The sequence below is a fragment of the Lolium perenne genome, chromosome 1 (genome assembly GCF_019359855.2).
Source record: "Lolium perenne isolate Kyuss_39 chromosome 1, Kyuss_2.0, whole genome shotgun sequence".
In the NCBI taxonomy this organism is placed as follows: domain Eukaryota; kingdom Viridiplantae; phylum Streptophyta; class Magnoliopsida; order Poales; family Poaceae; genus Lolium; species Lolium perenne.
The window spans coordinates 37,606,161-37,678,249 of NC_067244.2; the positions used below are offsets into that span (position 1 = coordinate 37,606,161).

Here is a 72,089-nt window from a genome sequence, read left to right on the forward strand (position 1 = left end):
ACCAGAAAATATCTAGACTTTTAGAGAGACCAATCATGCAAACCAAATTTCAACAAGCTCTACAGTAATTCTCCACTAATAGGTTCAAACTACATGATGCAGGAGCTTAAACATGATCTATTTGATAGCTCAAAACAATTGCCAGGTATCAAATTATTCAAAAAAAAATTAGAAGCATTTTCTGTTTCCAACCAAATAGCAATAAATGCAACAACTTTTAACTTTTGCCATGAATATGAAAAACGAAGAACACAAGTGTTCAAATGAAAAAGTGGAGTGTGTCTCTATCCCACACAAGGATTGCTAGGATCCGAATTTATTCAAACACAAACAAAGCGAAAATAAACACACAGACGCTCCAAGTAAAGCACATAAGATGTGACCGAATAAAAATATAGTTTCACTAGAGGTGACCTGATAAGTTGTCGATGAAGAAGGGGATGCCTTGGGCATCCCCAAGCTTAGATGCTTGAGTCTTCTTGAAATATGCAGGGATAAACCACGGGGGCATCCCCAAGCTTAGACTTTTCACTCTTCTTGATCATATTATATCATCCTCCTCTCTTGACCCTTGAAAACTTCCTCCACACCAAACTCAAAATAATCTCATTAGAGGGTTAGTACATAATCAAAAATTCACATGTTCAGAGAGGACACAATCATTCCCAACACTTCTGGATATTACCCAAAGCTACTGAAAGTTAATGGAGCAAAGAAATCCATTCAAACACAGTAAAAGAGGCAATGTGAAATAAAAGGCAGAATCTGTCAAAACAGAACAGTCCGTAAATACGAATTTTTTCGAGGCACTTAACATGCTCAGAAGAAGAAGCTCAAATTGAATGAAAGTTGCGTACATATCTGAGGATTACTCATGATTTTTCGCAGATTTTTCTGAGTTTCCTACAGAGAGATCTACTCAAATTCGTGACAGCTAGAAATCTGTTTCTGCGCAGTAATCCAAATCTAGTATCAACCTTACTATCAAAGACTTTACTTGGCACAACAATGCAATAAAATAAAGATAAGGAGAGATTGCTATAGTAGTAACAACTTCCAAGACACAACAAAACAGTAGCAAAATAAAACATGGGTTATCTCCCAAGAAGTGCTTTCTTTATAGCCATTAAGATGGGCTCAGTAATTTTAATGATGCTCTCGCAAGAAATAAGAGTTGAACCAAAAGAGAGCATCAAAAGCCAATAAGAAATACTTTTAAGTCTACCCCACTTCCTATGAAAAGGAATCTTGTAAATAAACAAGTCATATAAGCATAATGCAACAAGCATATAAAGGCAACACGCGCGCAACTTCAAGATTCTCAACATAAAGAGGGGAAACTTAATATTATTAAGATGCATATAACCATGTTTCCATCTCTCATAATAGCTTTCAGTAGCATCATTGATGAAATCCACAATATAACCATCACTTAAAACATTCTTACCATGGTTCATATGCATAAAAGTATCATTAATTTTGGCATAAGAACTCTTCTCATTAATAGTAATTGGAGCAGGATCATTATCAAGAATTTGAACATGGTAAACAAGTTGCATACTAAGGGAATTGTTTTTGGCAATCCCATCATAACTATGACAAGTTTCATAAGGATAATTATAACCTATGTCATAGCATTCTTTATAATAATTGTCAAATATTGGAGGCATAGTGTCATCATAAGAAATAGAATAGTTATCTTCCACAGTATGTTCATCTGTAACCATACCATCATTGTTACTAGAAGGAGATGTATCAAACATATAATCATCAGTAGCAAAAGGATTTTCAAACAACTCATCCCCAAGATTAGAGCTTTCTATATCATTATGGGAAGAAGCATGGATAGTACTAATACTATGGCAATTATTAACATCATCATTTTCAGAATTAGTTTCCCAGAGATTTTCAATATCAAAAGTAGTGTGCTCTTCTAAATCATGATCACTAATGTAGGTAAAGGGCATAGGAAGATCACAGTACTCAGATTCATTATCATAATAATCATTAGGAGCAACATACTTACGGTTACCTATCGTTATCTCATACACGCGGGGATATGTCGTTACCTCTTTCTTTTTATTCCCCCTCTTCTTCTTCTTCGTTTCCTTCTTCTTCTTCTTCTTCTTTTCCTTCTCCTCGTTCCCTTCTTTAGGAGGAAGAGGCTTGAAGGGAGGCTTCTCCACATAACCTGATTTATTTCCAGAAACAATAGAAGAAACTTGGGAGGGTTCCTCCTTTTCATTAATAAGTTCAAAACACACAGCGGTCCTATCATATTTTGGCAAAGTGTCATCTTCTAAAATATTTTGTATGTAAGTATTTGTATGGCAATTATCAATGCAATAAGAAAGACACCCATGCAGGACACTATTAATATCAAGAGCACTCATATCCACCAAAGAAGTTTTTCTCAATAACTCTTCACACTCCAAAAATAATGTAAGTTCATCATGCTGATTAGGAGTGATTTCATCATCACAATACAAATTTGCAGCACTTATGAGGTTCGAATTATCATTGGAGGAGCATTGAAAATTAAAATGACCCACTCTATGGCAAAGTTCACAAATAAAAGGATAGAGGGCACAAACTTTTTCACCAAGATCATGTAGAGCCCTTGACCACTTTCTAGTTTTTTTCATTTCTGTGATGGATACAATATTCTTCTTCAATTTTATTCTTTTCACAAGGTCTATGAACTCCACAAAAATTAACATGCTTATAGGAAATAGCATTCTCAGGAGTTTGAGCATGTTCATTGCAATCATTAACAACAATTTCATTTTCCATGCAAGTGTCTTTAAAAGGTTCATGATACATGTACCAATTTTCTTTAGGAACACTAATATGAGAAGAAAGGCTCTATAGCAATCGACCATAATTTGAGGATCAAGGCCATATTTAGCACTAAGCTCTTGAAAATCAGCGGTTTGAGCGAAAGACTTAATGCATTCATATTCATAGTTTATACCTGATTCTTTACCTTTGTCGTTCTCCCAATCTTCAGTATTCTCCTAAATTCTTTCAAGAAGATCCCATCTAGCTTCAACCTCCTTGCTTGTGAAAGATCCCTCCAAACAGACATCTAGATAGTCCTTGTGGTGTCCTGAAAGCCTTGCATAAAAATTATTAATAATAACATTGCGGGGGAGCTCATGAATGGGACATTTGAGCATTAGTGACTTCAATCTCCCCCATGCTTGGGAAATACTCTCTCCATCACGAGGATAAAAGTTATAAATGTAATTCCTATCAATATGCACTTCATGAGGAGGATAAAATTTAGAATAAAAGAGAGGTACAATTTCCTCCCAACCAAGAGATCGACCATTCTTCAGCATCTTATACCATTCCGCAGCTCTGCCCTTCAGAGATATAGAGAATAGCTTCCTCCTAACTTGGTCTTTTGAAATACCTGCACTCTCGAACAACTCGCATAATTCATGTTTAAAGAGTAAATGATCACTAGGATGGACAGTCCCATCTCCAAAATAGCAATTATTCATAGCAAGTTCAACAATTTTTAGAAGTATCTTGAAAGGAATACTTTCAGTAGGTGGATTTAAAATATCACAAGCATCATTAGAGTTATCGCATATCGGAGATAAAGTATTATCAGAGCAAATTTTCTCCCCTAAAGATGGGAAGCTAAAAAGATCATAAAAACTAGCTTCCCCAAGCTTAGACTTCTGCATAGCATTAGCAGTAATTGCGTTCATACTAATAACATTGCTACTAGCATGCAAATAAGGTTCCATAGGTTTTTTAATTTTCGCATCACACAATTCATGTCTTAACTCAGGAAATAGATTAAAAAGCTCACTGTTGTTTTCCATTATGCCTAACTAGTGAAAAATAAAAACAAGAAACAAAAAGATGCAATTGCAGGATCTAAAGGAAATAGCTTCGAGCACTCACACACCGGCAACAGTGCTAGGAAATAGCATAGTAGTCGGAGGATGTGAATACCTTTTACCTTACCTCCCCGGCAACGGCGCCAGAAAATAGCTTGATGTCTACGCACGCTTCTATTCCTGTAGATAGTGTTGGGCCTCCAAGAGCAGAGGTTTGTAGAACAGCAGCAAGTTTCCCTTAAGTGAATCACCCAAGGTTTATCGAACTCAGGGAGGTAGAGGTCAAAGATATCCCTCTCAAGCAACCCTGCAATTACGATACAAGAAGTCTCTTGTGTCCCCAACACACCTAATACACTTGTCAGATGTATAGGTGCACTAGTTTGGCGAAGAGATAGTAAGATGCAAGTGATATGGATGAATATGAGTGGTAATAACAATCTGAAATAAATATGGCAGCAAGTAAACATGTAGTAGAACAGTAAATAAACGGTGATTCGATATTTGGAAACAAGGCCTAGGGATCATACTTTCACTAGTGGACACTCTCAACAATGATCACATAAATAAATAACTTCTCTTCACTTGTGCTACTTTCTCACACTCTCTTGTTGGATAACAAACACCATTCATTGTGTAGGGCTACAAAAGCACACCTCTAGCCGGAGTAAACAAGCTCCACAACATCCGGAGTTCATATTAAAGTAACCTCTAGAGTGCATAATAGACCGTTGCAATTTAGACCGAGTACTAACATAGCATACACACTGTCAACAATAGCTATGAAAGGGGAAATAGATCGCATCAATACTATCATAGTAATAGTTAACTTCATAATCTACAAGAGATTACAATCATAACCTACACCAAGTACTACATGATGCACACACTGTCAACATTACATCATGGAGGAGGAATAGACTACTTTAATAACATCACTAGAGTAGCACATAGATTAATAGTGATACAAAGCTCATGATCACATAAAGATCACACCATGGGAGAGAGATGAACCACATAGCTACCGGTAGAGCCCTCAGCCTCGGGGGAGAACTATTCCCTCCTCATAATGGGAGACAACAACGGCGATGAAGATGGCAGTGGTGTCGATGGAGATGACTCCGGGGGCAATTCCCCGTCCCAGCGGCGTGCCGGAACAGAGACTTCTGTCCCCCGAAACTAGGTTTCACGATGGCGGCGGCGCCCCTGGAGTCTTTCTGGAATATGATTGATTGATTTCGGGTTTTCGCGTCGCGAGGGATTATATAGGCGAAAGGGCAGCATCGGTGGAGTCCCGAGGGGCCCACACCATAGGGTGGGGTGGCCCCCCTCCTGGCCGTGCCGGCTGATGGGGAGGAGGCCCCGGGCCTCCTCTGGCCTGGCCCTTCTGGCTCCGTGAGTCTTCTGGCGAAATAGAATTTCTGTGATTTTTCTGGATTTTTCCGAAAACTTTGGTTTTTGGGCCTTTTCTGCAATAAACATACATAATAAACAGAAACTGCACTGTGACATCTTGTTAATAGGTTAGTCCAATAAATGCCTTAATATGATATAAAGTGCATATAAAACATGTAGCAATTGGTATAATATAAGCATGGAACATCAGAAATTATAGATACGTTGGAGACGTATCAGATGGCCATCACGGCCACAGATTTGGCACGTCACATCGACCCATGGCGTGGTACGGCGGCGACCTCGGCCACGGTCACGGCCTCCTCCTTGCGCACGACCACCACCACGGCCAGTCTGCGGCGAACGGTCGTCAGAGTAGTTGTTGTAGGCACGGCGGTCATCCCGACGCTCAGAGCGGCGATCACCGCGGTCACCGCGATCACCATGGGTGCGGTTGTTGGACTGTTGCCCGTACTGGCACTGCTGGCGAGAGGCAAGGTTGGCGCTGGTCTCGAAGGTCACCTCGGACGGACCAGCAAGCATAGCCTGGCGCTCATCATACGCTTGGAGCTGGGCATATAGGTTTGCAAGAGAGATCGGTGTCGTGACGACACCGAAAGCAGCAACCAGCGAATTGTAGCTTTGTTCGAGGTCGGCGAGGATGAAGGACACATGCTCACGTGTGGGCACCGGACAGCCTGCAGAGGCAAGCTCATCGACGATAACCTGCATCTTGGTGAGGAACGTCGCAGTAGAATCATTATTTTTCTTTGTATTCGCCAGGGCAATCCGCAGATTCGTGATCTTGGACTCGCTTTGAGAGGCGAACATCTCCTCGATGGCCTGCCAGACTCCGGCGGCGTGCTCGATCCTCTGAACATGCGGTAGGACTTCAGAGGAGAGGGATTGGAGGAGGTACCCGAGGACGATCTGATCACGAGCGATCCAGTCGTCATAGGCCGGATTGGGTGCTGTTTCCGCCGGTTTGTTGGCGGCTTTGTCAGCTGGTTTGATCTCCAGGACTTCTGGTGGCTCGGCATCGGTTCCGGTGAGCAGACCGACGAGGCGAGCGCCACGGATCGGCGGGAGTACTTGTGCACGCCATCCTGGGTAGTTGTTGCGGGTGAGCTTGTCGGAGGGTGGAGCGCCCAGATGATATTGCGGAAGAGCAGAGGGGGACGCCATGGCAACGGTGAGGTAGCGGGCGATGGGGACAGATCGATCACGGCTTCCGATTGGCGATCAGTGGAGGTGGCGAAGAAGCCGGCCTGATACCATGTAAAAGTAGAGAACAGGTAGATTGCAACGGGTCTACTCGGTTGATTATCCGAGCCCCTCATATCTGGTATATATAGAAGGTTACATGAGGAGTTTGTATCAACTACTACATAGCATATAAACCGAATCTATCTCTATCTCTAATACATCCCACGCGGGAAAGTTGCCGCGTGCGCTGCCACGCACGCTATAAACACGACACGCGTGAACGCGCCAACCGTCTGAATCTTCCGCGTGTCACTCCGCCTCGCTCGCTCTCCCCTACTGCTCTGTCTCCGCGCCGATGTTCCGCCTCCGTCTCCAGCACCATGCCTCCGCGCCGCTGCGCCGCCGCTCCGCCTCCGGCTACTTCGGCGTTCGGGCGCGGCCAAGCGGCTGTTTTGACGCAGAGATCCGCTCCGGCGATGAGCGGATCCGCCTCGGGACATTCGAGCACGAGGCGGCGCAGGCGTACGACGCCGTCGCTGGCGCCTCGGACGCTCCCGCCGGACGATGAACTTCCACGACGTTTGGACGGGGGAGCAGGCGGAGGCGCTCGCGCCGCCATCGCCGGCCATCACGCATGAGCAGCAACGCCGCCGATGGGAGCTCGAGCAGTGGCTTCTCATCGCCGAGCGCGACGAACGCCTCCGCCTCGAGTGGGCACGACAATTTCCCGAAGACGTCGCGGCGATGGAGGCGTTTTACAATCGGAAGGAGGAGGAGAAGGCAGCGGCGGCGGCGGCGGCGAAGAAGGCGAGCCGCGAGAAGCGCCGGGCGGAGTCCGCGGCGAGGAAGTTGGCGAGGGCCGAGAAGGCGGCGAGGAAGGAGGAGGAGAGGATAAACGGCGCCGGGCCGTCCACCATCGTTCTCTCCTCCTCCTCCTTCGAGTGGACTTCGACGCCGGTGTCCGAGACGACTCCGAGCTGCCACTCGTCCGACTTCACGTGGGATTCGGAGTAGGATAGACTAGTTTCAAATAAAATGTATTTCGTATCGTCAAACTTTTAATATATTTCGTACTTTTAAATAAATTTTGTGTTTTCTTTGAATTGTTTGAATTATTTTGAATTGAGAACGGTCGCAGTGGCCGTTCGCGCCACGCCGCACGCTGCAAAATGACGCGCCCGATGGAGGAGCACTTTTCCCGTCCGAGAACGCGCGGTAAAATGCCGCTTCCGGCGGGGCACTTTTCACCGCTGCACGCGCTATGTGTTTACAGCCCGCTGAAACCGACGTATAGCGCGCCGATTTTTCCAGCACCTGTTGGAAATGCTAAGGCAATTCCGTAAACATTACTCCGTAGGTGTAGCATTTCTCAAAAAAAAATGCGATGAGGCTGTCGATCGAGCGCCATTGTTAAACCTTCTAGTTCGGTGGATTCACAGTAGTAAAACCGAGCTAAGGCCCATACTTTGTTGCCCATCTATATTTTCCACCTACGACGTAGCCCACAGCCCAGCTCCGCGCTCCCGCAGCGGCAACAATATCAACATTTCGCATACCCCGTTGGCCGCTCGAACACTCCAATTCCCCATCTGCAGCAACGGCGATGGCGCCGGCGACTGCACCACCCCGAGCCCCCGATCTCTAGCTAGCCACCGATTTTGAGCCCGATCTCCATGCGCCAACTCCATCTTCTTCCATGGACGGGGAGATCCCTGCCAAGCGACCCAAACCCTCAGATGGTGGCGACAGCGGTAGCGAGGACCGCCTCAGCGACCTTCCTGAAGACCTTCTTCTCCGCATCCTTGACAACATCCGCGACGTCCCCGTCGCCGTGCGGACCAGCGTCCTCTCCAGCCGCTGGCGCCGCCTCTGGAGGCTGCTCCCGGTGCTCAACTTCCCCTTCCCCACTGACCCACAGCACATACGCCTTGCCCTCCAATCCCATGAAGCTCCGGTCATCTGGATCCTCCAAGCCGTCGTCCTGGATGGCAACCCCGATTCCATGGCGCCCTGGCTCCTCATCGCCGCGCCCCGCCTCTTCGGCCGTCTGTCCCTCACCAGCAGGGCGTCACAGAACGGATCAGAGGAGGACATGGCTGACGAGAGAGGAGCCTTTGAGCTTCCCTGCTTCCAGAACGCCGCCTCGATCCGCCTCGAACTAGGGCCTCTTGGGGTCTCCATGCCACCATTGGGCGTATTCGCAAGGCTCAACGACCTCTCCCTGGTTTGCGTCCAGCTACATGGTCCGTGCATGCTCGGTGACCTTGTCTCCTCGCCACGCTGCCCGGTCTTACGGAAACTCATCATCAAAGAGGCCTCGGGTCTAGGCAACCTTGCAATCCACTCTGATTCGCTCATAGCAATCAGCCTAAAGGATGTGCATTTGCACCCAGCCGATGCCCTTGGTCCGGGCCAGGTCACCATTGAGTCCAACTCTCTCTTGCAAATGGAGCTAATGAGTGTGCATTCCTTGCAGCAGCTCACTATTACGGCTGCAGCACTCAAATGTATTTATGTGGACTCTTGCTTTGCAAACTACCGTGCTAGAGCTTCGAGGCATAATCAACCGGTTGCAAACATCTACGCTCCTCGGCTCAAGTCTCTCTATTGGCATGATGCCTATGACCCAAGCTCCACGCAGTTTGGCAACATAGAAAATCTCGAGACGCTGGGTGCATACCTTTTTCAGGTATATGGAAGAGATAACTATGCTCCAAATAACTACATTCTGAGGCTTCTAAGGCGCTTTCAGCTCATCCTCAGTCTCAGATTCTTGCTTCTCTATCAGCCGGTGAGTTCTTTTTTTATGTCAGTTATGCCATCATTGTAAACTTGGAGTCCAAATTAAGGAATTAGCCATATGCATACACCAAAATTCTAACTTGCTTAAGCATGTGAAACATGCCTTAGCTAGCACACCCAGTCATTTGTCCTTTATAGTAGCCTTTTATCTTATGAGATGGCGTTACATTTTTCTACCTTTCAGTAGTTAACATTGATGTTGCAAACCACTACACTGCCTGGGTATAACTGTTATTCAAAGGAGCACATGAGCTCAGACTTACCAGGATAAAAGAACCTTTTATTGTGTGTTATACTGTTATTGACTTTGTAAACGAGATTCTCCTGTTCTTTCTATTTGTTATTAAGTATCCTTTTCGGCGACTTCCCACGTATCTACACCAAGGCATCACTAACCATCAGAATGATTCACTTTTGTGTCTTCACACGAATCTACATCAGGACATTACCGACCAGCAGTTCTTGATGGAAGACATGGCAAGGCTCCCGAATATTGCACGCATGTCCCTGGGTATATGTCCCCAAGGACATTCCTTTGGAGCGAGTGTGTTTCATCTTCTCAGGATGTCTACTGGTTTGAAAACACTGTGGCTTGCACTTGTCGGTTCAACTAGCCACCCAGAGGTAATACTACCCTTACTCTGTTTGTCTATCTCATACCTTTCTATCGCATACCTTGTATGCATTCATATTTCTTTGCATACCGAGGTTTGAGCCGCTAGTAGCCCTACTCTAGGTGTTGGCTTCATACTGGATGTTTTGTTCTGGCAACTAATTAATGTCTTATGTATCTAGCAATGACAATGCATGTTACTCTAGGTGTTGGTAACTTGGTAACATGTTTCAATTTTGGTTAGTCTGTTAGGAATGAGCAAAATTATCGGGCAATGCATGATTCATGATTTTGTTTCCAACAATGAAACGGAATAACTCCTTCGTTTTGTCTTCTCTCTTAAAGATCGGTCTCAGGCGACCCATCTCTCTCTAGAGGGTGGCGCTTTGCTTTGGTTGTCAGGTTGGTTGTAGTGGGGAGGCAGGGAAGGAGATGGTGGTGCTGCACCAGCAGCCATCACGGAGGGAGGTGGGGGTGGCGGTGAAAGATTGGTGAAGAAAAAATGGCTGCCAGAGTGGAGCTGCAGAACTGTTTGAGCTAGAGGAGACGAGGAATCATTCCAACAGGATCTGCTGCATTGGCAGCTCCCATTAGAAACATATGTCATTTATGTGAATTTGACCGAGTCATTGCATGGCTGGCTCAATCTTGATAAAACAGGATTTAGGAGATAATAGTATTATTAATATACTATTACTAGTCGCCAACCTGTGCATCGCACATTGTAGTTACACAGTAGTATTAACAATATAGAGTTTTTAAAATAGTGATGCAACTCTATCAAAAGAAGTCATTGAACAATAGTCTACACACTATAAAGAAATTATAAACAATTGTGATTCACCTTTACAAAAGAATCCATCAACGTAGAAAAACAACGGTGTAAATTTCTTGAACATCAAGTGAGGACCTAGTTAACGGTATGTACAAATTTGGAGTTGTGACACTGAAAATAGACATCTTAGGAAATGGCATGGCCTCTGAAGAAATGTCACGACACAACATATTTATTTTTTTAACGATGTGATTTTTTATGATGTTTTCAGACTGAAATTAGACACCTTAGTAAATGGCATGGCCTCTGAGGAAACGAACACAACATACTTAATTCAAACTGGAGAATTGTTATCAGGAAAAAAATGTAACTGAATGGCTAAAGACCTGTGTCCATTTGTAGGTTGAGCTAATTGAAGTTATCAAGGCAGTGAAACTACAAAAGCTTTGACATATCATTTGTCAACTTACATCCACAAACGACCACCACCTAAGCATCCTTACTTAACAAAATAGTACGATATCCTATTCTTGAAAAAACTAGATGATACCCTGTGAGTTGGTGCGGTAATTTGATGCGACATTACATAAAACACTTTGAAGAAACTACTTAGTTGAAAATTGTGTGTTGAGTATATCAAAATCGAAAATATCGGTTGGCAGCTTGTTTATCATGTCTTGATAAATTACTGTTGGGAGATCTAGCAGACATGCAAGGCAGTATGAGAAAACAACTTTACCTACATTGACATTATTACAGGCAGTATAAGAAAACAAAGTTTACCAACATTGAAATTGTTGCATGTGAGCAGTAAGCTGCTCATTTATATAGTTGGTGTGAAGAGTTGCAGTCAACTTATATATAATAAAATCAGAATTGTTGCGATAAGGCAGCAAATAAGCTATTGTCAGTAAAATACGATTAATATTATGTTCAAGGAAAATAGGCGGGGCTTAGTTAAATACCTAAAGGGCAGAAGAAGAAGCATCACTAATCAACAAAATGTTGGGCATCAAAGTGAATCATTATGTATTAGCATGGAGGATTTGCATGATAGAAAGATAGAAAAACTGATTACTTGATTGCACACGCAAAGAAGAAAGAGCAAGAGAGGAGAAATACGTATTTGAAGGCACTGCTCTAGTGTGGCAATGAAACTGGAGTGCTTGAACATGGACACTGTAGGGGAAGAGCATAATCCTAAGTTTGTTTTGGATCTTTGCAAGGTGCTCTTGCCGCTGATAATTAGGGTGTAGCAGGGCCAACGATTACTGACCATCAGAGATCGTGGTGAATTGGACCAGATCAAGCATGAGAAGGAAATGATGATGACCACGGTGGAAGAAAACCTGATCAGAGGCTTCAAGCAAGGGTGTGGACGCAACGATAGGAATGAAGCAACTCGACTGCTTAAAGGAAATATGATCTTGCAACTTAATTGCTTACTCTTAATGGAGAAGATGAAAGTGGTGAATAAAAGACATTGATGGCATCAATTCATCTCTTGGGCTAGTCGAACCGGAGGGAATAAACTATAGGAGATGAAGATGAAAGGAATTGTCGCCTAGAGCTTGTGCCGAGACAACTTTGTATTGATAGACTGGGCACCGGATAAGGACAACAACACAATGGAGGGATAGAGATGATATTTGAACGGTTGTGATTAACTGATGATGTGGCTAGGTTGCATGTTAAGATACACAACTTAAATGGCCTCCTAGTGGGGTTCTGCTTTATAAGAGATATAGATAGTAAGATATCCAATACAATTATTCTCACTTTCCGTACAGTTTTAGTTACATGAAAACATCAAATCAAACCTCTTTCTCAAAACATATCCATCATATTAGCCGCCGTTTACTGAGTTGAGTTGCAACTATGTTGCACCTTTTATCTTCATTACAGAACTCAATATGTTATTAGATGGGATCTCGATCTCCAAAGAACCAAATGAAGTTATTATGAAAAAACAAAAGAAGTTCTTAATCTTTATTGATTCTTAGCCTCCAGAGTTTTTTCTTGTATTCTGTATTTTCCATGTAATAGTGTTCAACGCTTCATTTTGGATGTTGCTTATACAAAATAATGCAACTTTTAGAACGTAGCAAGAGCACACTCAATGTAAGAAAAATTCATCACATCACCTCAAAAAGAGATAAATAATTATCTATTTTTCATCATGGAAGAGATAGACATCAGCATACTCTTTTTTTTCTATCCGACTGCCCTAACATAGATTTAAAATGAGGCTCATATAGAGAGAAAACAATGAAATGGGAATATAATGCTAAAAGTTAGTACAAACCTGTGCAAGTGAAGTGAACCACATACCAAAGTCAGCGAATTTTAGTTAAAGTATTCTAGATATGCAAGCATAGTAAGAAATTAATGGAAAATCAGTTCAGAAACATAGATAAGAGCATTATTCATTTGTCAGATAAACCATGGATTTTCATTTATTTATTCTATGGAATGATCTAAATTGTGGAAGCGGAATATAAATTCAGAGGCTAGAAACGTATGAAATGGTGAATCTGTTCGTTACCTTGAGAAGTCAAGACTAGTCGAACCTTCAATAACGGAAGCAATTAATGTAACCATACTGGGCATAGTGGTAGCTAAATTCATTTCGGGTCAATATAAGATTATAAATCCTATTTGTGATCTACATAGAAATATTAGTTGATCGTGTAAGTTTCTTGGAGAATTTATTTTGGGAGCTTTTGCAGAGTATAGTTTGAAGAAGTACATTCAGTGCCATGCATATATTCTATTCCTGCCGCATACAATGTAAGCATAAATCTGGTGAAAGTAGATTGAGCCGGCGACATATTTGAACCATTATCAATGAAAACTACTCAACGCTATAAATTCTGGAACCACTAAAAGGTTACTCTGGCATCCTAGGTGCAAATTAATGCTTTGTCATATTTTCTATAAGTGGCAGCTATGAAATCTAAATCCTATGCTGCCAACCCAAGTTCGTATTTATCGTCTGTGGATGGATCTGTGATTCTCCGCCTATAGACAGAGATGCATGAGAGGGGCATCGCTTGGAAGGAAATTAAAGGGGGACTGGATTGTGGATTTGGGGCTTTTTCTTTTATATTGGTTGCAGCGCAGCTGAATCTTTGAAGTCAAGGATGGCAAGAACAGGGCACTTGCAAAGGCGAAGGAAGATGAAGAGTGACGCTACGGCTCGTTCGGCTAAACACCTTTTTTTGTTTCTTTTAGAATGCTAAACGCCATTGAGGCAGAAAGGTTATGATGCTGCGAGGGAGATGATTATTTGGCATCCCGAAGCGTTTTTTTTTTTGTTAAGAGGGTTACTCGCAGGACAGCTGGCAAGGACTCCGTGAGGCACTTCAGCTAATGGATGCCATTAACTAACTGCAGATTGGAAGGGCAATTAGCTTAGTTTTCTAGTAGGATTAATGGGGACTCAAATGGTGCCTTCAATTAGTAAACATAAGATAAGATAAGATTCTTTAGGAATTTGTTTTTAAAGATTGCATCAACAAGACAATAACAATGGCATAAGGCTAATTTAAGATCTTATTGATGCACAAATACTGTCTGCATAAGTATTAAAATGTTTGTTGTTTGCATAGAACAATCATATTCTCTGCAATAGCTGTTTTACATGTGTTATTATTTTGTGAATTTGTTAAGAGCATGTTATATATCCTGCCAGCCTTAGAATTTCTACTTCCATCATTCTTATTTCATGGCATTAAATCCCATCGGCTGATCTTACAGCATCTGTTGGAGTATTAATCTAATATATATGCACCTTATTTCAGGTACAACCTGTGTGCCCATCAGGTTGTAGTTGTGATCATCCATCAAATTGGAAAACTGAGGAACTTGCGCTGAATCTCCTCGAAGAAGTAGAAATCCATGATATTAGAGGAACTGAACATGAAGCTGCTCTTATCAAACGGTTATTCGATTGGGCAACAGTGCTAAAAAAGATGACAGTAACTTTTCACCGCTCAGTCAATGAAAGCGAGGCCAAGGAGTTCTTCCAGATGCTTCAAAGCTTTTCTAGGCCAGAAATATGTATGAAGGGGCCCTGCTTTGCCTAATGTAGCCTCAGCAACGTTAGCTAAGAACCAATCCTTCCGGAAACTTAACTCCTACCGCTGCTTCTCTAAGAACACATAGCATGTTCCAGAAGACTAAACTTATGCTGTGATCGTTCTGTAGCTGGCGTATCTCATCTCAGTATCAATTGCAAACTGTGTGTAAATCAGAGTCTGATAGATCAGGCTGTACCCGATGCACTCTTTGCGACAGCCTTATTTATATTTGCAGGGTGTACTAGACTCATAGACTGGTTTATTTACTGAACCTTTTACTGCTTGATGGTTATTTACTGTTCTTGTCGAAACCAAGGAGCAGTTCATCTTGGGGGTGGCAATGCTGTTTGCATGCTGCTACATGTCACTGGTGGAAAAAGGGCCTTTGGTCGCGGTTCGCAACTGCCATTAGTCGCGGTTGCGCAACCGCGACCAAATTAGCGCGACTAAAGGCCCCCCCCCCCCCTTTAGTCGCGGTTGCTTACGAACCGCGACTAAAGGCCTGTCCACGTGTGCGCCAGGCGACCGTCGGGGCGGAGGACCTTTAGTCGCGGTTCTTCTGGCCAACCGCGACTAAAGACCGCCGCAGGTTTAGGGTTTTAGCCCCCCCTAAACCTGCCCCCCCCCTAAACCTGTTTTCTGTTTAATTTGTATTGTTTTATTTCTTTTGTGCTTTATTGTAATGTTGAAGGAGTTTCACATATTCTACGGTACTACTGCTACATACATGCATATGAATGTACAATTTCAAACAAATTTAAAATTAGAACCAAAAAGAATTCAAGAGGAATATACAATATATATTCAATATCATGGGATGACCATATACAAGTTTGAACAAGTTTCTATACATAATTTAATGCATGCATAGTTCTACGTCCTCGCAATGGTGTTCTCCTTTAGGATCGAGGACTTCCCTCCTGAACCATCCAGCTAGTTCCTCTTGAAGTGGTCGGAAGCGAGCTTCTGGACTAAGCATCATCCGGAGGTTATTCCTCTGAGCATTGGTATCACTCGGAACGCGCTCAGAGGTGTATCTCCGGATCATCTCACAGACATAGTATCCACATAGATTGGTCCTCGGTGGCTGAATATCACCACCATTCTTAGCCTTTGACCGCATGAAATGTAGCTCTTTTTTGAATTCACCGACCTTTGTATCTGAGAACCGTCTCCAAACCCTACGAGGCAAAGAAAATTAAATGAACAAGAGAGTTATTAGTTAATTACTTGAAGCTTAATTAGGAAATGAACGAAATAGGCCGATCGATATAGAGCGCAAATGAATGAAAACAATTACTTTTGAATCATTTTTCTCATGTCGGCCCAACGCGCCTTATCCATATTCAGAGAGTCGTGGACGAGACATTCTGATTTGTCAACTTTAATTACTAGCAGAATCCAGTGGAACCTGCGGACACGATACATGCACAGTACGTCATGCATAACTCATCGATTAGCCGGCCACATACCATGCATGGAGTAAACAAAAGAGAATGTGCTCAAGACATAAACACTCACCCAAAATGGTAAGGAAATAGAATATCACTTTTGAGTTCCTGCTTTGTAAGAAACTGCCACAGGTCTTCCTCCACGTCGGCGGGGTGATGCTGTAACGTATATCCATTAACGATGTGTGGGTCAATGAACCCAACATCATGGATGTTCCTTACTCTGCATTCCTTAATCTTCATTCTGCATGTATAATAGCGGACACAACAATATAGTTAGGACATATATATATGTATAGTGCAGGCAATATGAACGAGATGGGGAAGAAATAAATCACTTACAGAACGTAGCAACTGATGATAGATTTGTCGAGCTCGCGCAGATTGAAAAGCTGGAACAATTCACTCAGATGAATTTGTACAGAGTACTGTTTGAAGTGATGCTCATATCCAACTTCCGCATAAATATAATCTTTGGCGTTTTTATTTTCTATGTAACCCTTGTACCATTTCAGCAGACCTTTCATTTGTGGAGGTAGATCCTCTTCCTGCGCAGGCTCGACGAGAGGCCCATTCTTCACATATGTAAGTACTACCTCCTTCACTGGCGCCTCATTAAGGCCTAACAGTTCACGAAAAGTAATACCTAAGTTGGCCGCTTGTTCTCTGGCACTCGTTACAGTCAATCCCTGTGCTGCCGCAGCTTCTATGATATCGGGGGCATCCGGACCGGCGGCTGTCACTATAAGCGGGGCAATCGATTGTTTACTTTGTTCCCCGAGCTGGGCAACTCGTTTCCCGCTTTTTTTACTTTCTAATTCCGCTTTCTCGGCCTCCTCTTTCTTCTCCTTGAACATGCGTGCCTGATTACGAAGTTCACGTGCATAGTCGTCAGGCAGATTCTTCGCGGCTTGGGACGGTGCGTTCAAAAATGACTTAGCCCACTTATTTTGCTCATCAGAAAATACTGGCTTGGGCTCGGGCTCTCTTTTCTTCTTGCAGTCCGCCTTCCATTTCTCATATTCAGCAGTCGCGGCCGCCTCGACTTCCTCGGCACTACGTTCCCAAGGCCTCGTGGGGAGAGGCTTCAGTGATGGCTCCGGTACCTTTGTTATCTTAGGTACATAAGGGTCCGGGTTAATAATCCAGGACTGCTGCTTCTGCTTCTTCATCGAAGGTGGATTGGGGGGCGGCGGCTGCTTACCCGCCCGGGGCGGACTAGGGGGCGGCGGCTGCTTACCCGCCGGAGGTGAATTGGGGGGCGGCGTCGGCTGACGTGAAGGAGGTGTAGGTGAAGCACCACCACCACCACCACCGCCACCGCCGCCACCACCACCACCGTAGGGGGGTGGACTTGTTGGCGCCTCGCCTGGAAACTTGATAAACTTCTTTTGCCATAGAATGAACTGGCGCTTGACATCTCCAAGTCTTCTCGCCCCTTCAGGTGTAGCAATGTCAATGTCCAGGTCCTCAAACCCTTGGACTATGTCCTCCACCGTGACACGAGCATAGCCATCCTGAATGGGGTTGTTGTGGTGGAGTGCTCCAGGTAAACATGGTAAAGCACTGCCGATGGCTACCTTCATGGACATGTTCCCGATAGGATAATACAGATGACATTCTTTCATCTCCTTTATATCGTCCACGGGGTAGCGAGGAGGCTCCGGTGCAGTAATTTCGACCACCAGAGGCTCCGGTGCAGTAATTTCGATCGTCGGTGCACCAGCCGGTGGGGCCTCCGTGGAAGCCACGCTGCTTCTCCGATGCTGGCTTCCGAGATCCAATGGATGATCTTCATGCTGCGCCCGAGCTGCATCTCTTTCGGCTACTAGTACACTCACGGTTTTCTTCATCACATCCATTTCCGATGCCAACCGTGCCACAACATCTGCTTCCCGATCCATCTTTCCCTTACGGCTTCTGTAACCGTACGGGTCATCGTTCTTGGGGAACCCTATTTTCCACGGAATGTGCCCCATGCCTCGTACACGTCCTCCGTGTTCAGGATTCCCGAGGGATTTTGTCAGGGCGTCGTTCTCTCTGTTGAACTTGATCCTCCCCTATTGAGCATCCCTCATTGCCTCAATAAGCTTTTGGGTGGGTTTAATTATTTTGCCCTGGTAAACACACTCCCCTGTCTCCGGGTTCAGCGATCCCCCATGCCCGTACCACCAGCTTTTGGCCCTTGGGTCCCATCCCTCCGTACCTGGACGGATTCCTCGCGCCCTCAACTCGTTCTCCATCTTCTCCCACCTAGGATCCCAAAGGCGATACCCTCCTGGCCCCATAATATGATTGTACTCCTTCTTAGCCGCATTTTCCTTATTTTTTCAATATTTGAAGGAACTGCTCCGATTTCTTTTGCTTCACAAATTTTGGCCAATCATGTTGCAGTTTCTCATATTGTCCTTTGAAATCCGGAGTCTTGTTCTGCTTGATAAAGTCATGGGCTAGATTTTGCTTGTATTTCCGTAATGCGTCGGACATCTTATGAAGAGCGAACTGTTTGACTAGCCTCCTCCTCTCCTTGTTTTCCTCAATCTTGTTACCCTCCTCATCGAATTTTTGGTATTCCAGAGGTAGAACGAAATGTTCCATAAGCTTGTTGAAGCAATCTTTTTTTGTTCTCTTATCGACAAAAGTGAAACCAAGACGTGCCTTCTTTGGCTGATTCCACTCATGGACGGTGATCGAGACGTTGTCTCTAACAACGGCTCCGCATTGGCTGACAAACTTGGTGGCGTTCTTGCGGGGCTCCAGCGGCCTGCCAGTTTTACTGTCGACAACCTCGATGGTGCATGTTTCTCCTGGTTCCATCGTCTTGGTTACGCCACGCTTTGACGACGTACTCGATTGTTTCGACGATCCGGCCGAGGGCTAAAATAAGAAAGAGAGTCGCGCGCGTTAGTACACACATATTTATTCAAATCAGTTAGTTTGTATCACCAGAGCTCAATGTATATATATACCTCGGCGCCGGAGGTGGTTGCTACTTCTAATTGAAGATCGTCGTTTATCGACGTTTCTTCGGCATCATCTTGCTAACGGCGCCCTTCATCTTCACCCTCAAGGTTCAGATAAGAAGAGATATCATCTTCTTCTTGTCCGGTCGGCACATATAGAATATCACCGTTTATGATGCCGAAAATATGGTCTTCAGCGTCCGGATCATAGTTCTCCATAAGGTCAGCTCTATCGTCCGCCATATGTCAGTCCTGAAAACATGTAGTCAAAACAAATTAATTAAGTGAAGAAGGGGGGCGGTGGTGGTGGCGAAAGGGCGGTGGCAAAAGGAGGGGGCGAGGAAGGGGTGGGAGAGGGTGTCGCGGTAGAGCGCGAGACGGGGCGGCGATTAAAGACGTGGTGTCGGTGACGGTGGCGGTGGCGAAAGGGCAGTGGCGGTGCCGAGGACAACACACATAACCCTCGCCGCCCCCTCTCGATCCAAAAAAAAACACCACGCGTATACGGAGGGGGCGACGAGGGGCTCGCTGCCCCCTCCGTATACGCGCGGTGGTAAAGTCAAATTTTAGTTCTGCGCTCTCTCCCTCTCCTCTCTCTCACTGCATGCGAGCGGCGGCGCCGGCGATGATGATGGGGACGTACGGGCGCGTCGACACACACGGTGTGGGTGGGGCGTCGACACACAGTTTTGTTTTTTGAATTTGTAACTAAGTTTGTTTAGTTTCTTCACATATACACGTTTACAATTTAATTAAGTTACAAATTAGTTCTTCACATATATACACGTTTACAATTTATTTAAGTTACAATTTTAATTAAAAAAACTTAGTTACGATTAAAAAAAAACAAAAAAAATACCGGCCAGGGTGCCCCTGGCACTTTCTCTCCTCTCCCTCTGCTCATCTCTCTCTCGATCTCTGCACCGATGGCGCCCACGGCGCGGCGCGCGCTGGTCGCGCGATCGAGGGCGGCGGGGGCTAGGGCGCGCGCGCACACGGCAGTCGAGGGCGGCGGGCGAGGGAGGCGGGCGGCGAGGGCGGCGGCGGCGGCCGGCGAGGGAGGCGGTGGCGCGCGTGACACAGTTACCGGCGGAGAGGCGCGGCGCGGCGCGTCGATCGACTTACAGCGGTGGAGGACGACAACTGGGGGCCGGCATTGGCGGCGGGCGACGGCGGGCGTTGGCGGCGGGCGATGGTGGCGAGCAGCCTGACGGCGTCTGAGATCGATCGCCGAGCGCGCCTGTGTGTTCGAGGAAGAAGAGAGAATGAACCGCCTCGCTCACGCGCGCGTTTATATAGGGACCGCCCTTTAGTCGCGGTTGGGGTCACCAACCGCGACTAAAGGGGTACCCCAACCGCGACTAAAGGCTATTTTTCGCCGCGTTTTGGTTTCCCGCGGAAAAATGACCTTTAGTCGCGGTTGGTGAGGCCAACCGCGACTAAAGGGCATTTTTAAAATTTCTTTTCTTTTTCAGAAATAAATCAATAAAAATAAACTAGTTCAATTCAAAATTTTAAAAATACAAATAATATGTCAAAAAATTCATAAAAATAAAACTAATTCATTCAAAATTTTAAAAATACAAATAATATGTCAAAAAATTCATAAAAATAAAACTAGTTCAATTCAAAATCTTAAAAATACAAATAATATATCAAAAAATTCATAAAAATAAAACTAATTCAATTCAAAATTTTAAAAATACAAATAATATATCAAAAAATTCATAAAAATAAAACTAGTTCAATTCAAAATTTAAAAAATACAAATAATATATCAAAAAATTCATAAAAATAAAACTAATTCAATTGAAAATTTTAAAAATACAAATAATATATCAAAAAATTCATAAAAATAAAACTAGTTCAATTCAAAATTTTAAAAATACAAATAATATATCAAAAAATTCATAAAATAAAACTAATTCAATTCAAAATTTAAAAAATAGAAATAATATATCAAAAAATTCATAAAAATAAAACTAATTCAATTCAAAATCTTAAAAATACAAATCTTAAAACTCTTCTTCCCGCCATTTCTTCTCTGTCTTCCCGCCTCAAAACTAATTCATTTCAAAATGTTTAAAATACATATAATATATCAATAAATTCAGAAAAATAAAACTAATTCATTTCATAAATCATAAAATACAAATAACATATCAAAAAATTCATAAAAATAAAACTAATTCAATTCAAAATTTTAAAAATAAAAATTATCAAAAAATTCATAAAAATAAAACTAATTCAATTCAAAATTTCTTCCCGGCCGCCTCTGTCTTCTCGTTGGCCCCCTCTTCCCGCCTCTGTCTTTCCGCCGACCCCCTCTTCCCGCCTCGTCTTCCCGCCATTTCTTCCCTGTCTTCCCGCCTCTTTCTTCCCGCCAATTTCTTCCCGCCAATTTCTTCCCGCCTCTTTCTTCCCGCCACTTTCTTCCCGCCTCCTGTCTTCCCGCTCCCATTTTTCCCGCCATTTGTCACTACATATATGTAGCCCGGCTTGGCCAGCATTATCACATCTCTACAATCTCTCATCACTCTCTCATGGCTTCCACCGCACCCACTCTAACCTACCAGCAGGTGGAGGAGCTTTGCGCCTCGAACTACCCTTGCCCACCGGGCTACCGCGTCCCCGCCGGCTGGAGCCTAAGCGCCGGCGGCGTGCCGGTCCCTCCCGTCCCTCAGGGTACTGCGCGCCGGGCGGCCATCACGAACCACTACTACCTCGACCTCACGCCGGAGCAGCGGATGAAACTCCGCTGGCATCTCGATAACCAGCATACTTGGGACGCCTTCTTCATCAATCGGCGTGAGAGGGCGCTCGCCAGGTATGAGGAGGACGGTCTGCCTCCTGGGAACTTCCACGAGGCCGGTCGTCGGCTATGGTGGTACGGCCGGACTCTGCAGAGCGTCATGGACTACATCACGGCCGGCGATATCCCCCGCCTGCGCTACCCTCAGTTCGAGCCACGAGCGCCGCCCGACAACAGCGATGACAGCAGCGACGACGACGATGGCAACTTAGAAGGCGACGACTACCAGTACAACGGCGGCGGCTATGAAAACTACGAGTATGCATATTATACGCCTAGGCAGGAGTATGACTGAATCACTCCAAATTTCATGTATCATCAGTGCTATCTCGAGTCAATTGAATCATTCGAAAATGGACACCAAACACATCACGGGTAATATAATTCACATGATCCATTCAACAAAGTTTGGTACAATAAATTATTACACATCATTTCTTTCCTTGTGTCCCTGCTTGCTTACGATTGTGCCGTATCCATGGAGCATCCTCATCATTTAACTTAATGCTTGGGTCGGTGTTCACTTTGAAGGGCGGAATTTCAGCAAACATATTATAATCTTCTGACATGTCTGTCTTGTCCTCCACTCCCACGATGTTTCTTTTCCCTGAAAGAACAATGTGGCGCTTTGGATCATCGCATGATGTACTGATCATTTTCTTATCTTTTCGTTTCCTCGGTTTGCTACTCATGTCCTTCACATAGAAAACCTAAGCGACATCTTTCGCTAGGACGAATGGTTCGTCAAGGTAACCAAGATTGTTGAAATCCACCATTGTCATTCCATATTGCTGGTCCACCTTTACCCCACCTCCTATTAGCTTGAACCATTTGCACCGGAACAAAGGGACCCTAAAGGAGGGTCCATAGTCAAGTTCCCATATCTCCTCTATGTAACCATAATATGTGACCTTTTGCCCATTCTCGGTTGCTGCATCAAAGCGGACACCACTGTTTTGGTTGGTGCTCTTTTTATCTTGAGCGATCGTGTAAAATGTATTCCCATTTATCTCGTACCCTTGGAAAGTCGTTATAGTCGAAGATGGTGTCTTGGCCAACATGTACAGCTGATCTACAACATGATCGTCATTCATTAAATGTTTTCTCAACCAACTGCCGAAAGTCTACATGTGGGCCTTCCTAATCCAGGATTCAGGCTTCCCGGGGTTGTCCGAGCGTAAAATATTCTTGTGTTTCTCAAAGTACGGAGCCACCAAGCTGGAATTAGTCAGAACTGTGTGGTGTGCTTCAGTCAGAGAATGGCCGTCCATACATATCGTTGATTTCCTTCCGATCGTGCCTTTTCCACTTAGTCTCCTCTCGTGCCGCGATCGAGGAAGACCAATCGGCTTAAGGTCAGGAACAAAGTCAACACAAAATTCAATTACCTCCTCATTTCCATAGCCCTTGGCGATGCTTCCTTCTGGCCTAGCACGGTTACGAACATATTTCGTTAATATTCCCATGAACCTCTCGAAGGGGAACATATTGTGTAGAAATACAGGACCGAGAATGGAAATCTCATCGACTAGGTGAACCAGGAGGTGCGTCATAATATTGAAGAAGGATGGTGGGAACACCAACTCGAAACTGACAAGACATTGGATCACATCGTTCTGTAACCGTGGTAGAACTTCTGGATTGATTACCTTTTGAGAGATTGCATTGAGGAATGCACATAGCTTCACAATGGATACTCGAACATTTTCCGGCAGGAGCCCCCTCAAAGCAATCGGAAGCAATTGCGTCATATTCACGTGGCAGTCGTAAGACTTCAGGTTTTGGAACTTTTTCTCCGCCATGTTTATTATTCCCTTTATATTGGACGAGAATCCAGACGGGACCTTCATACTGCTCAGGCATTCAAAAAAGATGACCTTCTCTTCTTTGGTCAGAGCGTAGCTGGCACGACCTTAAAACCATTCCGGATGCCGGTCATCAGGGTCTTTCAAACGTTGTTGGTCCTGCCGTGCTTCCTTTGTATCATTTGTCTTCCCATACACGCCCAAGAAGCTTAGGAGGTTCACGCAAATATTCTTCGTAACGTGCATCACGTCGATTGCAGAGCGGACTTGTAGGACTTTCCAATATTCTAGCTCCCAGAATATAGATTTCTTCTTCCACATGGCTGCGTGCCCGTCAGCTCCCTTCGGAACTGATTGTCCGCCAGGACCCTTTCCAAAGATGACTTTCAAATCCTTGACCATATCAAATACCTCAGCACCAGTGTGTTCCGCAGGCTTCGGCCGGTGATCTGCCTTGCCGTTGTAATGCTTCCCTTTCTTTCTTACTGGATGAATTTTCGGAAGAAATCGACGATGCCCAAGGTACACGTTCTTCTTACAATTTGGCAAATGTACACTTTCAGTCTCATGCAAGCAGTGCGTGCATGCATTGTATCCCTTATTTGACAGTCCCGAAAGGTTACTAAGAGCAGGCCAATCGTTGATGGTTACGAAAAGCAACGCTCGTAGGTCAAATTCCTCTTCTTTGTGCTCATCCCACACACGGACACCAGGTCTGCCCCACAGCTGTAAAAGTTCATCAACTAATGGCCTTAGGTACACATCAATGTCGTTGCCGGGTTGCTTCAGACCTTGGATGAGCACTGGCATCATAATGAACTTCCGCTTCATGCACAACCAAGGAGGAAGGTTGTAGATGCATAGAGTCACGGGTCAGGTGCTATGGCTGGAGCTCTGCTCGCCAAAAGGATTCATGCCATCTGTACTTAGACCAAATCTTATGTTCCTTGCGTCAGCTGCAAAATCTTTGAACTCTCTGTCGATCTTTCTCCATTGCGTTCCATCTGCGGGGTGTCTCAACTCCCCGTCCGACTTACGGTCCTCTTTGTGCCATCGCAACAACTTGGCATGCTCTTTGTTCCTGAACAGACATTTCAACCGTGGTATTATAGGAGCATACCACATCACCTTGGCGGGAACCCTCTTCCTGGGTTTCTGGCCCTCAACATCGTCACCAGGGTCATCGCCTCTGATCTTGTAACGCAATGCAGTGCATACCGGGCATTCCTTCAAATTCTCGTATTCACCGCGGTAGAGGATGCAGTCGTTGATGCATGCATGTATCTTCAGAACCTCTAAACCTAGAGGGCAGACAACCTTCTTTGCTTCGTACGTACTGGCGGGTAACTCGTTATTCTTTGGAAACATATTCTTCAACATTTTTAGCAAGTTTTCAAATGCCGAGTCAGCTACACCTGCCTGTGCCTTCCATTTCAGCAAATCCAGTGTGCAGCCCAGCTTTTTCAGACCATCATCGCATCCGGGGTACAACGCCTTTCTGTGATCCTCTAACATGCGATCCAAATTCTCCCTCTCCTTTTCAGTTTCGCAGCGTCTCCGTGCATCAGCAATGGTCCGACCAAGATCATCAACGGGATCATCACGTGCCTCTTCTTCACCTTCCCCTTCACCTTCCCCTTCACCTTCAGCATCCTCCATGAAAGTATCACCGAAATGAGCAAGATAGCTTTCATCGATGAAATCATCCCCTTCTTCATCTTCTTCCATTATAAGCCCTCTTTCTCCATGCTTGGTCCAATAATTATAGCTTGGCATGAAACCGTGCCGAAGCAGGTGCATGTGAACATCTCTTGAGGAAGAGTAACCCTTCCGATTCTTACAGTTAACACATGGACAGATAACAAAACCCCCCTGCTTGTTCGCATTAGCCACTACGAGGAAATCTTTCAAACCCGTAGTGAACTCGCCGGAGAGTCGGTTACCGTACATCCATTGCCGATTCATCTGCATTATTATAATATAAAATATATAATTAACCATCATGCATTTGTTAAACTAACTAGCTACAAACAATATAAATTAAACAATGAACTACACACATGCATATTTTATCAATGAGACATGAAAGGTTCAAGTTGCTAACCGCGATCGAGGAGGAAAAAATAAATAAGAAAGCTCAAGTGTGGCTCCAACACTTCATATCATGTTTGTTTCATGCTCTTGGGGCATTTTATCAAACACATTGTGTGCATAAGAGGAGCCAAAAGCAAACCTACACCCCCTTGTGAAGCTTGTGAAGAGAAGTGGCATCAAATGGCTAAGTGCTGTGAGCTGAGGCCCTTTTATAGGGATGGGCCTTTAGTCCCGGTTGGCCTGGCCAACCGCGACTAAAGGCTTTCGGGCACCTTTAGTCGCGGTTGGCCTGGCCAACCGCGACTAAAGCCCCTCACGTGCACCAGCTGGCCACCGAGCGCCCTGGGCCCAGGTCTTTGGTCACGGTTCGCCTCCCGAACCGCGTCTAAAGACTCCATTAGTCGCGGTTCCTATAGTTTGGCGACTAATGGGGCTGGACGGAAGCCTGTTTTTCTACCAGTGTGTTTTGTCTACGTCAGGCTGTTGTAAAGAAACGAAATTGCGACGGATCGTGAGTCTTGCGATTGCTTTTATTAGGGAACGGCATTGTTAAACCAGTCTTTCATGTCCGCTCAATGGAAGTTCTGGTGAAAAATGATCTGACCCAGCTAGCGCTGCAACTCACTTCCCCATCAGTACGTGCGAGCAAATTTACGGCCACAGTGCGCTAGCCGCGCTCCACGGACCACGGGCGCCATGTGTTATCCTGTTTGAAAATTTGCTGACTCTCGTTCTGTACGTAGGCTTCATCAGCTGCTATGGGAACTAAAAACTTGATGAACAACATAGCTGCCTTAATAAAGCACGGAACCTCGATGTGGCAGTTTTATTTGCACAGATTGCTGCACTCGCAAGGGTATCTCGAGCGCCCAACGCTTTGCATCCATGCGATCGAAAAATGGGTTGGACACCCAAGCGATCCGATGTAAATTGGTCGGCCTGTATGTGGGGACGCAAACGTTGCCCAATTTTACATCGCAAATGCATCTGCGTCGTGCACATGTCCGCGCCTTGTCGCCATGGGCCCGCTGGCAGCGGGTGCGAGGCCGCATCGCTTCCGCACTGCGTCGCAGCCATCAATGGCGCGCATTGTCTTCAGCGGCCACGCCAACTGTTGGTCTTCCGCACCGCCATCAATGGCAGGCGGCTTCGAGTACCGCGTCTTGTTCTTAAAAGGGCACCGGAAATATCCTATCATCGCCCATATCTCTGCCGCGACCGGCTGCCACGGCAGGAGTTCTGGCAGTTTCTCTGCCGCGGCAGGCGGCCACGACAGGACCCCTGCCACACCTCCCGCTCGGCCCGCCGCCGCACGCCGTGCCCCTTCCACGGCTGCTGCTGCCACCGCCGCCCCGGCGGCCTCCTCCAGTGGGGCCTCCGACCCTTGGCGCACACGCTCCGGACGCCAAGTGCGTCCCGTGGACAGGCTCAACCTCTCCGCCGTGGACTCCGTCGCCGACATCGTCCCCACTACCTTCCACCAGGCGATGCAGAATTCTCAGTGGCGTGCTGCCATGTCCGCTGAGTACCAGGCTCTCATCGACAACAACACTTGGTCACTCGTTCCTCGCCCTCCGCGTGCCAACGTCGTCACCGACAAGTGGATCTTTCGTCAGAAGTTCCACTCGGATGGCACCCTCGCGCGCAACAAGGCCCGATGGGTTGTTCATGGGTACACTAGTAGGAAAAGCCTCATCAGTGGTGCACGAAATCTTGATTCTGTGGCGCACGGGCGGTGCGCCACAGAAACTTCGCCACAAAAATAGGGTTTCTGTGGCGCACCTGACCATGCGCCATAGAATTAAGTTGTTCTGTGGCGCATATGGACATGCTGCGCCACAGAAATAGGTGCGCCATTAAATTCTATTTTGGTGCGCCATAGAACAATGTACAGGTATACTCGATTTTGTGCTTTCTGGTGTATTATACAGGTTTTATACAGGTTTTGTACACAGTATACAGGTATAATATAGACAGATAGACAGATATAATATTGACACATATAACATAGCAACATTATACATCATCATCACAGTACTTAGAGCCCGATCGAGTTACATATATAGTGGCAAGTGTCAAATGTTTTGCATACAACTCTTAATTCATACAAATTTCTCAATTTCGAGATACAAAGTAGTCTTCATCCGGTTCCTCCTTTGCTCCCTCCTCTTTACCCACCAGGCTCGCTTGCATCGGGGTCTTCATCCAGTTCCTACTATGATTAAAATGGAAAAAAGTGAGACCAACAAGTCCGATGCACAAGAGAAATGGAATAAATGCCTCATACATTGTTGGTCAACACAAATATTAACATTCATGGATGGCGTAAGTGAGACCAAGTCCGATGCACAAGAGATTGATATTTGTGCTATCTTACCAGGCTCACTTACGCCACCCCCAAGTGTACGGGGACCAAACATTTTAATCATCGGCATTTTGAAAATACCAAAGCAAGTGGAATGACAAAATGGAATAAGTGCCTCATACATTGTTGGTCAACACAAATACTATGGTCATAAACCATAGTTGCAGTATACACCGCAGTATACTTTGCAGAAGGGCCCCCTTTCCCCGGCCGCCGTTCCGTGAACGGGTCCTTGACGACACAACAACGCCGATCTGCCTCTCCGGCGCAGAACCACGGCAGTCCCAGCCGCCTCCCTTGTGGCCGCGTCTCCTGCGCTCTTCTCCATGGCCGGACCACGATTGGACTCACCGGGGGAATAATGATAATCGCCATCACCACAGGTGCATAGCAGTTTGCAGCAGATGCCATTTTTCTTCCCTCGTCGTCCAGTGAACGAGTCCTTGATGCAAAGACCGTGCCGGCCTGCCCAGCATTATGCCGGCCCGTGTTGCCGCGCTTCAGGCCGTGTGTCCCGCGCCCTGCACTGTTCGCCTTCTTGCCCGGTGAACCAATAGCCTGATCGTTGGAATAAGGAAACCGATGACGGCCGGTCGCAAGATTAGATTGCGATCGGCCGTCATCGGCTTCTTTATTCCAACGATTAGTCTATTCGTTCACCGGGCAAGAAGGCGAAGAGTGCAGGGCACGTGAGACACGGCCTGAAGCGCGGCAACAGGGGTCGGCATGATGCTAGGGAGGCCGGCACCGTCTTTGCATCAAGGACTCGTTCATGTACTGGACGGCGAGAGAAGAAAAGTGGGATCTGCTGCGAAGTACTCTACACCTGTGAAGTCTGACGATAGTGGTGATGGCTATTATCATTATTCCCTCGGTGTGTCCAATCGTAGTCCGGCCATGGAGAAAAGCGCAGAGCGCAGGAGACACGGCCACAAGGGAGGCGGCTGGGACTGGCGTGGTTCTGCGCCGGAGAGGCAGGTCGGCGTTGTTGTCTCGTCAAGGACTCATTCACGGAACAGCGGCCGGGGAAAGGGGGACCCGTCTACAAAGTATATTGCGGCGTATAGGTGACCAAACATTCTAATCATCGGCACTAAAATGGAAGAAAGAGCCAAGTGGTATCTCAACTAGATATCATATGCCTCATACTTTGTTGGTCGAAAGAAATATTAACATTCGGGGATGGGGTCAGCGAGGCCAGGTAGGATGCACAAGAGATTGATATTTGTGCCATCGCACCAGGCTCACTGGCCCCACCCTAGAGCGTACAAGTGACCAAACAATTTAATCATCGGCACTAAAATGGAAGAAAGGCCAATGCAATTAAGAAGTAGCTAGTATGAACTAAATGGAATGCCTCATAATTTGTTGGTCGAAACAAATATTAACATCCAGGGATGGAGTAAGTGAGGCCAGGTAGGATGCACAAGATATTGATATTTGTGCCATCACACCAGGCTCACTTGCTCCACCCCCGAGTGTACGAGTGATCGACCAACCATCTAATCATCGGCAAGTACAAAAACACCAACAAACCACATCAACCATGGTGACATAAGTCAAGTTGCTCAAACACACATAGCATGCATGGAGCAGATGCTCCAAAGGGATTATTCATCACTTGGTATATAGACCAAGTGATGCTGGCAAAAGAGAGGCCAATCAAGAACCCGTAACTCCAGTAAGTGATAGATATGCCTAAACAAGCAATAACACATAGCATATCCCAGCTAACCAGATGAGAAAAGTCTTGGTAGCCAACTTAATCACCTAGCACCACCTAGCCTTTTAAAACCATCAGAAACAGTCCTTTTTCTTCAAAGGATACCAAAGTGGCATTCATTTACATGATCCCCTACTGTGGATATCTCTATTTTCATCAAAGCCAACAAGTAATAGAAATTTATCATTACTCAGTTGAGTTCAAAACAAAGCTGGGGTACCATAAGGGATTACTCATCACTTGGTAGTAACCAAGTGATGCTGGCAAGAGAGAGGCCAAGCCTGAGAGCTAGTCAATACAGTAGAGATGGATATGCATAAGTAAGCAAGAACACATAGCCTATCCAAGTTAACAAGATAAAACCAACCTTGTCAGCCAACTTAATAACCTAGCATCACCTAGTCTTTTAAACCATCAGAAACTTCCCATTTTCTTCAAAGGATACCACAGTGGCATTCATTTACATGATTCCCTACTGTGAATATCTCTATTTTCACCAATTATCCAACTATGAGATGCAACTAGTGGCAGTAGCAAGAGCTAATGAGGTCACAACACAACACAACACAAGCAATCACACCAGTGAACCACTGCTGAGGTTACATCAACCATAAATTCATCCAAGCCAACAAGAAATATAAATTTATCATTACTCAGTTGAGTTCAAAACAAAGCTGGGGTACCATAAGGGATTACTCATCACTTGGTAGTAACCAAGTGATGCTGGCAAGAGAGAGGCCAAGCCTGAGAGCTAGTCAATCCAGTAGAGATGGATATGCATAACTAAGCAAGAACACATAGCCTATCCAAGTTAACCAGATAAAACCAACCTTGACAGCCAACTTAATAACCTAGCATCACCTAGTCTTTTAAACCATCAGAAACTTCCCATTTTCTTCAAAGGATACCACAGTGGCATTCATTTACATGATTCCCTACTGTGAATATCTCTATTTTCACCAATTATCCAACTATGAGATGCAACCAGTGGCAGTAGCAAGAGCTAATGAGGTCACAACACAGCACATCACAAGCAATCACACCAGTGAACCACTGGTGAGGTTACATCAACCATAAATTCATCCAAGCCAACAAGAATTAGAAATTTATCATTACTCAGTTGAGTTCAAAACAAAGCTAGGGTACCCAACAGTAGTTGGCTTCCATCCAAGCTTCAATAACACATCAAAGTAATCATTACTCTGCATAAGGAGTTCATCTAATTATCTGACATCAATAAAGAAAACCTTTTCAGATAATTGAATTAGGCAACAACAATCATACCAGGATGCTATGGAAGCATCAAGGCAGGTCACCAATACATGGCGAGAAGCTACAGAGACATAGCAATAGCATAGGACATTAAGTAAAAGGCATGAGCAATGAGCCAGTAAGTAAATCACTAGCACATGAAGATCATTTGACCATTTAGAGCATGCACACACAAGCAATAGCAACAGTAGTTCACCAGGACAATGACAGCAACAATGACAGCAAGCTAGCAACCGTAGTTCACCAGGACAATGACAACAACAATGACTGCATGCTAGCAACATTAGTTCACCAGGATAGCAACAATGGCAGCAACAATGACAGCAATAGCACACGAGCATTTTGTCGAGCACCTTGTGCTCGCGCGGGAGAGGAATTAAGAGGGAGGGGAGGGGAGAGAGTTCACCAAGGACAAGGGTGGAGGAGGAGGTTGACGATGATGGCAGGGGTGGAGGAGGAGGAGGACGCGGCGGCTCCTCCACCATGACGCGACGCTGGCCCCTCCCCCACCTTGATGCGGCGGCACCTCCTCGCTGTAGCGGCAGCTTGTGCTGCAGGTGGCGGGGATGGGAGGAGCGTGGCGGCATGCGGCCCTCGCGGAGGAAGGCGACGGCGACGCCAGCACTCACCATGGCGGCGCGCGGCGGTAGGGATCGGAGGAGAGGGGAGAGGTGTACGGGCGCGCAGAGGTGAATGGGCGTGGGGAGGGTACGGGGATGATATAAGTTCCACTATTTCTGTGGCGCACCACAACTAGTGCGCCACAGAACAAGTTATTGTTGTGGCGCACCACACTGTGTGCGCCACTGAACAGTTTATTTCTGTGGCGCAACACGCCTGTGCGCCACAGTTATAGTGGAATCTATGATTAGGGGTGGCAGGGTGTGGGTGATACGTCCCCGACGTATCCATAATTTCTGTCGTTCCATGCTTGTTTTATGACAATACTTACATGTTTTGCTTGCACTTTATGATGATTTCATGCATTTTCCGGAACTAACCTATTAACGAGATGCCACAGTGCCAGTTCCTGTTTTCTGCTGTTTTTGGTTCCAGAAAGGCTGTTCGGGCAATATTCTCGGAATTGGACGAAATCAACGCCAAACCTCCTATTTTTCCCGGAAGGCTCCAGAACACCGAAGAAGAGTCGGAGAGGCGCCAGCCTAGGGTGAGGCGCCCCCAGGTGCCCCCCTGCGCCGCCTTTTCGCCTATAAAATCCCTTTCGACCTAAAAACACCGTACCAATTGACGAAACTCCAGAAAGACTCCAGGGGCGCCGCCACCGTCGCGAAACTCCAATTCGGGGGACAGAACTCTCTGTCCCGGAACCCTGCCGGGACGGGGAAGTGCCCCCGGAAGCCATCTCCATCAACGCCACCGCCTCCGCCATGCTCCGTGAGTAGTTCCCCCATGGACTACGGGTTCTAGCAGTAGCTATGTCGGTATTCTCTCCTCCATGTACTTCAATACAATGGTCTCATGAGCTGCCTTACATGATTGAGATTCATCTGATGTAATCGGTGTTGTGTTTGTTGGGATCCGGTGGATGATACATTATGATTAGTCTATCTATAAAGTTTGTGAAGTTATTGTTGCTGCAATCTTGTTATGCTTAATGCTTGTCACTAGGGCCCGAGTGGCATGATCTTAGATTTAAGCTCTATACTTATTGCTTAGATTGTATCTACAAGTTGTATGCACATGTCACTGTCCGGAACCAAAGGCCCCAAAGTGACAGAAATCGGGACAACCGGAGGGGATGGCGGTGATGTGAGGGACACATGTTTTCATGGAGTGTTAATGCTTTGCTCCGGTACTCTATTAAAAGGAGTACCTTAATATCCAGTAGTTTCCCTTGAGGCCCGGCTGCCACCGGCTGGTAGGACAAAAGATGTTGTGCAAGTTTCTCATTGCGAGCACGTACGACTATAATTGGAAAACATGCCTACATAATTAATAATCTTGATGTTCTGTCTTAATGCTTTAATTCCTGTCAATTGCCCAACTGTAATTTGTTCACCCAACACTTGTCACTTATTGGAGAGTTACCACTAGTGTAGATCGCTGGGAACCCCGGTCCATATCTCATCATTATATACTCGTTCTACATGTCATTGGAAGTAGTATCAACTATCTTCCGGTGCCATTGCTCTCATATTACTATTACTGCTGCTGTGTTACTGTTACTACTGCTCTCATATTACTGCTACTTTCACATCACCCATGTTGCTAGTGCTTTTCCAGGTGCAGCTGAATTGACAACTCAGTTGTTAAGGCTTATAAGTATTCTTTACCTCCCCTTGTGTCGAATCAATAAATTTGGGTTTTACTTCCCTCGAAGACTATCGCGATCCCCTATACTTGTGGGTTATCAAGACTGTTTTCTGGCGCCGTTGCCGGGGAGGCATAGCTCTACTCATAAGTTCACCTGGGGAGTACACTCTACCTCTCTCTCAGTTTTTATTTTGTTTTATTTTGTTTCGCTTAGTTTACTTTTATCTAGTTTATTTGTGCTTAGTTTATTTCTGTCTAGTTTTATTTTGCTTAGTTTACTTTTGCTTAGTTTCTTTTTGTCTTGTTTTATTTTCCTCATATACCCAAAAATCCATAAAAATTTGAAAAACCTAAAAAATAAAAACTGCTGTTATGGGAGAACCAACAACCTACTTGGAGCTTATAGACTGTTATAATAATTATAGAGAATCAAGAACTGGTAAAATAATGAGTGCTATGATAGAAAAATTGAATACAATGGCTAGAATCTTGCTTAGACGCCATGATATAAACTGTTGCTCCCAACATGATACTAAACATCTTAAATTTCAATGTGGCTTTAGTGAGGAATTTTTAATTAAGAACTATAATCGGAATTGCTATATTCATTATGGGTTCGAAGAGGTGGAACAATTTGTCTTATTTATGGGAGCCTCCGAGATAGAATCCTTCATGGTTGAGAATTATGAAACTTGCGCTATTTGTAAGGACCTTAAAGATTGTGTCTCTACTATCCTTAATTCTTGCATAGAATGCTACAGTAGGAATCCTTATATCCTTGATTATAAAGAGAGACACATTAATGCACAAGAATGCACTCACAATTTGCAGGAACCGGTGGAAGAAGAAACTGATGAACCTGAAAGCTCATTGGATGAAAAAGAGGAGGAAATTGATGAACCTGAAAGCTCATTGGATGAAAAAGAAGAAGAGAGCGACGAACAAAAGGAGGAAGAATGGATTAGCTACCCATGCCAACCTTCTAATGAGAGTAACTCTTTATCTCTTACACTATTTGATTGTCCTCCATGCTTACCGAAAGAGGTTGAATGTTATGTTCCTGTGGATTCTCTTGAAATATTACCTATGAGTAAAACTTGTGATAATAATTATGCTACTGTTATTTATGATAATCCATGCTACTTTGATAAATCTTATGATAATGCTTTGTTTGTGCCTAATGTCGAAATGCATGGTACTAAAGAATTTTGCTTGGCAAATGTTTATGATAAAGCTCTAGATGATGGTCCTATGTTACTTGACAATATTAATTGTGTTACTAATGAAAATGGGATTGGAGAGTTCTTGACTTATTCTATGAGTCCCATATCTCTTGAGATTGATCAACTACCTTGTTATATTATTAATAAAAGTAAGTTTGAAAGTTTTAATTCCACTATTCTTGAACTTGATAAAAATTATGTGTTTGGAAATCATGAGAAGCATGCTGCATGTGATAGTTATATTGTTGAGTTTGTTCATGAAGCTACTGAAAATTATTATGAGAGAGGAAAATATGGTAGTAGAAATTTTCATGGTACTAATACACCTCTCTATATGCTGAAATTGTTGAAGTTACACTTGTTCTATCTTCTTATGCTTGTCACTTTGTTCTTCATGAATTTATTTGTGTACAAGATTCCTTTGCATAGGAAGCATGTTAGACTTAAATGTGTTTTGGATTTGCCTCTTGATGCTCTCTTTTGCTTCAAATACTATTTCTTGCGAGTGCATCATTAAAACTGCTGAGCCCATCTTAATGGCTATAAAGAAAGCAACTTCTTGGGAGATAACCCATGTGTTATTTTGCTACAGTACTTTATTTTATATTTGTGTCTTGGAAGTTGTTTACTACTGTAGCAACCTCTCCTTATCTTAGTTTTGTGTTTTGTTGTGCCAAGTGAAGCCTCTAATTGAAGGTTGATACTAGATTTGGATTTCTGCGCAGAAACAGATTTCTATCTGTCACGAATCTGGGCTGTTTTCTCTGTAGGAAAATCAGAAAAATATGCCAATTTACGTGCGTGTTCCTCAGATATGTACGCAACTTTCATTAGTTTTGAGTTTTCTGATTTGAGCAACGGAAGTATTTTATTAAAATTCGTCTTTACTGGCTGTTCTGTTTTGGCAGATTCTGTCTCTGTTTTTTGCATTGTCTCTTGTGGACTTTAAGCGAGCTTTTCTAGACATAGAGAGCTGTAGCTAATGTTTTATTGAGTTCTTGCAATGTGCCACTACAGGACCAAGGTGGATTCAAATTTTTGAGTACTAACCCCTCTAATGAAGTTTATGAGAAGTTTGGTGTGAAGGAAGTTTTCAAGGGTCAAGAGAGGAGGATGATATATGATCAAGAAGAGTGAAAAGTCTAAGCTTGGGGATGCCCCCGTGGTTCATCCCTGCATATTTTAAGGAGATTCAAGCGTCTAAGCTTGGGGATGCCCAAGGCATCCCCTTCTTCATCAACTTATCAGGTTCCTCCCTTGAAACTATATTTTTATTCGGTCACATCATATGTGCTTTACTTGGAGCGTCTGTGTGCTTTTATTTTTGTTTGTGTTTGAATGAATTCGGATCCTAGCAATCCTTGTTTGGGAGAGAGACACGCTCCGCTTTTTCATATGAACACTTGTTCTTCGTTTTACTTTTAATGTTCAATGATAAAAGTTGGAAGCTACAATACTTATTGTTTGGTTGGAAACAGAAAATGCCTCATATGTTGTGGATAATTTGACACTTGGCAATTGTTTTGAGCTCTCAAATAGATTAAGTTTTTTTTCATGTGGTTTAAACCTATTAGTGGAGAACTACCGTAAAGCTTGTTGAAATTGGTTTGCATAATTGATCTCTCTTAAGGTCTAGATATTTTCTAGTAAAGTGTTTGAGCAACAAGAAAGACAGTGCAGAGTATTATAATGCTTGCGATATGTTCTTATGTAAGTTTTGCTGTACCGGTTCATACTTGTGTTTGCTTCAAACAACCTTGCTAGCCTAAGCCTTGTACTGAGAGGAAATACTTCTCATGCATCCAAAATACTTGAGCCAACCACTATGCCACTTGTGTCCACCATACCTACCTACTATGTGGTATTTCCTGCCATTCCAAAGTAAATTGCTTGAGTGCTACCTTTAAACAATTCAAAATGCTTCTCAATTTGTGTTAATGTTTTATAGCTCATGAGGAAGTATGTGGTGTTTTATCTTTCAATCTTGTTGGGCAACTTTCACCAATGGACTAGTGGCTTCATCCGCTTATCCAATAATTTTGCAAAAAGAGCTGGCAGTGGGATTCCCAGTCCCAAATTAATTAACTTAAATAGACACTCCTCCATGGTATGTGATTGTTGGACGGCACCCGAAGGATTCGGTTAGCCATGGCTTGTGTAAGCAAAGGATGGGAGGAGTGTCATCATAATAAAACTAAAATAAAAAGGCACTCCTTCATGGTATGAGATTGTTGGCAGGCACCCGAGGATTCGGTTAGCCATGGTTTGTGAAAGAAAGGTTGGAAGGAGTGCCACACAAAAATAAAAATAAAATGGGAGCCGCTCTTTGAAGGTTTGTCTGGCAAGGGGGTTAGAGTGCCCATTACCATTCGTTGACAACAACAAACACCTCTCAAAACTTTACTTTTATGCTCTCTATATGTTTTCAAAACCAAAGCTCTAGCACAAATATAGCAATCAATGCTTCCCTCTGCGAAGGGCCATTCTTTTACTTTATGTTGAGTCAGTTTACCTACTTCCTTCCATCTTAGAAGCAAACACTTGTGTTAACTGTGCATTGTTTCTTACATACTTGCATATTTGCATTCATCATATTACTTTGTGTTGACAATTATCCATGAGATATGCATGTTGAAAGTTGAAAGCAATCGCTGAAACTTATATCTTCCTTTGTGTTGCTTCGATGCTTTTACTTTGAATTTATTGCTTTATGAGTTAACTCTTGTGCAAGACTTTTGATGCTTGTCTTGAAAGTACTCTTCATGAAAAGTTTTGCTATATGTTATCTATTTGTTAGCAACTATAGATCATTGCCTTGAGTCACTTCATTCATTTCATATGCTTTGTAATAGTATGATCAAGGTTATGTAAGTAGCATGTCACTACAGAAATTATTCTTTTTTATCGTTTACCTGCTCGGGACGAGCAGGAACTAAGCTTGGGGATGCTGATACGTCCCCGACGTATCCATAATTTCTGTCGTTCCATGCTTGTTTTATGACAATACTTACATGTTTTACTTGCACTTTATGATGATTTCATGCATTTTCCGGAACTAACCTATTAACGAGATGCCACAGTGCCAGTTCCTGTTTTCTGCTGTTTTTGGTTCCAGAAAGGCTGTTCGGGCAATATTCTCGAAATTTGACGAAATCAACGCCAAACCTCCTATTTTTCCCGGAAGGCTCCAGAACACCGAAGAAGAGTCGGAGAGGGGCCAGAGGGCCACCACACCCTATGGCGGCGCGGCCAAGCCTGGGCCCGCGCCAGCCTAGGGTGAGGCGCCCCCAGTGCCCCCTGCGCCGCCTCTTCGCCTATAAAATCCCTTTCGACCTAAAAACACCGTACCAATTGACGAAACTCCAGAAAGACTCCAGGGGCGCCGCCACCGTCGCGAAACTCCAATTCGGGGGACAGAACTCTCTGTCCCGGCACCCTGCCGGGACGGGGAAGTGCCCCCGGAAGTTATCTCCATCAACGCCACCGCCTCCGCCATGCTCCGTGAGTAGTTCCCCCATGGACTACGGGTTCTAGCAGTAGCTATGTCGGTATTCTCTCCTCCATGTACTTCAATACAATGGTCTCATGAGCTGCCTTACATGATTGAGATTCATCTGATGTAATCGGTGTTGTGTTTGTTGGGATCCGATGGATGATACATTATGATTAGTCTATCTATAAAGTTTGTGAAGTTATTGTTGCTGCAATCTTGTTATGCTTAATGCTTGTCACTAGGGCCCGAGTGGCATGATCTTAGATTTAAGCTCTATACTTATTGCTTAGATTGTATCTACAAGTTGTATGCACATGTCACTGTCCGGAACCAAAGGCCCCGAAGTGACAGAAATCGGGACAACCGGAGGGGATGGCGGTGATGTGAGGGACACATGTTTTCACGGAGTGTTAATGCTTTGCTCCGGTACTCTATTAAAAGGAGTACCTTAATATCCAGTAGTTTCCCTTGAGGCCCGGCTGCCACCGGCTGGTAGGACAAAAGATGTTGTGCAAGTTTCTCATTGCGAGCACGTACGACTATAATTGGAAAACATGCCTACATAATTAATAATCTTGATGTTCTGTCTTAATGCTTTGATTCCTGTCAATTGCCCAACTGTAATTTGTTCACCCAACACTTGTCACTTACTGGAGAGTTACCACTAGTGTAGATCGCTGAGAACCCCGGTCCATATCTCATCATTATATACTCGTTCTACATGTCATTGGAAGTAGTATCAACTATCTTCCGGTGCCATTGCTCTCATATTACTATTACTGCTGATGTGTTACTGTTACTACTGCTCTCATATTAGTGCTACTTTCACATCACCCCTGTTGCTAGTGCTTTTCCAGGTGCAACTGAATTGACAACTCAGTTGTTAAGGCTTATAAGTATTCTTTACCTCCCCTTGTGTCGAATCAATAAATTTGGGTTTTACTTCCCTCGAAGACTATCGCGATCCCCTATACTTGTGGGTTATCAGTGGGCCCCTTCTTGTTTCTGTGGCGCAGCTATCTTCGTTGCGCCACAAAAATAAGCTATTTTTGTGGCGCACCGAGCCAGGTGCGCCACAAAAGAACTTTTTGTGGCGCATATTCGTCCAGTGCGCCACAAAAATAAGATTCACCTATAAGGCTTTTCCTACTAGTGGTACTCCCAGCGCCCCGACATCGACTACGAGGAGACTTTCAGTCCTGTTGTCAAGCCTGCTACGATCAGTCTCGTTCTGCACATTGCTGTCTCCAGCTCCTGGCGCCATACAGCAGCTTGATGTGAAGAACGCATTCCTGCATGGCTCCCTGGAAGAGGTGGTCTACTGTCAGCAGCCCCCTGGTTTTGTTGATGCCTCTCGCCCTGACCACGTATGTCGCCTCCACAAGTCCCTGTATGGCCTGAAGCAGGCCCCTCGCGCCTGGTACCACCGGTTCGCAGCCTACATCGCCACTCTGGGATTTGTTGCCTCCGCCACGAACACATCTCTGTTTGTCCTCCACTCTGCGGCAGACACGGCGTACTTACTGCTCTATGTGGATGACATCATCATCACCGACGAGCTTTCTTGAGGGGCTTCTTGCACGTCTTCATAGAGAGTTTGCCATGACTGATCTCGGGGATCTCCACTATTTCCTGGGTATGAAGGTCAGCCGGTCCCCTGCTGGTCTCTTTCTATCACAACGACAGTATGCTCTAGATATCCTACAGCGGGATGGCATGTCTGAGTGTCACCCCTCACCTACACCGGTCGACACGTCCTCCAAGCTCTCCGCTTCCGACAGCGAGCTTTTTCCCGATGCCACCGACTATTGGAGCATCATGGGCGGCCTTCAGTACCTCACACTGATGCGCCCATATCTCTCCTACCCTGTTCAGCAGGCCTACCTTCATATGCATGCTCCGTGCACGTCTCACTTGGCCCTCGTGAAACGTGTTCCGCTGTATGTTCGGGGTACACTGCAGTTTGGCCTCCAGCTCCACGCCTCCTCGTCGACCGCCCTTGTGGCCTACTCCGACGCCAATTGGGCCGGCTGTCCGGACTCGCGTCGCTCCACTTTCGGTTACTGCGTCTACTTCGGTGATAGTCTCCTCTCTTGGTCCTCCAAGCGACAAACCACCGTATCTCGTTCCTTTGCAGAGGCTGAGTACCGCGCCATCGCCCACGCCATCGCTGAGTGCTGTTGGCTCCACCAGTTGCTCCAGGAACTTCATCGCCCCATGAGCTCCGCCACGGTTGTCTACTGTGACAACGTCTCCGCTATCTACATGTCCTCGAATCCGGTGCAACATAAACGTACCAAGCACATCGAGATAGACATCCACTTCATCCGCGAGAAGGTGTCCTTGGGAGAGGTCCATGTTCTACATGTACCGTCCACCCACCAGTTCGCGGATGTCATGAAGAAGGGATTACCGAGTCAATTCTTCCTCGACTTTCGGTCCAGTCTCAACGTCCGAGAACCTCGCGCTGGGACTGCGGGGGGTGTTAGATTGTATATATTGTATTTAGGGCATCTCCAGCGTCGCGACGCATTTTAGCGTCCGGAAATGTCCGCGCGCGTCCGTTTGCGTCGACCGAAATGGTCGAAATCGACCGCGCGTCTGTTTGCGTCGGGGGGTGACTCCAGCGGCACGACACATTTTTTCGCCGAATCATTTTTTTAACATGAAAACATAATTTACATAGTTGGACACATGAAAATAAACCCTAAACGCGTGCGCCTACTGCGGCTCGTCGTCGCTGTCGAGCACGATGAGCTCCGGTACCGTCCACGGCCAGTTGGAAACCGGGGGAGCGTACGCCGGGCACGCTGGCGGTGCTGGAGGTTGAGGCGCCCAGGGCTCTGGTTGTGGGCCTAGGGTTGTGGCTGCGGTGGAGGCGCCCAGGGCTGTGGCTGTGGCGGCGGTGGAGGCGCCCAGGGATGCGGCTGTGGCGGCGGTGGAGGCGCCCATGGATGCGGATGTGGCGGCAGTGGAGGCGCCCAGGGCTCTGGCTGTGGAGGAGGAGCCCAGGGGTTGTACGACGACGGTTGTGGCGCGGCCGAGTCCTGTAGCGCCAATCGAAGGGCTTCATCCTCCGACGGGCCCAGCGGCATGAAGCCGGTGGCGTAGCGGGGCAGCGGCGGCTGCACAAGTGGGTCGTTCTCGGAGACGAGGACGCCGAGCTTCGCCATCTCGTCGTCCTCCATGTTCTCGGGGAACTCAAAATTGCGGCTCTCCGCCATGGCCTGCTGCCATTCCTGGAAGACGACAGCGACGTAGTCATCGCTGTCGTCCTTGACCTCCTCGTTATGGTACGCCAGCGCCTCGATGTAGTAGTCGTCGTCGTTGTAGTCGTCGTGGTCGTGGTCGTTGTTGTACTGTGCACGCGTCGATGCCTGGTCACGACGAGTCGGCACCTACTCTCTTCGAGGACGAGTCGGCGGTGGACGGTCGAAGGGAAAATCCGTGTCGCCCATGAAGCCCGCCCTCCTCCTTCGACCCCTCTCGGTCGAGAGATAGGTACGCCAACTTTCAGAGTCGATGGCGTATGCCGGATCGGCGCGGAGGTCTGGCGGCAGGTACCGCCTCCTTCGCCGGATCTCCGCGGTCCGATCTGGCTCGCGCGCAGGGACGAGAGGGACGGGCACCCGGCGGTAGCTGAGCCGCCAGCCGCCAGGCATGCGCACGTCCCTCCAGGTGTCGCACGGCGTCAAGTGCGCGTGCATCAGCCTCCCGATGGTGACGGGCAACGCCACCCTGCCCGGCCGCACCTCCTTCTTCGTGCCGCTGCCGGACGCCTTGAAGTCATTCTTCTTCTTCCCGATGGTGCTACTGCGGTGGTGGTGCGAGTGCAGGTGTGGGCGATGGAGGAACGGTGCCGGTGGAGTTTTAAGGCCGGCCGCGCGCGAGGAACGATGCCATTCATGGTAGCGCAGAAGCCTAGCCACCGCCCGCCAGTGCGCGTGCAGAAGAGGCAGCCGCGACATTGATGGCAAAGGCTGCAGCGCAGACGCGGAAGCGCTGATCACGGAAGCGATGGCCGCCGAAGCGATGCCCTCGATGCAGGCTCGCTGCCAGGCGGGCCCGGTGGAGACGCGAGCGGACTCTTTGCACGTCCGCAGAGACGCAAGCCTGCCGCAAATATGCACCGAGTTTACGTCGCAACGGACGGCCTGGTCACTTTGCGTCGCGCCGCTGGAGGTGGTGCCAGATGCATTTTCGGTCACGGCGGACGCAAACGGACGCTCAGCGTCCATTTGCGTCACGCCGCTGGAGATGTCCTTACAGTAGAACTGTATTGTAATTATAACCAAACCCTAGGCCTCTAGCCTATTATATAAACACCGGGACCCACGTGGTTATACGTCTTAGAATTAGACATCTTCTGTCCAAACGCCGTACGGTCGCAACCCTTCACCCGTATGGACGTCTGTGTCCGTATAGGCGCCTCTTCCCCATGTCGGTGCCATCTTGAGGCGCCTCTTCCACTTGTATATATACCCTGTTGATCAATGGAAAGCCACACTTCATTCATTCAATCGGTTCCTTTCTCGTTTTACTTTAACACGTTATCAGCACGCTTTTCATCCTGAGCAATTTAGAGATCAAGAAGAACAGAAAGGGAAAGATCAAAAGAACAGGAAAACTGTAAGAAAAAATAGCCTGAGAGATCCCATCGCTGTTTTCTTTGCCTCCTTCATGAGGACATAAAGAACAGAAAATTCTGGAGATGCATCTATTACTAATTGGTAAGATCGACTGAGAATCCAAGACATCAGCCAACAAAGGTAATCACTTCTTTGATGTGAGATGTTCTTACCAACTTGAAGACACCGGACGACGGACTAGCTCCTCGCCCTCCACGCGTGTCCCTCCGACTTCGCAAATCGCACATGGTGGAAGTGGTGCGCTCGGTCTTCACGACCGGGCCTCTCGACACCGCGCCCGCGCGGAGCATCTGATGTGACGGCGAACGCGGCGGAACTGCCCACCAGAGCCGCTGCTCGTGCCAAGCGCGCGGCCCCCGTCCTCGATGCCTCTGCCCCCGGTGGCGTCATCTTCCCGTGGTGGCGCCCGCTGGCGCGCGCAACCACGGCCTGCACGCCTGCAACAAAGATCCCAGCGGGGCGTGACCATGATGGCCGACTCCATCGCGCCCCTGCGACTTTTGTCGCCGACGCCAACCGTCGACGGCGACGACGCGCCGGGAGCCAGCGTCGCGGTCGTTGATGTCGAAGCCGTCGCGCCGCGCCTTCCATCCCCAACAGCGGCCACCCCGCCTACTTCACCGCGCACACGCGCCCGCCACCGCCATACGGCCCTTGGCTACACGCTGAGCCCGCCGTCCGGTGGCCATCAGGAGCCCGGCCACGCTTGGGTTCGCGAATGGCGTCGCCCGGGGACCCAGCTCCCTGGCGGATCCTCCGACGAGGATGAGCGGGGCTGGAGCACCAATCGCCGCCGGTGAGCGGGGCCGCGCCGGCACAGGAGAGGCCGCGTCGTGGTCGCCGCTGTATTGATGATCTTGGTCTGGTACGGTGGATTGGGTCGATTTTGACAAAACTGACCTATTTCTGGTAACAACACACGAAATAACCTGTCCCAGAAAAGATTTCACGAATTGACCCTTTTGCTTGGCTCCGCACCAGACGGAGCCAAGCTTCATACCATAACGCCATCCGGGACGGCGCTGTGCCACCACGACGCCAGGGCCAGTGGCGCTATGGACACGCTGACGTGGCATTCAGCGGCCGTCGTGCTTTGTAGCTTGGCTCCGTCCTGGACGGCGTCATGCTTTGTAGCTTGGCTCCATCCTGGACGGCGTCATGCTTTGTAGCTTGGCTCCGCCCGCAATGGAGCCATGCATGTTTGGCGGAAATAACCCTCGGGCCCGCATCTGTGATGTCCTTAGCACCAAAAGGTATTCTTCCACCTCCGAAGGCCGTCCCCCACCAGTGGTTCGTCTCTCTCTCACTCCCCCACCTAAGTTCTCCATCAAATCCCTCAGATCTGTGGCATTTCTTGGTGGATTTCGACTCCCTTTAGGCCCAAGAGGTAATCTCCCCTATTCTCCCCCTTTTTGTCCAATAAATTTCGTGGATTTGGTGCTTTTCTTCTCAAGTAATGAAACCCTAGATTTTGCATAATGAAACTCTGGCCAATGGTTCTTGGTTTGATGACTATGAAATATTAGGTGTTTAAATTGGTGCTTAGGGTTAGGGTTATGAAAGATCTTGATGCATTTGGATTGTTGTCATTTTTTTAGATGGCAAGAATTGTGAATGTTCATCATATGAACAAAGCGGCTTTTTTGAAAGGGAATGCCGAGTGTGTTGACCCAAAGGAGGTAGTTATGGTATTCACCACTAGTCCTACCTACGCCGAGGTTGTTGAAAGAATTCGATTCGATTTGAAGTGGATGGAGCCAAGTGATGCATGTGAATTGATTGGAAGGTATAATGCCGGGTTTGGACATCACAATCGGTTGAAGATAATGCCCGTTGACTCGGAGCTGAATTGGAGTGCATACAAGGAGATTGTGGAGGGTTCCCAAGATAAGTCTCTCGAGTTATTTGCCACAAGGAAGTTTGTTGCTCGGTTGAGCATCGACTTGAACCGGCATGCTTCCCCATGTGCTCGTGATGAGCCGTCTGAGCATCATAGTGCCGATGTGTACGACACTCGAATGAGCCAACCTCCAATGAGCCAACCTCCAATGAGCCGTCTGAGCATCATGGTTTGGAGCTTGGCTCCGCGAGCCATGGAGCCATGGTCTGTTACTTTGTTAGAACAAACTGCATGGTCAGTGCAAAAAATGACAGCAAAAAATGACAGAAATTATGACATGACATGATTTTGAACATGACAATTGATCAACAAGAGTTCAACTAGACACACAATTGATCAACAAGAGTTCAACTAGACACACAAGTTCAACAAGAGGTCAACAACTCGAGTTCAACTAGACACACAAGTTCAACAACCCGAGTTCAACTAGACACACAATTGATCACTCCCTCCCCTTCCCTCTTTTGGCCGTAGGGCGGTCCGCGTTCGCCTTCATACGGTGCTCGTTCTTCCTCCTCCTTCTAGGACCGTCGTCATCCTCATCCTCATGTGCCTTGCGTGCACGCTCCGCCTTCCGTGCCCGCTCCTCCTCAAGTGCCTTCTTCTTGTTCCATTCATCCGGAGTGTATGGCTCTCTCGGTTTATGCCGCTTCAACCGTTGACTAGGAGACGGTGCATCAAGAAGTTGGGACATGCCAATCTCATCGTGTTGTTTTGCACCAAGTTCTTCCTACACAACATAAAGGCAAGTCATCATGTTAAGCCTCAACATAGTGCACATAAGCCACGGGAAAAAGGAGTGTCAATACCTCTTCCTCGCCCTCATCCTCACCCTCATCATCCTCTCCATCACCTTCACCCTCATCCTCATCTTCATCCACACCCTCATCCTCATCCCCACCCTCATCATCCTCGCCATCACCATCGACCTCATCATCACCGCCGCCCTCATCCTCATCCTCATTGTGCTCATAGCTGGAAGTGGGAGTTGGCCGCGTCGGTGAGGCGGCCTCGATGGTACGGCAACCAAGCAAAGCACATAAGCCACGGGCCCAATTCTTCGTGCGCTGTGATTGGAGGGTGGTAATGTTAGAACATTTCGAGAAACATGCATGAATGCAAACAAAATTATCTCACTCGTACCTCAGCGAAAACTCGAAGGGTGGACTCGGTCCCGGATTGCAATGCTAACTCAGCATCGCTCAATACTCGGGAGACCTCCTCACGCTACCAAAATAATGAAGTTATCATGCCTGCTCTCTTCACCATAAGAAGTACAAATGCATTAAATACTTACCACAAATCGGAGTTCACGTGTGGGGTCCGGGTTTCTACCCTCTCTTGTGCGTCTGTTATAATCCAACTTGGCCATGTCCTCATCATCCGGATATGTTCCGTCTCCTACGTCCACGGGTGCAAAAGCCGGCGGCTTTATGTACAAACGAGACACACTACCTAGCCAGAAAAGATACCGGTTGAATGCTTCGCTATCGAATGGTTGCAGAGGAACCGGAACTGTTTTTGGGTCCTCAATCCTCCGGATGATGGCCTTGAACTTGTTGATGTAGTGCCTGTGACGGATGGGCCAATTCTTCTCCTTCTTCTGCCTTATTTTATCCAACCTGGAAGTTTAAAATCATAGTCAGCAGTATATTCAGTAGGTCATGAATATGTTATGTATGAAGGACTCACTCGTGCAACTCTATTCTAGTGTCTTTCCATGGCGGCGGGGTCTCTTGGAACAAACCAAACTGTCTCATCACCCGATCTGGTAGATGGTACTCAACTGCATAAAAACATATCAATGGACAAGTCATCCGCCAAAGATGTGCTTCTTCTAGACACTTCGGGTTCACTCTAAACAATATATGTCGAGCAATACTCCCGGGCTCTCCATAGGGCTCCCATGTCACCTATGCGTAATACAAGCCTGAGGTTAGTTGAGCCATGTGGTGGAAAGCAAATTGAAATAAAGACCAATCAAATTATTACCTTCTCCGGGGTAAGAGCGTCGAGTTGGCTGATGTACCTCATGTAGCATTCCTTAGATTCACCATGGAAAGGTTCTGTATTGTCCCATATGTACGCCACGGTAGGAAAACGTAATGGGTCTCTATGATCATTCCAATCATTCCGGCGCATCTCAATGGGACGGCCAACTGGCAAGCGCAACCACGACCATATGGACAATAGAAGCATACAACCACCAATACTTGCTCCTTTTCCCGTTTTGCAACACGCGTCGTCCAACTGCACATTCAAAAACAATATGTATATACCGAATAAAGACAACAATCCAGGGTACAAGTAATGAACAATGTAGCGAAGAAAGACAACAATCCAGGTGGTACAAGTTATTACCTGTCGGTACAAGTAAGCAAGTGCCGCTGTTCCCCAACTGAGATTATGTTCCCAACCCGCAAATAGCTGGAGCCACATGAAGGAGGCATTCGATCCAGTGCCGTCTGAGAAAAGAACCCTACTCACAACATACCACAAGTATGCCCGAGCATACATCTCAACCACCTCGTCCTCGGCGCCCTCGGGGCACTTCTTGAAGTTCCTTTGGATCCAAGAATAAGGAGCACCAGCCAACATCTTCTCCGTCGTCGGCGCGTTCCCAATGAGATCCCTCATCGCTTCACGCCATCCATCAGAAGATGTGCTCCGACACACAGGTTCCCCTTTGATAGGAAGTGCCAGGATCATGGAAACATCTTGCAGAGTCACTGTCATCTCCCCACAAGGCAAGTGGAAACTATGTGTCTCCGGTCTCCATCGATCAACAAGTGCCGTGATCGCGCATGGGTTCATATGCGGCGTCGACCGGGACACAAGGTGGACGAAAGGGAGAAGTCCGGTCTTCTTGATATACTGTGTGTATCGCTCATCATATGGCATCTTCTTGCCATGGACCTCATGGCACCTCAAATGCAACCATTTGAAAACCTCTCCCTTCTCCGCCATCATCCTTCCGCGGTGCCATTTGTCATAATGGTCATCTAGGATAGATTCCGGTTCCATCCTACATATGTGAGAAAATACAAACAAGTTAGTATTTTTACGACACAAAGTGGCATAACTGTTCTCCATAAGAATTCATATGCACAAATTTGATTTGCAACTTAGTTATCTGAAGGACCAAACTAAAACATCTAACAAGCTGAGCCGGATGATTTACTACAACATCAAAACCCAATTGGAGTAATATACATCCAGCTTTACATGGCGCTGCTTGCCGCTGCTCTGCTCTGCCTCGTGCAGTATGCGGCCGATGCTACGGCTGCTGCGTGCCCAAGCAAACGACGGCCCAAACGCAAAAAACGAAATCACTACAAACTAAGTTCCTACTCACAGATTGCATACTCTTAGATTACAAAAGAACCACACATAAATCAGAAATTATTGGTTGAACTAGGGTTAACCAAATCAGGCCAAATCGATGGTTATAGAGTAGGAATTTGAGGGAATCGAAGGAGATTACCTTAAGTACTGCAAAGGGAAGAAAATCCACCGAAAATGGCTTCAAATCTGCGGTTTTAGAGCAGGGATTTGAGTGGGGAGGAGAGCGGCGGCGCCATGCTGTTCCAGCTCGTGTTCCTCTCACGGGAAGAGGTTAACTTCTGGGTAGCTAAGTGTGGGCTGGGCTGGGGATTATTTCCGCCTAAGGCGCACGACGCCACCACACGCGGAGCCAACCGAAACAGCACGACGCCGTCCGGGACGGAGCCAAGCTACAAAGCACGACGGCCGCTGGTAGCCACGTCAGCGTGACCATAGCGCCACTGGCAGCGGCGTCGTGGTAGCACAACGCCGTCCACAATGGCGTTATGGTATGGAGCTTGGCTCCGTCCGGTGCGGAGCCAAGCAAAAGGGTCAATTCGTGAAATCTTTTCTGGGACAGGTTATTTCGTGCGTTGTTACCAGAAATAGGTCAGTTTTGTTAAAATCGACGTGGATTGGGGAATCGACAGCCCTACCTTATCCTATCGTATATGACCAGACCGGCCGGGTCTAGGCTGCCTGCTGTTGAGCCACTCGTGCCTGCTGTTTCCACATGAATAGTGCACCTTTTCAGATTTCTGTTACTAAATCAATTTACTAATAGTAGTTCTAACAGTGATTTAATTCATGTTTTAGACCCTGTTAATATCAGTACATGTTTGTTGTATTGTGAACCTGTTGACTACCATGTATTCCAGGGCAATGTGATGTGATATATATTTTCATGTTCCCTACATGTTATGATTATCACATCCATTAATTTGCAATCGAGATTTTTAATTTCATGCAAATGAGAAACAATTCATCGTCTTAATTGAGCCTTCGGCATAATACGAGCACGAATTGATAAATGCAAAATTCTAAGTGACTTCTTCGAATTGATGTTTTGGGATTATAGGTAGTGTGCGGATCTACTGCATTGCAGATTATCTTCACTACCACGATTGCTTTATCAAGTAATCTCCCATACATTTTTATTAAGTCATGACATAAGGCAATAGATCGGGAGTATCTACTGATTTTATCAGATTATACTCTCTAATGCTGCGAGACGGACTCTAAAATTTCTTTTGGAGATTATCTACAAAGTGTCAAACTTAACAATTTGAGGTTCACACTAATGATTTCAAGCCAATACCTTGAAATCTTTATTAATTTTGCAAAGTTCATTACAACATAACCATGATGGTTTTTGATTTACCAATTGTAAATTAATAATCTCTGGTTTACCCATGTAAGTAAATGATGGCTGGAAAAGAATTTGAGGCATTCGCCCTCGATGGCCACTACTACCATACATGGGACATGGACATAAAGATCAATCTTGCGTCCCATGGATTAGTGCGTGCAATTCAGGCCCCGGAGGATCCACCCCCGGCCGGAGTCATGCCGCTAATATAAGAGAAAAGGTATGTTGTCTTGCACATCATAAGACATCATACATCCAGATCATAAGGGTCGTGAAACACATGGCAGGGCACAAGTTTGACAAAACTAAGCTTTGCGACGAGTGTGGATGCTATACGCATACACGTAGGAGTGTCACACCCCACATCATCTGGTTTTTCTGTATCAGAAATCGCTGACATGCAAATGACCTTAAGGGAAAAGGTTTAAATCTTATTTCAACCTTCATCTAGACCGCAACAATGGAGCTAGTTGTTCGCAAGACATTCCTCCGGGATGTTGCAACACCATGCATCTCTAGCGGTCACAAGACCCTATGGATACGGAGAACATGATGGTTGATTATGCCTCAACCGATATGTTTGGAGACTTTAACTAGTCCCATTATCTCCTTAGTGGTCGATTTATTCATGTCCATTTTTGTTGTTGTAATAGAACATATATATTGTATTTCACAATATATTGTATCAGCACTGGTATGAATAAGATTGAATGTCTTCTATATATTTGATAAAGATTTCCACAATGGAAACTCTCCAATTCGATATATAGATTTCTACGGGATTCAATCCGATGGATGAGGAACAAGTATTTGAAAAGGTACCCTCTCTGTTGTTTGGATTGTACTACACGTACAACCAACCCGTAGCACATGTTGCCTAGAAATCAATTCCACTGATAATGATTTGCATGAAGCTAAGTTTTCTCAATCATCGGATATGTAGCCCATTTTGAGGTTCTCATATACCTCAAGATCAAAGCTAGATCACTTAAGTCCCTCGATCGAATGCATAGTGTGGCCTCTTCCAACCATACTGTGGACTGAAAACGAATTATAATCAATTCGATGGACAATGATGCAAAATTCTCTTCATGTGCCTCCAATAATTATTGCATGGCTTTCGAAGATTGGAGTTCAGCACTTTGTGACAAGGTATCAACTTGTCAATGCCTATGGATTGTAGGCTAGGGTTTAGTTGGAAGTAGAGGGCAAGTAGATCTCGAAGGTTTCAGCCGAAAAGTACTCGACGATTATGAAAACTAGGGTTTGTAAACAATGATTCGATGCCTTCCTCGTCCCTCGACTCCCCCTTTATATAGGAGGCGGAGCCGAGGGATTCGTGTTGTACAAGTTACAGAGTCCGGGATGGTTTCTAACTCATCCCGCAAGATTACAAATAACGCTTCCTATTACAACTCTAACTTTCCTTAATAATATCTTGGGCTTCCGAATCTTCTTATTCTTCGGGTAGTGGACCTTCAGTAAACCCCGGGTACTATCTTCGGCAGGCCCATTTGGGATGCCTATGTCAGTAGCCCCCGAGATTTTGCTTGAATCGTAGGGTCAAGGAAAATCTCCACTGTTTATTTTTATTCGACAGCTTTGACTTTTCTATATTTTTCCTCATAAACATCTATATTGTACAGGGATAATGGTAGTTGGGGCTAGTTCATCTGACGGATCAGGTACTAGTTAACTGCTCTAGTGGCAATCCGCAAAAACCTACTTCAAGATCACGTCCCTGGACATGACCTCGGGATACCGGTGTAAACTTCGACAGGTGCCGCTTAAGGTCTTACCATTCTGTCGAGTCCCAGTAAAGTTTATCGGGTACCTAACGCGTCCGTTAGGATTTTTCTTCGTATCTGTTGATACGGATAAAAGTAGCAGAGCGCAGTCTTCGGCGATGCCACGCCCGACGAAACGGATCTGGGGTCTTACCTTCGCAAATTTGCGGCATTCAGAAATTGATCGCAACTTTGGCGTTCTGAGAATATATTGTCGAGTGCTTTTTCGGCTGTTGGAATGGCACATTTTATCGAGTCAAAGATGACTTATACTACTCTCCCGATGGGAGTATATGTAGAGTTAATTATAACTCGAAATATACTCTTTTGCTCTTCTATCTTTCTTTTTCTCTTTCTTTTCTTTCTTCTTTATAATTTCATCGGGCACGCGAGCAGCGTTTCCGATGGGAGTATCCCCCGAGGCTACAGCCAAGGACTTGTTCTTGGTTGTAGGCTCCACGCCTCATGCCGCTATATTCTCTTTTTATCTCCCGAAGTTTTATAATTCCTCGGGTGCGCGAACAGCGCTCCCGATGGGAGTAGCCCCCGAGGCTATGAACAAATATTTGTATTTGGTCATAGGCTCACGCCATTTCTATTTTGTCTGTCTAGATCTTTTTTTCCTTTTTTCCAAAGTAGCCCCCGAGCATTTGGTCAGAAACTTGTATTTGATCAAAGGCTCAGCATTATTTTTCCATGTCACCTTTTATGAAGTTGTGTAGTCGAATTTTTCCTTCTGCCAAGGTGACGTTATTGCTGACGATAGCCACGATTGCCAGTCAGAATTTTGCGACCAGTATGTTCTCGCTGCCATGCGGGCCCAATTGATCCACTTTCTTGACACGTCGTGCAGGTGGGGGACACACGTCCTCCGCTTTTTCGGGCACACGCACCGTAACTTCCCCAACGTTAAATTACTTTTTTACCCTTGTTGCCACGTGGCTATCATCTGTCACACATATTCCTTATCCAACGGTTCGTCGTTTTGCCGCACCCTTATATAAGATCATCGTCTTCCTCCTTGAGCACTTCCGCTCGCGCCGTCCTCCTTTTCTCATCTGCAAATTTCCTCCTGCAATCCACAATCTCCTAAGCTCCTCACTTCCAAGCTGCAAACCCTGCGCCATTGTTGATGCCACCGCGTCGATTGACAAGGCACAGCACGCCGGAATCCTCCATGGCCGCCGTGGATCTTGGAGCGGCGGAGTGGGAAAGATCCAAAATTTCCACTCAAGACGTCAATATGCTGAAGAAGCTGGGGATCAGCAAGAAACCCAAGGCATTGTGCTTCCCCAGTGAGGAGAGCTACCCAACCCCTCCAATGGGGTACCGGGTAAGTTTTGTCGACCACCTCATCCGCGGTTTTTCCGCCCCTATTCATCCTTTTCTCCGCGGACTGCTCTTTGTCTATGGTTTGCAACTCCACCACCTCACGCCAAATTCAATCCTCCACATCTCCATTTTCATCACTTTGTGCGAGGCCTTCCTTGGCGTCCAGCCTAACTGGGCGCTATGGAAGCGCATTTTCTTCTGCCGCCGTAATGGTTCGCCCAATGTCGCCTATAATATAGGCGGCGTTGTAATTTCTGTTCGGCCCACTGTCGATTACTTCGACGTCAAGCTTCCTGATGAAAGAACATTTCATGATCTCTAAGTTTTGTGTGTTTGTTAACAACACCGGTGACAATTTAACCGTGTGCTAAGTGGTTTACAGTTATGGAAAAGATACCACGGAAAATCTCGACCCACTCAAAAAGGAAGAAAAGAAAAGAAGGAAGAAAAGAAAAGAAGGAAGAAGCTGTCTCCTGGCCGTGGCCGGCACTGCCGGCAACTCCGGGCCGGCACTGCCGGTGTGTACACCCCGGCACTGCCGGCGTTTTTGGCCCGGCACTGCCGGCCTGTCTGTCGATCTGCAGTTTCAGAAAAGTGGCCGGCACTGCCGGCGTCTCAAGGCCGGCACTGCCGGCGTTTCACCTCCAACGGGCAGAAAAGTAGGTGGGGTATAAATACCCCCCTTCACCTACCTTGGAAGCTTGCTCAAACCCTAAGATCTTCATCCTCCATTGCTGAGCCACCAAGAACACCAAAATAGCCAGATCTCCTCCCTCAACCACCCAAATCACTTGTGCTTTGGAGAATCAAAGGAGAAGACCCCGATCTACATCCTCACCGAAGCGTTTTTCATTTCCCCCTCTTATGCTTGAGGGCCCCCTTGCTAGTGCTCCTCTTTGGATCCCTAGTTGTTGTTGTTGATGTATGCTTGTTGATTTGTTGTGTTGTTACAGATTTGGGAGCCTCCAATTTGGTTGTGGATGTGTGCCCCAAGAACTTTGTAAAGGCCCGGTTTCCGCCTCGAGGAAATCCCTTAGTGGAAGTGGGCTAGGCCTTCGTGGCGTTGCTCACAGGAGATCTGAGTGAAGCCTTCATGGCTGTTGGTTTGGCTTGCGTAGCAACCACACTCCTCCAAACGTAGACGTACCTTCTTGCAAAGGAAGGGAACTACGGGAATCATCTCCGTGTCATCGCGTGCTCCACTCTCGGTTACCTCTATCCCATTCTATCTCTTATTGCGTAGCTATATCTTGCTTAGTTGATATCCTTGTCATATAGGTAAATTCACTTAGTTGCATATCTAGAGAATTTACCTTTGTGTCAAGCCTAAGTTGAAAAAGAACTAAAAATTGGTTAGCACCTATTCACCCCCCCCCCCCTCTAGGTGCGGCATACGATCCTTTTCAATTGGTATCAGAGCCTCGGCTCTTATTTCGGGCTTAACCGCCTAAGTATGCCGGACGAGGAGTCCTCGGAAGGGGCCACCAAGATAGTCTCCGTGGAAGACTTCAATTCGTTGAAGTCCTCCATGGAAGCCCAAATGGAAAGCATGAAAAAGATGATTGCCGAGCTTTTGGCTCCGGCCCTTCCCAAGGCTCCTAGTGTAGAGGTAAAAGACACGGGTGCGTTAGATGAGGGAGAGGCTTCGGACTTACCCTCATCTACCAAACCCGTGGAAGGTGATAACTTAAACACTATTAAATCCCCCGTTGCATCTCCCAAGGGAACTAGTGAAAGTGAGAGCTACAATCGAGTACCTCCACCTTTCCAATCACCCGATATACCGGTTCCCCATCCTCATTTGAACATTCGGGGCGACCCACCTAAGTTTTCTATTGATAATTTCGATACTTGGTGATTTGAGTTCCGCTCTCATGTTTGTAGTGCCTCCAATGAATTATGGAGAATCATCTTGGAGGGCTTCAAGCCATACAACCCCAACAAGTTGACTAGAAGAGAAGCGGTTGATAGTCAACTCACCAACACCGCCTTGCACATGATTCAAACTAGTGTGGGGACAAAGGAATTGCATCGTGTCCGGAACTACACCACCGCCAAGGAAGCTTGGGATGGTTTGACCACTAGTTGCATTGGAAGTGAGAGCACAAGGAGGAACAAGTACAATGCTCTCAAGAATAAAGCCGAAGGGTTCATGAGGCTACCGGATGAAGATCATGAAGACATGTATGGAAGACTTCTCACCGTTGCCGATGCCTTCCGGCTTATTGGTGCCACCCACATCAATGATTCTTGGATCAAGGAGAAGTACACTGAATGCATGATGCCATTTGTACCCATTGATGTCAAGACTCTTGTGGGAAGGGAATGCTATTCCTCTCTCACCTCTCAACAAGTCGTGCACGAATTGCAAGCTCTCAAGGTGCTTGAGGAAACCTCTCATGATTCTCGCAATCGTGCTCTTGGGATGGCAAAAGGTTCCAACCTTGCCTTGGTGGTCAACTCCGTTGAAGAAGTGATTCCTCAAGAATCTTATAGGGCATCTTGGAGTATGACCTATCCGGAAGATTTGCAATGCCACTACCATGATCACATGGCCTTCCATGCAAAATCCTTTTGGGTTGATCCCTCCAAGTCCAAGGAAGACAACATCAAGAGGAACAACAAAAGTGGGTTCACTAGCTTTGGTCCAAAGACAAGATCATGCTACAATTGTGATGACAAGCGCCACTTTATTGCCGAATGCCCCTATGAGAATAGAGAGCTTCATAATGGGAGGCTCATTCCCAAGGACAAGAGCAAAGACTCAAAGGGCAAATATTCAAAGCCCCTAAACAAGAAGTTCTACAACAACAAGACCAAGAAGGGCAAGAGGCCCTCAAGAGTTGTGCTAGTAACAAGGGAAGAATATTCTTCCGATGAAGTTGAAAGTTCTAGTGGTGATGAAAATGAAGAAAGCTCAAAGGAATTGGCCGCCATCGTCACCACCAACACACCCTCTTCATCTCTCTTTGAATCTCCCAATGAGAACCCTCATATCAAGAATGCACATTGCTTCATGGCAAGGTCCTCCTTGGACACACCTATTGTGCTATCAACTCAAGAAGAGTATACCTCCGGAGATGATGATGTTGATGATGAAGAAGATGCAACCTCTAATGGATTGGTCGCTCTTGCCTCCCTCTCCACTAACTCTTCATCACCAAGTGAATCCCCCAATGAGGTCATTCATGTGGAGGAAAAAAGTTGCCTTATGGCTAAATCTTCCGAGGTATCATCTCCTAACCCCTCTTTGCCTAACATTGCTAATGATCTAGGGGTTGACCCCGCTAGTCTAAAAGTGAAACAAGAGATGCTAGAGTTTGATGAGTTCATTAGTAACCTACAAGGTAACACTAAGAAGCATGTTTCTAGTCTCATGGTTCGTATAGCTCAACAAAGTGATATGCTTGAGAAAAAGGGTCAAATAGAGAGAGAAGACTCTCTTGAAATCCATGCTCTTAAAAATGCTCTTGAGGAAAGTCAAGAAACTATAGCTTCTCTTGAGGAGAGGCTAGAAACTCTTGAAGAGCCTCAAGATAAAATTAACAAGCTCACTAAAGCTAGAGATCTTGCTAGAGCTAAGACTAAAGTGCTTATAAAGGAAAAGGCCAAATTTGGTGTTGATCATGAGAAACTTGTGAAGGATCTAGATGAACTAGACAAGGCTCACAAAGCCTTGAAGAGTGAATACTCTCTCCTCTCCGAGTCTTATGAGCAACTTCAAATTAGGCTTGCTTCATATGACATACCTAGTACCTCTACTCCTTCATGTGATCATGCAAATATAATTGAGGAAAATGCTAGGTTGAAAGATGAACTTGCTAGGACCTCCTCTCCCCAAAGTAAACTTTCCTTGGATGATCTTTTGAGTAAGCAAAGATCAAACAATGGGAAGGAGGGACTTGGTTTTAATACCAAGGCTAAAAAGGCAAACGAGAAAAAGACCAAGCCCGCACATGAGAAAGCTAATGGTGAAACCCGAAAGGGCAACACCATTAATGATGATGGTGCGGGATTGGATAACCCTCACTATGTTCTCTTTAAAGATTATTATGGTGATGTCTATGCTAAATATGTTGGTCCATATGATGGTTATGTTGCTTGGTCTATTTGGGTTCCAAAGACCCTTGTTGCTAACAAAAGAGGACCCATTGAAAAATGGGTACCTAAATCCAAGAATTGATCTCATGTAGGACTATGCCATGGGAGGTTCAAAATGGGTACTTGATAGTGGATGTACAAGTCATATGACCGGCGGCAAGAACCTCGTCAAGGAGTTGAGGCCTAACATAAATGATATCACCGTCTCCTTTGGCGATAATTCTACATCCGAGGTATTGGGTTTTGGCAAGGTTGTGATTGCACACAACATTACTCTTGTGGATGTCATGCTTGTCAAATCCCTTGGTTACAATTTGCTTTCCGTTTCCGCCCTTGGCAAGATGGGTTTCGCCGTCTTTATTGATAATGATATTGTGGTCCTCTTGTGGAGCAAGACTCTAAAAGTCGCATTCGTTGGGTATCGCGAACACAACTTGTATGTGGTGGACGTTTCGGGGACCACCACGTCAAGTGCGATGTGCCTATTCGGAAAGGCGGACGTGGGTTGGTTGTGGCATCGCCGCCTAGCCCATGTCAACATGAGAACTTTGCAAAGTTTTCACAAGGGGAACCATATTGTGGGACTAATGGAAAATGTGTCTTTTGCCAAAGATCGTGTTTGTAGGGCTTGTGTTGAAGGCAAAATGCATGACTCTCCGCATCCAAGCAAGACCATCATCTCTTCCAAGAGGATCTTGGAGCTCCTTCATGTGGATCTCTTTGGTCCCGTTACTCATGCAAGTCTTGGTGCGAAGAAACATTGCTTGGTGATTGTCGATGACTACTCAAGATACACTTGGGTCGACTTTCTCAAGACGAAAGATGAGACTCAACAAATATTCATTGACTTTGCTACCGAGGTGCAACGCCAACACAACCTTCTCATTATGGCAATAAGAAGTGACAACGGCTCCGAGTTCAAGAACTACACACTCAATGATTTTCTTAGTGATGAGGGGATTCGTCATCAATATTCCGCTGCTTACACCCCTCAACAAAATGGTGTTGCGGAGAGGAAGAACCGGACTCTTATGGATATGGCAAGGTCTATGATGGCGGAGTATAAATCCCGCTATAACTTTTGGGCCGAAGCCATCTCCACCGCTTGTCACTCCTCCAACCGGCTCTATCTCCGCAAGGGCTTGAACAAGACTCCATATGAAATACTCACCGGGAACAAGCCTAATATCTCATACTTCAAGGTGTTCGGGTGCAAGTGTTTCTACAAAATCAAAGGGGTTCGTTTGTCTAAATTTGCTCCTAAAGCTTTGGAGGGTATATTTGTTGGTTACGGTGCCGAATCTCACACTTATAGAATCTTTGATGTATCCTCCGGGATTATCATTGAATCTTGTAGTGTGAAGTTCGAAGAAAATGATGGCTCCCAAGTGGGGCAAGTTGATGTTTGTGCATGTGATGAAATACCTCAAGATGCCATAGTAAGAATGGGTGTGGGATTTTTCCGCCCCATTGAGGGACACGGTGTGGCGTCTCGGGAAGGACTATGCTCTACCACGGTGGAGCCCTCATCTTCTCAACATCAACAAACCTCATCAAGTGAAGCAAATGATGCACCAACCCAAGAACAAGAACAAAACCCTCCCTCTAGTGTGCAAGATCAAGGAAAAGATCAAGGACAAGATCAAGGACAAGATCAAGGTCAAGATCAAGGTCATGATCAACCAAGAATTCATGATGGTTCCGACGAGTATCCATTTGATATTTGCTCCGCACCAAATGATGTCCAAGATCAAGCACATGATGTTGAGCACCCACAAGAGATTGTAGTTTCTCAAGTTGAAGGTCAAGACGGGGACCCAAAAGATCAAGTTGATCAAGTGAAACCTCCAAGGCCAAGAAGAACCAAGGAGGAGATCGAGGCCCGTCGTCTAGCAAGAAGAGAAATGAACCTTGAGCTCCGTGATCACACTCATGATAAGGTTCTTGGTGATATAAGGGCAAAGGTTTCCACAAGAAGGTAATTGGCTAATTTTAGCAACCACCATGCTTATATCTCCTTAGTGGAACCCAAGAAAGTTTTTGAAGCCCTTGAAGATTCGGATTGGTTGGAAGCTATGCACGAAGAACTCAACAACCTCAAGCGCAACAAAGTGTGGACTTTAGTAGAGAAGCCAAAGGGGTGCCGCAATGTTATTGGCACTAAATGGATATTCAAGAACAAGCAAGATGAGTTTGGGAATGTTGTGAGGAACAAGGCAAGATTGGTGGCTCAAGGGTTCTCTCAAGTTGAGGGAATTGACTTTGGAGAAACCTATGCTCCCGTGGCTCGTCTTGAGTCCATCCGTATCCTTCTTGCTTATGCATCGCATCATAACTTTAAGTTACAACAAATGGATGTGAAAAGTGCATTTCTTAATGGTCCTATTCATGAAGAGGTTTATGTTAAGCAACCTCCGGGGTTCGAGGATCTCAACTTCCCTAACCATGTCTACAAGCTCGATAAAGCTCTTTATGGCCTCAAACAAGCTCCTAGAGCTTGGTATGAGCACCTTAAGGAATTATTGGTAGACCGTGGGTTTGATGTTGGGCTAATCGATCCCACTCTTTTTACTAAGAGGGTCAATGGGGAGCTTTTCGTTTGCCAATTATATGTTGATGATATTATCTTTGGCTCTACTAACAAAGCTTTCAATGATGAATTCTCAAAGCTTATGACCGATAGGTTTGAGATGTCTATGATGGGAGGGATGAAGTTCTTCCTTGGTTTTGAGATCAAGCAATTGAGAGGAGGAACCTTCATCAACCAAGCAAAATATCTCCAAGACATGCTCAAGAGGTTCAAGATGACCGAGATGAAAGGTGTCGCCACTCCTATGGTTACCAAATGTCATCTTGCACTTGATCCCAATGGTAAAGAGGTGGATCAAAAGGTATATCGCTCCATGATTGGATCCTTGCTTTACCTTTGTGCATCTAGACCGGACATAGTGTTGAGTGTTGGTGTGTGTGCAAGGTATCAAGCTTCTCCTAGGGAGAGCCACATGATAGATCTCAAAAGAATCTTTCGATATTTGGTTGATACCCCAAGATATGGTATTTGGTACCCCAAAGGCTCAAGCTTTATTCTCAATGGTTATACCGATGCGGATTGGGCGGGTGACAAGGATGATAGGAAATCAACTTCCAGAGCTTGCCAATTCCTTGGTAGGTCCTTGGTGTGTTGGTCTTCTAAGAAGCAAAATTGTATATCTCTCTCCACCGCCGAAGCCGAATATGTTGCCGCCGCAAGTGGATGTACTCAATTGTTATGGATGAGGCAAACTTTAAAGGAATACGGTGTCATTTGTGACAAAGTGCCTCTATTGTGTGACAATGAAAGTGCCATCAAGATTGCCTATAATCCGGTGCAACATTCAAGAACGAAGCATATTGAGATCCGAAATAATTTCATTAGGGATCATGTTGCCCGCGGTGATATTGAGCTTATCCATGCTCCAACCAAAGATCAACTTGCCGATATATTCACGAAGCCTCTTGATGGAGCAAGGTTCACTTATTTGAGGAATGAGCTAAACATCATTGATTCAAGGAGTATAGCTTGACCATCTTGCAAACACACCTTTGTCTCAAAACTTTATTTGGTTTAGATGTGGGCATGGAAATAGGGGGAGTGCGGTTTAAATTATTGAGCTATCCCTCCCCCCATAATGCCAACATTAAGAAATCATTCTCTTAATATCATGTGTTGATATGTGAGCTTCAATGATGAGTAGTGACTTGGACCCAAGATATATCTTCGCGGTGCCATGTCACATCACTCATATATGGTGGCCTAGGCCACCACACTCTTCTTTGTGAAGAGTTGGAGTTATTTGGATCTTCATTGGTTTTTATTGACATCTCTTTGTTTATGGGAAATCACTCATGTTTGGTCTTCATTTGCAATATTTTGCAAATATGGGTGATATCGTACCATCAACTGTGCTCCCTCTCTATCCTAAGCCCCACCTTTCCTAAAGAAACCATATCTATCTCCATACTCTAAAACTCCGCAAAATTTCGAGGGTTTTTGGGCTGTGGGCAGTTTCGGCGGCACTGCCGGCGCATTCACACCGGCACTGCCGGTGGTGCCGGCACTGCCGGCCTCGGCTGGGAGGCACTGCCGCTGTGGGTGTAACATCCCAAGTTTCAACAAAATGAACAAGAGAGATTTCAAGAATCCAAAAATTGGGGCAAACAAAAACTTTTTCTCATCATATAGGTCTATGCATATAGATCACCTTGTGAATTATTTTGAGTGTGCAATTGCCATGATGTTTGCTCATGTGTTCTCTCTCACTCTAAAACCCTAGCAATGATCACTTGATCACCCAAAGTCAAATAAAAAGAAAATAGAAAAGAAATAATAAAACCAACTTTACACACACATAAGGCCTATGCCATTTTTGCAAATACCTAACCTAGACCACTTTGGCTTGCACCATTGGTTGAAGATGGTTACTAAACACTTTTAAATACTTTTGGAAGTGAAGAAACTCAACTCAAACCAAAATCAAATTCAATTCCAACATACATGCAATATGGTCACTTGTGCCATTTTTAGTCTGATGGCCACTTTGAGCCCCTGGTTCTCTTCTTTCCATTTCTAAACTTTGTCAAACCTTTTCACCTCATCCAAGACAACATCAAGCACTACAACTTTTCCCAAAACCACCCCCTCCAATTCATCACCAAATTTCAAATGGGAAGCAAGCAAAGTTGGAACTTTCTCACAAAAACAAGATCATATGCAAAATGTGATTTTGCATATCAATTCCATTTTGACCACCACCACCACCAAAATGCTCCACTTGATATTGGAATACAACCCACCAAAAAGAATTTCAAATTTCGAAAATAATTTTCTTGCGGGCATTCTGTCGAACACATTGCAGGCAGGGTATTAACTTAAGCCCATACCTCATTTTTCTACTTGGACTTGGTCCAATCTTGCTCTCTCTGCACCCTGGAGCTTCCCTCTCACTTCACCACACCATCACCACCACTTGCACTGACCAAGGTTTGGATTAAACAACCTCAAGCATGCCATGCCGTGGCATGGCATGGCCTCATCGTGCCATCCTCTCACCTGGTCATCTCCAGCATGCCACACCGTGTCAAACGTCTCCCTCTCACCTCCCTGGACGAGCTCATGCCAGCCCTTGACCAAGATCGAGTTCACACGCGTCGGCACACGCGCGCCCGGGGACGCCAGGACTCGCCCATGCCGCGCCAGAGCGCGCATGGCGCTCACCCTGGACGCCCAGAGCGTGACGAAGCCCCGCGCCCCTGCGTCACCTCCGCACTCCCTCTCAACGCCAGTAGACGCGCGACGGCACACTGCACCGCCTGGACACGGCCACTTGCCCGCGGGAACGCCGCAGACGACGACCGCGTCCACGCCCTCCCGCCATGACCTGCAAGCTTCCCGTCAAGCTCACCGCCGCTGTAGTGCCTCGTTTTCCTCACAATCAAGCGCGTCAGCACCGCATGGACGTCGCCAACACTCCGCGCCCATCACTTGGCTCTTCGCGGCCCTGGACCGACGGCGGCCATGGCGAACCAAGCCGGGCGCCTCAGCCACCTCTCGCCGCTATAAAAGGAGCACTCCTCCGTCCAAACTGAGCACGCCAATCTCTTCCCCACCTCACCAGAGTTCTCCTCGCCGCCTCAATTTCACCAGATAGCCACCACACCGCTGCAATTGCTAGCTCGTTGCCGCCGCCCGTAGCCGAAGCTCGCCGGAGAAGGAGGCCGCCCCAGGACGCGCCGCTGCTTCCAGGCGCCTCCCCATCATCGACAACGACGCGGCGCACCCCTCCGACGACCGCCGGAGCTCCGACGACGGCTCCGACCCCCTGCTGCCGCCGCGCTCGCCACTGCCTCTCGCCGTCGACGACGACAACCTCCAGCCGTTAGATCATCGCCTGATCCAACGTCTCTCCTTCCCCGTACCGGTTCGGTAAGTTAGTTCCGCTGACGTGTGGGTCCCGCCGTCAGACGGCCTGCTCGCGCTGGACGCGAAGTGGGCCGGCCCAACTCTTTTTCCCGCGCGAGCCCACCAATTCAAATTCGAATTTCCAGAGTTTATGAAATATACAATCTGATGCAAACTTTGAAATTCAATTGTGACAAATCTACTTGGCCAAATTTTACAAACTTTATATTTTTGGAAACCTTATGAAATGGTCTACACTTTGCCACTGACTAGAACCCTAGATCTTTTGTAGAAATGAAATGGCAAAATAAACAAGGCAGGGACTTTTCTGCCTTATAATAATTCTTAAAAATCAACCATAAATGCTTTTCAGTAAATTCCACCTCCAATAATTCACTTTTCACTTATACTAATTGTTTCTACAAGAAAATGCTATGCTTACTTTGAATGATCAGGGTTTAGTTGTTTTAAATGCCTTTATGGCTATTTTTCTAGTCAAAGATATTGTCCAAAACTATTACTAAATCTTATGTGGGATTTTCCCTCATTTAAATCTTGTCACCACAATTTCCAAATGAAGTGGAGACTCTGGTTATTTAGGTCCCATAGGAATTGTGGTGATATTAAATCTTTGTTATGCTAGAATTAAATAGTATGAGGTGCTCACCTCATTTAAATCTTTTTCTCCAAATGCTAAGTGTGAAGAGGTTGACTTGGGTCAACCTAGGTCACACATTATGCATAAGAGAAATTAAATCTTAATAAGATAAGGAGAGGAAATTATTTCTCTAATTAATTCAAAGTAACATTTAAGTTAGTATGAGAGGAAATTATTTTTCTTAAATAATAAGAAAAACACATCCACCAACTTAATAGTAAATAGTGATGCTAGTTTAAATGTGTGAACCATGCTTGTGCATTAGTTTAGTAGATTAGTTTGGTGTGATGATTGTGTACCCCGTATTCGTATTTTAGACGCTAGTACCGAGGAGTACCAGGAGGAGGAGGAGGTCTACTTCCAGGAAGAAGAAGACCACTTTGACCAGTTTTCCAACCAAGGCAAGATAATACTCTTGCAAAGTGCAAAGCTCACCTTGAGCAAGGCATTGCCCCATTTATTTCATGCTTATGATCCCATTTCCCAGTTTTTACTTTACAAGCTTTAATTACTTTTGTTTTATCAAAGTACTTTGTGATTTATATTCTACTAGATTAGTATGGAGTTAGTACAAGAGTATCAAACTTAGCCTAGAAGCAAATACTTAGCACCCTCACACATAGTGGCTAGTGCTAATTCTAATTGACTACTCTAGATGGGAACATGTGTGATGAGTTGATGATGGTGAAAACCTTGGAATGATTAGTCATTTCCATTGAAAGTTTTTGAAGGTGAATATGACACTGAAGTTGACTTGGTGACTTGGGCTAAAAACTGATGATTGATTGGATGCGATACCATTCCAATTCTTGAGTACCCCCACAATACCTGATTATGGGTAGGGCTTAGCTGGAAATTTATGTGTCTTAGTATGGGTTCCCTCTGAACACACATCATAGGGGTTATGCTTGAGGCTGCCTCCGTTGTTGAGAAATGATGTGAATTGAAGGTGAATTGTACGGCCAAGCTCATGCAGTTCCGGGTTAACAGTTGGTTTTCACCGGGAGGCCAAGCTCATGGGGAGAGGTGCCTATACTAGGGTGTGTAAGTGAAAGGTTAATGGTTGATGATCCGCGTACTGAGTTACGATTATTCAGGGTTTTACCCCTGACGGATGTAATCAAATGTTGTGGCACAAGTGTGCGACCTCTGCAGAGTGTAGAACTATTCGAATAGCCGCGTCCGCGGATATGGACAATTGGAAAGGCCATTCTGTTTCCGTCATCAGAATTTATATGTTTTTGAACTTAAATTTGAAAGGTGACTTTGACTTTGAATCACAACAGAGTTGTGGGAATGACACTAATGTTCCCACTTGAGTTAGTTAGCACTTGAGGAGTTGTTTACAAAAGTGTTTATGAAATAAAATTGGCTTTATGCAAATAAACTTAGAGCTTAGAACACCTTTATGACAATGCTAGTACTTACTTTAGTATTAGTTTGCGAGTACTTAAAGTACTCACGGCTTTGTCCCTGGCTATTCAAATGGCCAGAATATGAAGCCGAGCAGCAGTACGAGGAGGACGATCAGCAGGACGTCTACCACAACTAGGAGCTTCTAACGTCAAGCGTTGGCCTGTGGACTAGAGAGTCCTTGTATCTTACGCTTCCGCTATGAACTTGTGTTTGTTCGTTGATCAATAGATCAACTATTTGTGTAATATGGATCATGTGATTCCAAGTTGTAAGACATTATGGTTTGTAATGAATGATGACTGTGATACTTAACTATTATGCCTCGCAACAACAATTTCCTGGGATTGCGATGTATGACATAATAGGCATCCGGACTTAAAAATCCGGGTGTTGACAAGTTGGTATCAGAGCCATTGTTTGACCTTAGGAGACCCTAGTTAGAAATGGACGTTCTGAAAAATTGAGTTTCAAGAAGAAATGAAGTATTTCTAAAAATTTTAATCTTGTCTTCTCCTTGAGCTCTTTGGAAAAACCAGAAGTCATGCTCTTCCTTAGAAATATAACTAAAATTTTGCCACACTTGTTCACTTCTCTAACTTAATCCTTTACTTCACTTTCAGATGGAGCCCGTGAACACGAAGTTTTACCAGCTTGGGAATGGGGGAAGCTTGATCTTCGAGCACGACCTCAACGCCCTGTCCGACCACCTTGGTCGCCCGCACCCGGAGTTCCACGGATCGCAGATCGCGAACCAGCCAGGAGGCGAGTTGCAGTGGATCATCACCGCTGACTTGAGGGGCAAGATGGAGCCTCCCACTTCTGAGAGGATCCTCTTCTCCTTCATGGAGAGCAACTGGCTGGACGGACTTGCTCGCGGCCTTCAGGAGGGACTCGCACGCTTGTGCGGGATGAGCGGGGAGGCACTCCAGCACCCTCGCTTTTCTCACCTTGCGAGGCGTAACTCCGCTGGAGAACCCATGGACATGTCATCGCACCCGCAGCTGAAGCACCACGTGGAGCATCTCGACTTCATGCTGTACCACACTCAGCAGGATCTCGACCACTCCCGTGAGTACGCCAACCAGACTCACGCCCGCATCATCGAGCAGGGCGACTGCATCAAGATGCTCGCCAAGGACCGCAGGACTCTCCGCCAGCAGCGCGCAAAGAAGGATGCCACTATCGACCGCCTCCGCGCGAAGATCGCAGCACTTGAGGCCACTGTCAAGGCCCAAGAAGAGCAGATGAAGAAGATGGAGGAAGATGGAGAAGACATTCAGGGAGGAAGCAACTACCTGAGTGACGACGACGACTTCGAGGAGGATGAGAACACCGAGGGGGAAGACTACGACTTCCTGGACGACGAGGATGATGACCACACCCCCATCGATGTTGATGAGGAGGAGGAGTAGTTCACTTATGCACTATCGTAGGTGTGAGTTGTATCCCGCCCCATGTATCGTAGTTTGGAGAAGAAGGGTTCTTAAAACCCTTAGTGTGTTAGCTTGTAATGTGTGTTGTTTGCTATGAATGAATGTATGTTTGTGTCATCATGAAAAGACTTCAAGTTTTAAACTTGTGAACTCAACCACAAAACAAGCCATAGAAATTTCCCTCTTTTCTCATGATCAATCTCAATACTCAGATGGCCCCTCCAACTCGCAACACGAACCAAGATGCTATGATGCAGATGTTGCAAGTTATGCTGGAAGATAGAGAAGCAGAAAGAGCTGAAAGGCAAGCCAACATTGCAGCACTCCAACAGCTTGTCAACAACAATCAAGGCCACCATGATCATCCAGGATCTAAGCTCAAGAACTTCCAGAATACCAACCCGCCAGTTTTCAGCAAGACTGAGGAACCACTTGATGCAGATGATTGGCTCCAAACTATGGAGAACAATCTAGAAGTAGCTGGAGTGGAAGAGAATGAGAAAGTGCTGTTTGCCACGCACTACTTAGCAGGACCAGCAAGAGCTTGGTGGACAAGCACCCGTGCCATGAACGCAGGACAGTTCATGACTTGGACTGATTTCAAGCTCAAGTTCAGCAAGTACCATGTGCCCCCGGGTCTGATAAAGAAGATGAGAGATGAGTTCCGTGAACTGAAGCAAGGCCGGATGTCCGTGGTGGAATACCGCGACAAGTTTCTCACACTGTCAAGGTACGCCGGATGAGACCGACACTACCGAGAAGAGGAAGGAAAGGTTCCTGAACGGACTGCATGATGAGATGCAGACTGTGTTGATCAACATCCCCTTTGCCGACCTCGAAGCCCTTGTGGACTCCGCCATCCAGATGGAAGGCAAACTGCACCAAGCCAGCGAGAACCGCAAGCGCCGCATGATGAATCAGAGTGGGCCCAGCAATGCCCCAAGGTACCGCCCCAACTCAGGCGGAGGTTTCAGAACCAACAAGCCCAATGCACAGATGTCACGTCCGGTTTATCAGAACCGGAGTGGAGGAAACCCCAGGCCAGGAGGCCATCACAACAACAGCAACTACAACACCAACAACAACTTCAACCGCGCTCCGCCAAGAGCCCCCAACAACAACAATAGCAACAACAACTCCAACACCGCACCAAGGACCGGGAGCAATGCCATCCCCGTCGCGAACAAGCAGGACAAGACCACCATCACTTGCTATGAGTGTGGTGTAGTGGGGCATTACTCCAATGAGTGTCCCAAGAGGCTCGCCAAGCTCGCAGGCAACCCCGCACCACCAGCTCAGCAGCAACGCCGTGTCTCCACCGGCAAGAAGTTCGCCCCCAACAACCCGAACAACCGCGGAGGTCGCCTCTACCACATGAATGCTGAGGAAGCCCAGGAAGCACTCGACGTGGTGCTGGGTATGTTCTCTCGTTAACTCAATACCAGCAAGAGTGTTGTTTGATTCGAGACATCGCATTCGTTTGTTACAGAAGATTTTGTATGCACTAGTAAGATTCAACCGATCAGCTTGAAACATGTCATGGTAGTTCAAATACCTGGATCAACAACTAAAGCTAGAAAATTTTGCAAAGATGTACCCATCGAATCCATGAAATAGACTTTTATGCAAACTTGATTGTTACGGGGAACAAAAGGATTGGAAGTAGTCCTGGGTATGGACTGGATGGCGAAACATCATGGATTGATAGACTGCGCCAAGAAGGCCATCACCATGACAAGTAGCACCGGAATAATAATAGAACACCTATCTGAAAAACTACCAAGAAAATTCACCTGCAACCAAAGTGTAGCAAAGCCAACTACGGATCAAATCAGGGTCGTTTGTCGATACCCTGATGTGTTTCCGGATGATCTACCCGGTATGCCCCCGGACCGGGATATCGAGTTTATCATCGAGTTAATCCCTGGAACAGGACCCATAGCCCAGAGAGCCTACAGCATGAACCCCGCAGAATCGATAGAAGCGAAGAAGCAACTGGATGATATGCTGTACAAAGGTCTGATTCGACCAAGTGCGTCGCCTTGGAGATCACCAGTTTTGTTTGTGGATAAAAAGGACGGTGCCACTCGTTTGGTTACGGATTATCGTAAGCTTAACGATGTCACCATCAAGAACAAATATCCCTTGCCAAAGATAGAAGATCTGTTTGACCAGCTAACCGGTGCCCAAGTTTTCTCAAAGATTGATCTGAGGACAGGTTACCATCAACTAAAGATTCGAGCAACAGATATTCCAAAGACTGCCTTTTACCACCAGATATGGACTGTATGAGTACAATGTCATGTCCTTTGGACCGACCAATGCCCCGCTTATTTCATGAACCTCATGAATAAGATCTTTATGGAATTCCTGGATAAGTTTGTCGTTGTCTTCATCGACGACATCCTTATCTACTCCAAATCGAAAGAAGAACATGAGCAACATTTGGAAGTGGTTCTAGAAACCCTTAGGCAACATCGGTTGTACGCCAAGTTTAGCAAATGTGAGTTTTGGTTAAGAGAAGTGGGATTCACGGGGCACATCTTGTCCGCAGGAGGAATTCTTGTAGATCCCGCAAAAATCAAAACTGTTGAGGAATGGAAGGCCCCAACCACCTGCACGGAAGTCCGAGCATTTCTAGGATTGGCGGGATATTACCGCCGATTCGTTGAAGGATTTTCAAGCATCGCAAGGCCAATGACTCAACTGCTGAAGAAGGACCGGAAATTTGACTGGAATGACAAATGTGAAGAAAGCTTTCAGCTACTCAAGCTCAGATTAACCACAGCCCCAATTTTGATCATGCCCGATGTCACCAAGCCATTTGATGTCTATTGTGATGCATCCAAGACTGGACTTGGATGTGTGTTGATGCAAGAAGGCAAAGTGATATCTTACCTATCAAGGCAACTGAAGCAACATGAGCAGAACTATCCAACCCATGACTTGGAGTTAGCAGCCGTAGTGTTAGCCCTGAAGGTTTGGCGTCATTACCTTATGGGTAATCGATGCGAGATATATTCAGATCACAAGAGCCTGAAGTACATTTTCACCCAGAAAGAGCTGAACATGAGACAGCGCAGATGGATAGAACTAATCAAGGATTACGACATGGAAATTCACTACCACCCCGGCAAGGCCAATGTGGTAGCGGATGCCTTGAGCAGACTGCCGTGTCAGTTAAACTCCATGATCGCAATAGAGCAACCAAGCCTGTACCAAGAGTTTGAACAATTCAGACTAGAGCTAGTGAGCGAAGGATTCCTCATGACATTGAACTCCAACCCACTTTGATGAGCCAGATAAAGGAAGCCCAGAAGGGAAATGCCAGCATTGACGGAATAAAGAGTCAGATAGCTGCAGGAAAGGCACCAGGATTCACCATAGACGAAGCCGGAGTTCTTTGGTACAAAGAACGTCTCTGCGTACCATCGGACTCTGACTTGAAGCAAGTCATTCTGCAAGAAGCCCATGACACCCTTTACTCAATCCACCCTGGAGGTACCAAGATGTACCAAGACCTGAAGGAACAATTCTGGTGGCACGGAATGAAGCGAGAGATAGGAAGCTACATCGCCAAGTGTGATATCTGTCAGCGAGTCAAAGCAGAACATCAACGACCCGCAGAGGCTGTTGCAACCTTCTGATTCCAGAGTGGAAATGGGATTAATCGGTATGGACTTTATCACAGGATTGCCCAAATCTAGCCGAGGAAATGACTCCATTTGGGTAGTCATTGATAGGTTGACCAAGGTTGCACATTTCATCCCTGTCAAGACCACATACCAAGGCCCAAAGCTAGCTGAGTTATACATATCCAGAATAGTCAGCCTGCACGGAACCCCGAAGTCAATTGTGTCAGATAGAGGATCACAATTCACCTCAAGATTCTCGGCGAGAAAGTACATGAAGGACTAGGAACCCGTCTGAATTTCAGCACAGCATACCACCCACAGATCGACGGATGAAGAGAGAGTCAACCAGATACTAGAAGATATGTTGAGAGCCTGTGTGCTAGAGTACGGATCCAAATGGGAAGACTGCCTACCATATGCAGAATTCTCCTACAACAATAGCTATCAAGCCAGCTTACAGATGGCCCCCTTTGAAGCCCTGTACGGAAGGAAATGCCGTACCCCTCTGAACTGGTCGGAAGTCGGAGATAGTCAAGTCTTCGGCCCCGATGTTCTCCGCGAAGCCGAAGAGAAGGTGCACAAGATCCGTGAGTACCTCAAGACCGCCCAATCCAGACAGAAGAGCTACGCCGACAAGAGACGCCGAGAGATGACATTCGAAATCGGAGATTTTGTGTATCTCAAAGTCTCACCCCTCAAAGGAATGCAGAGATTCCAACTTAAAGGAAAGCTCGCCCCCAGATATGTCGGACCATTCAAGATTCTGGATCGCCGAGGAGAAGTCTCATATCAGTTGGAACTGCCGGAAGAGATGTCCGCCGTACACAATGTGTTTCACATCTCACTGCTTCGGAAGTGTCTAGAAGTACCTGAGAAGACCGAAGTATTCAAGAACATCGACCACAGAGCCATTGATATCAACAAGGACCTAACCTATCGCGAAGTGCCTATTCGCATCCTTGAAGAAGCATTCAGGACCACCCGCACTAGAAGTATCAAGTTCCTGAAAATACAATGGAGTAATCACACCGAAGAAGAAGCAACCTGGGAACGCGAGGAAGATATGAAGAAGGAATACCCAAATCTCTTTAGTACCTAGTTTTCTCTAGATCTCGGGACGAGATCTTTTGTAAGGGGGAAGGGTTTGTAACATCCCAAGTTTCAACAAAATGAACAAGAGAGATTTCAAGAATCCAAAAATTGGGGCAAACAAAAACTTTTTCTCATCATATAGGTCTATGCATATAGATCACCTTGTGAATTATTTTGAGTGTGCAATTGCCATGATGTTTGCTCATGTGTTCTCTCTCACTCTAAAACCCTAGCAATGATCACTTGATCACCCAAAGTCAAATAAAAAGAAAATAGAAAAGAAATAATAAAACCAACTTTACACACACATAAGGCCTATGCCATTTTTGCAAATACCTAACCTAGACCACTTTGGCTTGCACCATTGGTTGAAGATGGTTACTAAACACTTTTAAATACTTTTGGAAGTGAAGAAACTCAACTCAAACCAAAATCAAATTCAATTCCAACATACATGCAATATGGTCACTTGTGCCATTTTTAGTCTGATGGCCACTTTGAGCCCCTGGTTCTCTTCTTTCCATTTCTAAACTTTGTCAAACCTTTTCACCTCATCCAAGACAACATCAAGCACTACAACTTTTCCCAAAACCACCCCCTCCAATTCATCACCAAATTTCAAATGGGAAGCAAGCAAAGTTGGAACTTTCTCACAAAAACAAGATCATATGCAAAATGTGATTTTGCATATCAATTCCATTTTGACCACCACCACCACCAAAATGCTCCACTTGATATTGGAATACAACCCACCAAAAAGAATTTCAAATTTCGAAAATAATTTTCTTGCGGGCATTCTGTCGAACACATTGCGAAAGGTGGTATTAACTTAAGCCCATACCTCATTTTTCTACTTGGACTTGGTCCAATCTTGCTCTCTCTGCACCTGGAGCTTCCCTCTCACTTCACCACACCATCACCACCACTTGCACTGACCAAGGTTTGGATTAAACAACCTCAAGCATGCCATGCCGTGGCATGGCATGGCCTCATCGTGCCATCCTCTCACCTGGTCATCTCCAGCATGCCACACCGTGTCAAACGTCTCCCTCTCACCTCCCTGGACGAGCTCATGCCAGCCCTTGACCAAGATCGAGTTCACACGCGTCAGCACACGCGCGCCCAGGGACGCCCAGGACTCGCCCATGCCGCGCCAGAGCGCGCATGGCGCTCACCCTGGACGCCCAGAGCGTGACGAAGCCCCGCGCCCCTGCGTCACCTCCGCACTCCCTCTCAACGCCGATGACGCG

At 46.0% G+C, this 72,089-nt stretch overlaps 3 protein-coding genes across 3 annotated transcripts; 2 read left to right on the plus strand and 1 right to left on the minus strand.

The window, feature by feature from the left end:
- The first annotated feature begins 8,154 nt into the window (after positions 1-8,154).
- Positions 8,155-9,288, plus strand: LOC127334386 (putative F-box/FBD/LRR-repeat protein At3g49030). Its single transcript, XM_051360863.2, has one exon. It carries the CDS (start codon positions 8,155-8,157, stop codon positions 9,286-9,288), a length of 1,134 nt encoding a protein of 377 aa, XP_051216823.2.
- Positions 9,289-39,807: 30,519 nt separating this feature from the next.
- LOC127330159 (uncharacterized mitochondrial protein AtMg00810-like) lies at positions 39,808-40,694 on the plus strand. Its single transcript, XM_051356477.1, has 2 exons — positions 39,808-40,542; positions 40,650-40,694. The coding sequence occupies exons 1-2, from the start codon at positions 39,808-39,810 to the stop codon at positions 40,692-40,694; spliced, it is 780 nt and encodes a 259-aa protein (XP_051212437.1).
- Positions 40,695-45,002: 4,308 nt separating this feature from the next.
- On the minus strand, positions 45,003-48,425 carry LOC127346997 (serine/threonine-protein phosphatase 7 long form homolog). Its single transcript, XM_051373236.2, has 8 exons — positions 48,239-48,425; positions 47,116-47,779; positions 46,747-47,004; positions 46,447-46,667; positions 46,052-46,376; positions 45,898-45,981; positions 45,564-45,821; positions 45,003-45,484 (listed from the first exon to the last, which is right to left on the minus strand). Exons 2-8 carry the CDS (start codon positions 47,776-47,778, stop codon positions 45,197-45,199), a joined length of 2,097 nt encoding a protein of 698 aa, XP_051229196.1. The 5' UTR covers position 47,779; positions 48,239-48,425; the 3' UTR covers positions 45,003-45,196.
- Between the last annotated feature and the right edge of the window lie 23,664 nt (positions 48,426-72,089).

Excerpts from the sequence above, each read along its gene's own strand:
- LOC127334386 (XM_051360863.2), top strand. The coding sequence starts at position 8,155 with ATGGACGGGGAGATCCCTGCCAAGCGACCCAAACCCTCAGATGGTGGC.
- LOC127330159 (XM_051356477.1), top strand. The coding sequence starts at position 39,808 with ATGACTGATCTCGGGGATCTCCACTATTTCCTGGGTATGAAGGTCAGC. Across the intron at positions 40,543-40,649 it reads TCCACTTCATCCGCGAGAAG|TCTCAACGTCCGAGAACCTC; the intron begins GTGTCCTTGGGA and ends CTTTCGGTCCAG.
- LOC127346997 (XM_051373236.2), bottom strand. The coding sequence starts at position 47,778 with ATGGAACCGGAATCTATCCTAGATGACCATTATGACAAATGGCACCGC. Across the intron at positions 47,005-47,115 it reads TTGCTTACTTGTACCGACAG|TTGGACGACGCGTGTTGCAA; the intron begins GTAATAACTTGT and ends TTGAATGTGCAG. Across the intron at positions 46,377-46,446 it reads ACTAGAATAGAGTTGCACGA|GTTGGATAAAATAAGGCAGA; the intron begins GTGAGTCCTTCA and ends TTAAACTTCCAG.